Raw genomic sequence first — 72,089 nt, forward strand, 5'->3', positions numbered from 1 at the left:
CGCAATCCGTTTTGTCACGGACGCCCCTGAGGAGCACCTCGATGACCAAATTGAATAGCAGCCCCGACAACGGGCAGCCCTGACGGACTCCCCGCCCCACAGGGATACGGTCGGTTTCACCATTGCCGCAGCGGACGGTGCAGGTGTTGTCGACGTATATGTCGGAGATGTGCTCAATAAGGTCTGTGGGGGCGTCGAAATGACGCAGGAACTCGGCTATGCATTCGTGCCGGACACTGCCAAAGGCGTTTCGAATGTCCAGAAACGCAACCGACACAGGCCTTTTGCGTGACTGTGCATCCGAGAGGATGGTGTCGAGCATGAACACATGCTCATAGACGCCCTTTGTGGGCATGAATCCCTTTTGCTCTCGGCTGATAACATTCCCCTCCACCGCCCATCGCTGCAGGCGCCGGGCCAATACGGCGGCGTAGATTTTATAGATGTTTCGGCAGATGGAGATGGGCCGCCAGTTGCTGACGTCGTGCAGGTCACCCTCAGGGTCTTTACATATGAGTGTGATCCTGCTGGTTCTCCACTGGTCCGGTACACGACGGTTGATCCGGCAGGTCTCGAAAAGGCTGGCCAAGAGTCCCACTCTTGGGTCCAGAATCTTCCAGAAACCGTAGGACAATCCGTCAGAACCAGGGGCGGAACCGACATCAAGTGACTGGAGGACCGCCTCCACCTCCCGGGCCGTAATGGGACCTTCACCGTCATCGACGGGGAAGAGGTTTACACCATCATGCTCGTAACGGTGGGAGTTTATCCACTCGGGCATCTGCGAGCAACTCCCAGCTTCAGGAGCGGTCATGTCGTGTCGAAAACTCTCCTCAATTTCTTGAGGTGGGATTTCGCAACGACGGTCACTGTTTTTGCCTTCAACGATCCGGCGGACCGTTCCCTTCGAGTCCCGCGAGAAGGCGGCTCGCAACCCCACGCCCTTACGATATCGGGCTCCGTTCCCGCGCGAACCCCCGCCGCCCGACCGAGGAGAACCCCCATTCGAACGACGGCGAGCCGCGCGAGCCCGGGCGCCACGATTGAAGCGTGGTTTGCGAGGACGTGTCCTCTTGGGCGGCGAAGTGCCAGCGGTCTACTCTTCCGATGATGAACTGTTTTATTTCGATCAACGACGCACGAGTACAAAATAATTGACACGGCGAGAAGAACACAATAAACATAGCCAGGTCAGAGACTTTAAAGAACCGGCCTGCCACGCCCCGTGGAGGCGGGGAGCGGCGTGATTATGGGGTGGCGATGCACCCGGAAGGGAAGTCCACCAGCTTAGGTCGCGGGGGCCAGGCTGGGGAGTCTAGGTACCTGTGGAAGGAAAGTGTGGATCGAGAATTTTGTGCGACTCGTCCGCAAAAGTTAGAATGGCGGAACGGGCCAGGGAGACGGGCTTTGCTTTCTGCAAACGCAAAAAGGTCAGCTCACGACGGGCCGGGCGACAGAAGTTTTATAAAGCCAGGCAGCGCCCACGTCTCCATCACGTGACCGTAACACAGGTACGTTTAACTCCTATACCCGGTCTGCCCGTAGGCAGACCGGATATACTTTGGGGTCTCCCACGAGGAAGAGATGCTTAGCTACAAGGACGATTTGAATACTCGTGGGAGACGAAAATTATATAAAATCTGGAGCAAAGGCTCAATTAATTGCTGTAAAAAAAAAAGATGGTAAGTGGGAATATATTATATGCTTTACCTACCGAAAAAGTGTTGACGTTGAACCAACGAGCACGGATGTGCACTGGCCAGACGTTGAGGCAGGTTCGCCCAGATGGGTCGGGGGGACTAGCGATCGAAGCGTAGATATGACTAGGCTACGTTACCAGGAAAAATATAGAATAGTGGGATGAAACTTTGGAGGTTGCATCGAGTTGATCAGGAAATCATGTTTATCGATGAGTTAAAAGCAACGCGAGGTTGATCCGAGCGGGAAAGAGCAGCGTATCGGGAGAAGGTAGTGTGTGATAGTCTAAAATATTGAAATATGAAAATACAGATCCAGTGTTGTTAATGATATTACGTCATTGATAGATGATATGAGTCCATTCACGATATGCAATATATACTTAATTCATATATTGCTATTTTATTTTATTGATGATGATTGTATTCTTCATTGAGCTGCAGCATGCTGATGAAACAACAATTGTTTACAGGTAAATTGATAATGAAACAATGGATTTAACATACTATGACGTCACACAATTACTGGCGGGTTTTGAGGTTTGCTGTCTTGCGCGCTCGGATGCTTACTGCAGAGCTTCTGTTGTTGGGGAATTGAGCTTCTGATCGCTGGAATCGTCTTTTCTATGACGTAGCCCCTCCACGAGTGAGCCCGGCGTTCCAAGCTTTCCAGACACGGAGGGAACCTTCGATTGAGAGGGAGGCCACTTTTCTAGCCACCTCTGCTACCCCACGAGCAGGAACACCCAAGGCCGCCAAAGCCCGAGAGCTCAACGGAGCATAGCTCCCGAGGGAGCCTACGACGAACGGAAGTGACAGGACGTCCCTGCAAGGGCGCTTCCTGTCTTCCAATATGTTTACACATAACTCGCCGTACTTGTCGTGTTTCCTGTCGGCGGCTTTTCGAAGGGAATCCGCGCCGTAATCGAACGGGCAAGTGACGTCACATACAACCGTGACACCGTCAGGGCGTTGCAGGACAATGTCAGGGCGCAGATCAGCACCGCCCGCTTCCACGTGTTGTGGAACCGTACTATCTATGGTAAGCAAGGGTTGCCATTCGGCAGGTACATGCTTCACGATCTCCCTCAATACTGAATTGTGTCGTTCCGTGACAACAGGCATCACGGTAGGGCAGTGGTTCAATATATGAGGGAGAGTCTCTTCCGCTTTCCCACACGCGCGACATATGGCAGGTTTATATGGGTGGCCATGGCTTGGTTTTGATTTCAAGGGAAGTAGGTTTAGGCGGGCTTTATAAGCAAATGCACGGTTCGCGTGATCCAGGAGCTCCGGTCGCCGAGTCCAAGAGTTCGAAAATCCGGACAGACAGTGGGCACTGACCGTCTTGCCTTGGTCAGGTTTGGATTCCCACTGTCTCCTCCACCATAAGTCATTGTGTTGGTGGAGGGTCGGAACCACTTTTTTTCTTAGGGGAGAGGTGATTTTGGAGCTCCCCGCGGTCAACTCGAGACCGCCATCCGGGCGTGCGGACCAACGTACATTTGGACGACGGGTAGCCGCCGGGACGCGGCCCCACAAGCTTTCGCCTGTTGGGCACGGTCGAGAACGGGCACCTTCAGGAGGGGGGTCCTTATTCAAGTAACTGGCTAGCTGGCACGGGGTAGGATGTGGAGTGCCGAACCTCAGACTGGCACAACGCCTAAGCTGCCCGAAAGCGATGGCAGAGACACGGTCGTCAGGGGACATCAGCATCTTGAAGGCCTGGGCTATCGAAAGCGTGTCGCTTTCGCGACACAGATTCAACACACCAAAGCCCCCCAATGCAGGCTTACAGTAAAAGAAAGCGCTGCACGCCCACCTGGGAAGACGCCACGCCACCTTCAAACACTGCAATACCAGTCGATCGAGCTTCAGAAGCTCATACTGTCTGAAGCGCCGCACTCGCAGATGGTATGACGCGGACGGAAGAATGATAGAATTAAGTGCCAGAAGTTTCTGGCTTGGAGTAAGGAAAGATTTCATTAAAGAGGAAATGTGTTTCTCCAGGGTGGAGATGAAAGGTTGGGTAAGGGACGCATCCGAGGCGTAACCGGTTCGAGCGCCAAGATATTTGTACGTTTCGCCTTTGGGGATGACTCGGATTTCCTCCCCGGCTAGGGAGAAAGGTTCCGGGTCGACCCGCAGACGGGACGCCGACGCTTTCCTATAGGATAAGGTGCCACACTTGCGTGGGTTGAACCGTAGCCCGGACCAGGAAGAGAAGGGATCAGTAGTAGATAAGAGGGAGATCATCTGCTCGCGATCGGAAGAAACGAGACAGATGTCGTCCGCATATGCCATACAACGTACTTTGATGTCTTCTTTAGCAGGAAGGTTGTAGCCGCAATCCGTTTTGTCACGGACGCCCCTGAGGAGCACCTCGATGACCAAATTGAATAGCAGCCCAGACAACGGGCAGCCCTGACGGACTCCCCGCCCCACAGGGATACGGTCGGTTTCACCATTGCCACAGCGGACGGTGCAGGTGTTAGCGACGTATATGTCGGAGATGTGCTCAATAAGGTCTGTGGGGGCGTCGAAATGACGCAGGACCTCGGCTATGCATTCGTGCCGGACACTGCCAAAGGCGTTTCGAATGTCCAGAAACGCAACCGACACAGGCCTTTTGCGTGACTGTGCATCCGAGAGGATGGTGTCGAGCATGAACACATGCTCGTAGACGCCCTCCGTGGGCATGAATCCCTTTTGCTCTCGGCTGATAACATTCCCCTCCACCGCCCATCGCTGCAGGCGTCGGGCCAATACGGCGGCGTAAATCTTATATATGTTTCGGCAGATGGAGATGGGCCGCCAGTTGCTGACGTCGTGCAGATCACCCTCAGGGTCTTTGCATATGAGTGTGATCCTGCTGGTTCTCCACTGGTCCGGTACACGACGGTTGATCCGGCAGGTCTCGAAAAGGCTGGCCAAGAGTCCCCCTCTTGGGTCCAGGGTCTTCCAGAAACCGTAGGACAATCCGTCAGAACCAGGGGCGGAACCGACATCAAGCGACTGGAGGACCGCCTCCACCTCCCGGGCCGTAATGGGACCTTCACCGTCATCGATGAGGGAGAGGTTTACATTGCCATACTCGTAACGGTGGGCGTTCATCCACTCAGGCATCCGCGAGCAACTCCCAGCTTTAGGAGCGGTCATGTCACGTCGAAATCTCTCCTCAATTTCTTGAGGGGGAATTTCGCAGTGAAGGTCGCAATTTTTTCCTTCAACAATCCGACGGACCGTTCCCTTCGCGTCCCGCGAGAAGGCGGCTCGCAACTTCACTCCCCTACGATATCGGGCTCCGTTCCCGCGCGAACCCCCGCCGTCCGACCGAGGAGAACCCCCGTTCGAACGACGGCGAGCCGCGCGAGCCCGGGCGCCACGATTGAAGCGTGGTTTGCGAGGACGTGTCCTCTTGGGTGGCGAAGTGCCAGCGGTCCACTCTTCCAATTCAATGCAGAACTGGTCGAAATTTATGCCACCCGCTAAAGTAAGGTTCACTAAACTGCAAAGAGCCCGCCTGGAGCTCTTCGTCTTACTTTCCCTGACCGGTTCAACAGGGTCTTGGATGGATCGTTGAGTGTTGGGTGTGATGGACATCCCTGGGGTAGTCTGTGGGAGTCCGGGGTCATGCGTGGCTTGGTTGCATGCCATGGTGTCGCTTCGGGGTCGAGTCAAGGTTTGGGAAGAGATAGTTAAATGGAATTCATTGTGGGTGGTTTGGGTAGGTGGGGTAAAGGGTCGGGCTTCGGCAGACAGCGTCGAGGTACAAGATTGTATAGGACAGATGGAAACAGGATTAAAAGATAAGGAGGATTGAGATGGGTAGTGTTGGAGAGACTTGGAAGAAGAGGTCTGCATGGGCGGCTTGGAAGAGCTGATTGAGTCCCCAGCTTCAGCTCCGGTGGTAGCCGTCCGAGGCAGGGAAGATGGGCGCGAAGCCGGCTTGGATAAACCGAGCGAGTCCACTGCCACGGCTCCGGTGGAGGTCGGCTTGCGCAAAGGTGCATATAGAAAAGGATTCGCACTGACAGTAGGGCCGTAACCGTCCGTGGTTGGGCTATCAGGCGAGGAAGTGGAGGAAGAGGAAAGAGATTTGCTGTTCGACGAGTCGGACGAGTCGGAAGAGTCCCCACTTTCCGACCCAGGTCCGGCCGAAGACAGGCGAGGACGAAACAGCACATCTAGATCAGGCAAGCTGTCAGCATCAGCTGGGCTGAGCGAAGTCTTGCCTGAATGGGATAGAACAGTACGGAAAAGTTCTGGTATAAAGACAGGTGGGGGGGGGCAAAGTGGAAGTGCTATCGAGGCCTTGGCGCCAGAAGACTTGAGAGCGGATGACAGAGGAAGAGGAAGGAAGGGATGACCCTTCGACCGATGCGCCTGCAGTCTAGGGCCGGCGCCTTCCATGCCTAACAACAGAGACGTAGGAAGGCCCAGGCTTGGTCATCATAGGGGGTCTGGTTTGGCTCTTCGACGGCGTCGGGTCATTGCTCGGCCAGGGAAGGCAGGTTGGCAATTGAAGGCCCTTGGGGCAGGATCGCCAGTGCTCTAAGGCCCCATCCAGCTTGTAAGCTCGAGGGAGAACACGGCAGCACCTGCTACAGGTGATCAGGAACTCGGCGCGCGAACCATGGAATGCTCGCATATGGTCCTGATACGCCTGCACATCTCGGTAAGGTCGAGATGCCCTCCTGCAAGTGGAGAAAGGACAGAGAAGGGGGAATAGATTGGGGAGGGTGAGGCGAATAGGGCAGACGGACTGCAGTCTATTCGACCTCAGATATAGTGGAGCTGACTCGTGGCATGCGACAGGTAAGCCACTGTGTGGTGTGGGATCACGGATCGGACACTCGTCGCCACGACGAAGCAACGAGTTCGTGAAAGCAATAGAGTCTACCGGTGAGGCTTCACCATCTGGGTTGAGTGGGACTGAGTGCCCACTCACAGGAACCTGCTTCCTCGTCGGCCAGCCTAAACTAGTGGACTCAGCAGACGGGGAGGTAAAATCAACACCGGCCAGGTTATCTTGAAAAGTCTTTGAACCTGTGCGACTTAAAGGGCGTGACATAATCAGTAGAAAATGTATAAATATAATATATAAAAAGTTGGTTAAGTTTAAGATGTTTCGGAGTTTACAGCGACAGCTCAAAGTTTAGAAAATTAAAGGTAACGGATTACAAAAACAAAGAACTACTGACGGATTACAAGAGGGTTGAATCAGAGGTTACTACTTAAAATTTGATAATTATTTTTTTTTTTACATAGACTCAACGTTACTAAATGCAATTAGGCTTTGAATATCAGTTAATTACGGTACTGCAAATAAGTTTGATGAGCTAGGAGGTTAAAAAAATGCTTTGAGAACAATTGACTAAAAAGTCAATTGTGACGTCACTACTGAAAACTTAAACCAAAAAATAGGGTGACCCTTTGATTTGAAGTACGATTAGTTAGGATCGATATAAACAATTGTTCAAAAGACTTTAAAGATAAAGAGAGGATTATTGTTCAAATTATACGGTATAGAATTTTATCAAGATAAGGTTATGATTCAAGTGAACACTTCAAGGAGAAAGGAAGTAATGGAAGATGCGTGTTTCAGATGCAAGAAAAGGAAGATTTGGCAGACAACTGGCAACACTAGATTACCAATGCAGGAGTTTGAATGCCGAGATTTCGAAAATTAATTGAACAAGGGTGTTTAATTTGGGTAAAAAAAAGGATTTTCGGATGGATTTATTATTGCAATAGAGGCACAAGTCTACGAATTAATTAATTTAAGTAGCAAGATACTAACTGATTAGAATTAAGGTTAAAAAATGAAACAACAAAGTGAAATGGAAAAATAGGCTAGGAATTAATTTAAAACTCGATAAAGCTAAATTTAGGTTATACAATGAACATATAGCAATTACTGTAGTACACAATTAACACGACATAGATAATTACAGTTTTATATGATTCCTTTCTTGTGAAATGTTTTTCCTTTTCTTCTTAAACCTTGTTCTTCGGGGGAAAAGATAGGGATACCAAGCCCGGGCTGGAATTGCAGATCCCAGGGTTTGATTGGGGTGGAAATAGTTAACTAGGATGGGGGTGGGGATAAAAAAAAAGGGGGGTTTTCAGAACAACTCACTTTTTCTTTAAATTCTTTCTTTTCTTGACTGAGATTTGGAACTAAGCATCCAGTTATTCGCAGTCGCACGACAGAACGGTGATCTGAATCTAATGCTTGTGTAACAAGCAATTTATTAAAATTTCTAGAGTGGAAGTTCATGGAAACAAACACTTCAACAATCTGAAAACTTCACTCTGACAGTCTCTGTAACCATAGATATCTTATATATAGATATGCAACTCAGTTGTGCGTAACGATGTTTGAAGGCTAACAGCGTAGCTATGGCTGTATGCATTGACTTCAAACTTGGCACAGCAAAACAACTTTATTTTTAATATATTTTTTTGGTTTTTGTTTAAATAAAACTTTCTTCGTTTTCAAGTTGACGTATGGATTGCTTGTGATGACGTCACATTCTCGTTCCGCATGGACTGCTTTATGGAGATTCTGGCGATTGAAAACAAATCACAGTCACAGAGGGTACCTCTAAATACCCTTTGTCAGGCATTGTCGGGCATTGTCAGGCATTGTCGGGCACTGTCGGCTTTTTGGGGGGTTGTGGAGCATTTTCAGGAGTTGTCGAACATTTTCAGGGGTTTCAGGTATTGTAGAGTAGGCTAACTACTTTCAGGCATTGTTGGGAATTTCTAGGCATTGTGTAAGATTTCCAGGCATTGTCGATCATTATCAGTGGTTGACAGGCTTGTGAGGCATTGTCGAACATTTTCAGGCATTATCGAACATACTCAGGGGTTGTCGAGCATTTTCAGGGGTTGTCAGGCATTGTAGAGTATAGCTACTTTCAGGCATTGTTGGGAATTTCCAGGCATTGTCTAGGATTTCCAGGCATTGTCGATCAATATCAGTGTTTGACAGGTTTGGTAGTCATTATGGAACATTTTCAGGCATTGTCGAACATGTTCAGGAATTGTCGAGCATTTTCAGGGGTTGTCAGGCATTGTAGAGTAGCTACTTTCAGGCATTGTTGGGAATTTCTAGGCATTATCTAGGATTTGCAGTCATTGTCGATCAATATCAGTGTTTGACAGGTTTGGTAGTCATTATGGAACATTTTCAGGCATTGTCGAACATTTTCAGGGATTGTCGAGCATTTTCAGGGGTTGTCAGGCATTGTAGAGTAGCTACATTCAGGCATTGTTGGGAATTTCCAGGCATTGTCTAGGATTTCCAGGCATTGTTGATCATTATTAGTGGTTGACGGGTTTGTCAGGCATTGTCGAACATTTTCAGGGGTTGTCTAGCATTTTCAGGGGTAGTCAGGCATTCTAAATTAAGCTACTTTCAGGCATTGTTGGGCATTTCCTAGCATTGTCTAAGATTTCCAGGCATTGTCGATCATTATTGGTTTTTGACACGTTTGTCAGGCATTGTCGAACATTTTCATGCATTTTTATTCCCAGCTTTGCATGCGCAGCAGAATGATCCCTTTCTATTTTGCGTAGGTTGTAAACGTATTTACGGTATACACAAACACAGCAGCGTTTAAATGACCTGGCTATCATAAGTATCGACAATGCCTGACAAACCTGTCAAAACCTGGTAATGATCGACAACCCAAGAAAACGTTCGACAACGCCAAACAAACCTATCAACCACTGAATATGTTCGACAATGCCTGGAAATCCTAGACAATGCCTGAAGATGTCCGACAATCAGTGGCGTAGCTAGGGGAGGGAAGAAGGGGATGACCGCCCCGGGCGGCACGTCTGGGGGCGGCACTTTCAGACTACGATTTTTGATTTTGATTATATTCTGATAAAAAACGCATTTCATTTTCACACAGGGCCGGATTTAGCTAATGGGGGGCCCGGGCACTTTTGGATCAGGGGCCCCCGTGCAAAAAAATTCGCCTACGGCGCGAAACACCCCTCGACGTCTACAGTAGCATCAATCCAGCACTGCACAGCATTTTGCAGAAACCACAAAAGCTAATAGTAAAAAAATCACATTTTTTTTACGTAGGGGGGCCCTTTAAAAGTCGGGGGTTCCGGGGTACCTGCACCCTCTGCCCCCCCTAAATCCGGGCCTGTTTTCACATGTTTTTTCTTGAAGGGGCGGCAAAATCTGAATCCACCCCGGGCGGCACATTCCCTAGCTACGCCACTGCCGACAATGCCTGCCAGAAAGAATCTAAAGTACTTTATAATGCCTGAGAGCCCCTGACACCTAAAAATATTCGACAATTCTTGAAAATTTCCGACAATGACTGATAATGGTTGACAAGCCTGTCAACCATTGATATTGATCGACAATGCCTGGAAATCCTAGACAATGCCTTGAAATTACCGACAATGCCTGAAAGTAGCTACTCTACAATGCCTGACAACCCCTGAAAATGCTCGACAACCCCTGAAAATGTTCGACAATTCCTGAAAATGTTCGACAATGCCTGAAAATGTTCCATAATGAATGACTACCAAACCTGTCAACCACTGATATTGATCGACAATGCCTGGAAATTCCCAACAATGTCTGAAAGTAGCTACTCTACAATGCCTGACAACCCCTGAAAATCCTCGACAACCCCTGAAAATGTTTGACAATTATCGCTACCGTATATCTCACCCTAAAATCGTTCCGGCGCCCCTCTATCTCAGGTTTGTAAACTGCCTACAACAAGCTTTAATGAGTCACTGGAAATAAGCTTAAATGATAGTTCCAACGATCATGAAACAGAAGTTGCATAACCTACGTGAAGAAAGATTATTGTCTTGATTTTTCATAGTAAGCTATTCTGTAAAAACTTGAAATATACGCCATCAAAAATATTCCAAAGGAGCTCAAAAGCCACCACTCGCCAAGCCCAAACCGTACAATAATAGCCTACCATAGATACGCTAGCCAAGCTGGCAACCTTGATTGTTGATTGTGTCCATAAAGTCAGTCGAGCGTGACGATAATTCCACGATTGCTGAGTTGCATATCTATATTTAAGATATCTATGCTGTAACCGACCCTGCGTAAAGAGCCTCTACAAGTAGGCCTATAGTTCAGGTAAATTGAAAACCGTTTATCCCCTGGAATAGCCATGAAGGTATATAGCTCCATGTGACATTTTCCTATTTGTGGTACGTAAGCACCAAAAATAGTACTACTGCAAACCTTGCCAAAGTGCTCCAACTGCAAGCAGTGAGCTTTGCGCAATGCATAGCAAGGTGCCCCCAGTAATTTTGCTTGTTCAATTTGTTTTTGTTTAAAAGATCAATAAAAGTCGTTTGAGACAACTAAAAAATCTCAAAGTCTAGGAAAATGCTGATCGAGGTGTATATCATATTAGTATGGGTTGCCCACAAACCTTTGAATCACTGTGTGGGTAGCCCATGGTCTGCCCATAAAAAATGTGGGCAGCCCATAGCCTGCCCATGAAAAATATGGGTAGCCCATGGTCCACCCATAAAAAATGTGGGCAGCCCATGGTCTGCCCATAAATAATGTGGGCAGCCCATGGCCTGCCCATGAAAAATGTGGGTAGCCCATGGTCTGCCCATAAAAAATGTGGGCAGCCCATGGTCTGCCCATAAAAAATGTGGGCAGCCCATGTTCTGCCCATAAAAAATGTGGGCAGCCCATGGTCTGCCCATAAACAAAGTGGGCAGCCCATGGTCTGCCCATAAACAAAGTGGGAAGCCCATCAATATTTCATGCTTAGCCCATGATCAATAATTTTATGTGGCTAAATTTATTAAAATACATTTATATGATCACGCATTTGAAGATTGGAAGTTTTATATTCCACCTTGTCATTTAGCAACACATTCTGCAAGAAAGCCCATATTGGGCACATATGGCAAAAACACAAAAACCCACATGCCCACAAGCCCATTAAAATAGTATATGGGGCCCATATGGGCTTGCTGGCTGGGGTGTGAGGACAACGGTACGACGCCTATCGAACTACATTATTTTTCTTTAAATATTTTTTTTTGCGGTGCACAAAAGCTTTTCATAAAAAGTAAGGGTTAGGGTGAATTCTTAATCAATTCGGAATATCTTACTTTAACACTTTAGAGCAGTGGTTTCCAAGCTTTTTGTTGTCACGGACCGCGTTAGACAAATTATTAATTCTGCTGACCCCTACCTAAATTTTGCCTGAAACTCAATTAACATAGCCTACTATTGACTATTGTAATAATTATGCTACTCAACTACTGTACTGTGTCATATTGCATTGCCGCTATGACTCCTACGCAAACATCAGGTTAAACAGTTGCTCAAATATGAAAGTGAATGAATTGTTCAAGAAATGTCAGGATTATTTGAATAGGTGACCCAAAGTGCCATGCCGAAACTTTTTCAACATAAGCAAATTTAATGTTACAGTTTATTCTCGCGGGCTTGAGCTTGAAACATTTGCATTTAAAGAGAGAAATGAAGGTAAAAAGATCGCTTTTCGTTTTTTTTTTTTTCAAAATTCATCAAGGTAATCACGGACCCCCAAAGGGTCCGCGGATCCCAGGTTGGGAACCACTGCTTTAGAGTGACCAGGATCAATTTCTTTTCTCAACTCTTTTAAACTTGACTATATAGGTGTGTCTTCAGGCTACGTTTTTTTTTCAAGATTAGCCTAATGTTTTGATTTGAACCTGGAGGGCGAAAATTGGCTGCTGACTTTGAAAACCGCGCGAAAAAAATGAATCGGTAAAAACAGCGGGGCCTACGCGCGCCGCGCGGCAACCAGTAGGCTAATGGCTACACTTACAGAAATATGCAAATGAGACAGCATAAGTTCGTGGGAAAAAACTCGCGGCCGGGAAAACGGGGGGCGGTTAACACGGTCCAGTGTGTTGGCCTAGCCTACTATTATGAAATCTGATAGGCAAATAAAGTTATTTTTCTTTTTCTCTCTCTAAAACGCAATGATTTTTACATCACAAGGTTATTTTTTCAAAAATAAGTTTGCTAACTCTGAAAAAAATTTCAGCTGCAGCATAAATTCTCTCAATTTATAATGATATGTTTGTATTCTTATGCATTTATAGTGAATGAGCTGTTCGGGGCTGGGAAGATTATGGAAAACAGTAGGCTCCGCATAAAGACAAAAATTAGCGGCAAAGCTGATTAGAGTTCACATTTTACCGTTAGGCTACATTGAATTGAAACCTGAAATTAGGAAAAAATAAGTATATAATGATTTGTCTATAGGTTATCGATACTTTTTTTTCATCCCCTTGAGGTGTCGATATCGAGAAATTCTGCTGTTCGGTAGGCTATTAAAATATTAAAGATTCCGTCTCGTTAGTTTTGTGGTTAGGCTAAGCACCTACGGTAACTAAAGATTAGGCGGCGCTGGTTCGGCTCTCAGAGTGTGCGCCTGAGCAGAACATTTCAGGACTGTTTTCCATTTAGTGGCACATAGTGGATGGAATAAATACTTTAACAATCGGAAACTTCACTGTCAATTTCGGTAACAGGACCTGCGCCAACAGCCTCTGCAAGTAGGCTATGCGAACTGCCAGGAAATAACCTATCAGAGGCCTTGTCTGTCCGAGGATAAAAACTCAAAACCAAATAAAAGGCTTTAATTGTCTGCAAAATATCTTGCGTGACTGTATGCAGATTATGGACTTTTGCAATGACGCCATTTTTAACTGTGAAAAGTCCTTTGCTTTGTATTTTCCAAACAATCATCTAAAGTTAAATTTGAATCGAATTGCACTGCTAAATGGAAGCCAGATCAAATCTGTAGATAGCGTCAAATATCAAGGTGTATTTCACGTCACTGTGCAATGACAACGATATAAATCGAGAAGTACGATTAATCTACTGTTCTGCCAACAAATTAAATTTTTTTAAGTGCTTCAGTGAAGTATAAAATGTTTTCTTTCGTTCACATTGTACCTCAATGTATGAATATCATTGGAAAATTATCATCAATGTGACATTAATCGCTTGCGTGTTAATTGCCTTCAATAACGCATTTAGAATTATTCACAATTTGCCCAAACAATATCGTGTTTGTGAACAGTGCCGGTCTTTGGGGTGTGCAAACCGTGCGATCGCACAGGGCCGGAAATTATAGGGGGCCCGCAATTTACTCAGAAAATGCAGTAATTTTGTCATTTTCAATGGAAAAATTCAACAAAGGAATTAGCAACAAGAAAACATAGAGACTCAACGAGTGCAACCTATTTCGTCCCTTGGACATTTCGTACCCTGAAAAGATCGAGAGAAAAAAACAACAGAGCCGAAGTCGCTGATCGGAGTTGCCGCAAACATTTAAAAATTTCTCTCGATCTTTTCAGGGGACGAAATAGGTCGAAATTTGATTTTGTTACGACTTCAGGGTACGAAATTGGGGTACGAATTTTCCAGGGGACGAAATAGGTTGCATCCAGACTCAACATAGAGACATAGCTTTATTTCCAAAAAATGCCAAAGAAAGCATGATCTTATCCTTTTGCTATGCCACCGGACAGCACCATTTTACAGTGATATTCATACCTAAATTTTTGTTGAACATGCTCTTAGAATGCCCCAAATTCAATAACAATTTTCTGGGGGAGGCCCTCCAGACGCCCTGCCGCTGGGTGTCGCCTTCGCCGATCACGCCGCCACCACCACACCCCCCTCCCCTTTCAAAATACCTAGCTACGCTACTGAATTGCATCATTGTCATTCGGGCCCGGAAAGCATATTCCGCACAGGGCCCGAAATACCCTAAGACCGGCACTATTGTGAACATCAAGTCTTGTGTAACATTGTTACGTTTGATGCATTATTAGTACGGAAATGCGTATTTGCTTTTGTTGGAAGATGCGCATCGTCGTCAAACTTTATTGTTGCCTTCCTGATGAGGTCTGACTGTTATCGTCAGTCGAACTACTGTCTTATTCATTACAAGAAAACAATGCATGCTGTTACTTAGCCTTGATGGCTGCCATGGCACAAAGTTATCAACAGTCATCGTTTGCTAACGTTAAATCTTACTGGTTAGTTTTTTAAACAAAATGAGCTTGTAATTTTATTTCAATTAGGCCTACTTCTGCGCCGCAGCTGCATGTAGGCAGGCTACGGTACTAGGCCTACTGTAGCCTATGCCTTTTATATTTTTCTTTTTTTGTGTGATTTGAATATGGACGATTAGACATTTATGTCTGATACAAATAATTAATAATAATAAAGCAAGATAAACCAATAGACCTTTTGCATAACAAACCAACAGAGCGTGACGTTGGAGTCGTGAACGACTAGCCGCTGTTTACAATACTGTTCGCTAGGGTTAGTGGCGTAGTTTGCAGGCGAATAAATTGTTTAACGTTTGCTTGAGCTGTTGTTTTGTGGTCTTTACAGGCGTGTATCAGTGTTTCAGTATAATTTACCAGAAAATAAAAGTCTTTTAAGTTGTAGACTTAGGCTACAGAAGTGTAAACCTTCGACCAGTTCTTTGCTGTATTGGAAGCGATCTTGCCAGGCAAAGATAGGAAGAATTTCCTGTATTATACAGCTTTACTTGATGCAGAACTTGACGATGCTAATTTCGAAATACCTCAAAATGCTACAGGAGCACTGCATCAACATAGATTAGCGGTGGAAGATGAATTTTTGTTGGTGTTTATGAAGCTTTGCCTGGGTTTATTTTATACAGACTTAAGCACAAGGTTCTGCATCTGTATTGTACACCGTATTTTTCAGTCATGAATGCATCTTATGTATATAAGGTTGATTAGTTGGAACATATTCCCTCATCGTGATGTTATCATAGCAGCCATGAAGCCAGACTTCAAGAAGGACTACACAAGCACCATGATCATCATCGACTGCACTGAAGTAGCCTACGTCTCGAAACACTATCCTCATTTCATCCCAGTCGGAAACGTACTCAAACCATAAAAGTACTAACACTGCTAAGGCATTAGGCCTCATTAGTAGGAGTTGATCTAAATGGGGATATTATGTTTGTATCTCAGTTGTTCACTGGTAATGTGAGTGACAAAGAAATATGTCAGAATAGTGGATTTTTTTCACCTTTTGAAGCAAAAATAGCTACTAATGAACTTCACTTCAATGATGCTGTTATGGCCGATAAAGGTTTTTTTTTCTTATAGAAAAAGACTTAGCCTACATGATATTGGTCTACATGTGAATATCCCACCGTTCCTAGGTAGAAAGCCTCAAATGAGTGAGGACGAAGTGTTGAATACACGAAGTATTGCACGCCATCGCATTCATGTAGAGAGGGTCATAAAAAAAATTCGCCTATTTCACATCTTCGACAGGAAAATACCAGTGACTATGCTTGGTATCATCAATAAAGTGTGGTTGGTTTGTTGCATATGTTATGCAGAATCAAAATAAAATGTTGCAAGACAAGGTAGCCTACTATTAACGTGGTCCATAGGCTATAACACCCGGTCAAAATGCACACGCTCTGCAATAGCGGTCCTAAATTGCCTTTCCTAGTCTGTTAGCCAACACTATGATTAAAACAAACAAGAACTGAAGTGTACCGATAACCTATAACAATTCATAAACACAAAAAATTTACTTTCACTTGCCAGCGACCTCACGCTTGCTTGCAATAACAAGAAACGCCTTCATAAACCGTAGTAAACAAGCGATTCTTAACCCTCAGACTCCGCGTAACTCAAACGTCACGCTCTGGTGATTTTGAATGTGCAAAAGGTCTATTAATACAAATACATTTTTTAACAATTCCATGAAACAAAATTTATAACCTGTAATCAATTAGGCTAAAAAAACACAAAGATCTAAGCAGGTTGCTAATTTGCAAGAAATTGCTCACCGCTTAGCAAAATATTATTTTCTAAAACAAGGTCTTCAACATATAAAAAAAAATTTGTAACTAAGAATAAGTCACATATCTTTAAAGAGTAGTCCTGCTCACTTTAGCAACCTAGTAGGCCTAGTCTTAACTATATTTATACTTATAGTTACCGATACATATAGCCACCTTTTCCTTTTGTTGGTTTTGTATAGCCTACTGTATTTCTTTTTCACAATATCATTTCTTCTGCATTTTGACAAAGAAAAATAAAATGAATTAAATAGTCTACCCAACGAGATATAACACAATGAGTGGAAACTCACTCTTCTCTTAGTGTTTCTCTTTTATCTCTCTCGTTTCTCTACGTCGTTCGTTTCATGGTTCACTGCTTGCACATGGAAGGCTACAGACTGCGACCGTACGGGTGTACGGCGTGCTAAGAATGCACTAAAGCAAGGCTAAAGTGACGGCGAATACCACGAAGCAATTGGACTGTTCCGACCATAGTATTATTGTTAGGTGGTTTAAAAGTTTATTTTCGTTGCCGCTTGTCTTTTCAGATTATTGTGTGAAATTTTGAAGTAGGTTAATCAGGATGTTACAGGTCAATAAGCAGGGTAAATACATAGGCTCTTGCTAACAACAATATTAAATTAGTATAGGGTAGCAAAGGTCTACGAAATACGATACAAAACGACTGACTGTAGGCTATATGGTTATCAAAGTTTATCTTATCCAGCTATAAACAACCAACAGGGCTAAAAGAAGTTTGGCTTTTTATAACAGTGCAATGGAAAACAGTTCTGATAATTTAACCGTCGAGTATCTCGTGGAAATAATCGAAGATGAAGAATTTCAAAGTATTCCCATTTCAACGAGCGCGTCTACAGTGCAACGTGAATTTGGGTAAGAAAGCGTTTCAAAGGACCTCGCACCTCTAATTAAATTGTGCAGTTGTGTGTTGAAAGCTGAATAAAATTGTTTGGATATATTATCCGGTATTTTTGCAGATGTCACTTATGTCCGAAAACTTACAAAACCAACGGGGGATTGCGTTTTTATGTCAAGTCAAAGCACACTGGAAACACATGTAATAACACCAGAAAAGGTATGGTACTACAGTTCCGCATATTACCTGCCTGTAGACCGGCAAGACAACTTTATAGCCTGAATCGTCCATTTACACATTGTTTCTACGTCTGGCGACGACGGATCAACGTTAAAATCTGACTGCAGTCAGCCACTTGTGTGTAACAATTGCTGTGGTAGGCATATCCAGTCTGCCAAATTAAAACATATCGCAAATATTGCATCTATTCAACACCTGCCTACGTCGAATCGACGTAAAAAGGGGAAATTGTTAGACCACATTCCAAACGTCAAAATAGCAAAATGAGGCCCCTAATTTCTTGAAACGGAGGCCCATACCCACTTCAGGTTGCAACTAAGACATCATACATCGCGTTTTCGTTTGCAGAGGGGGCATTGGTCCCCCTGACCCCCCTCTCGGGAGCCCTGATTCTACTGAATAGCGTCATTACACCAATATATAATGGAAACATAAGCTACCGGGACGCATCTTTTGAAAATGTACCATTACATAGGTGTATAGAGGGAATGGACCAATCAGAGGGTTAGGGAAAAGGATAGTAACAATATAGTTGCTAAGATCGAGTTTTCGACCAACCAACATGGCGTAGAGAGTATGCTATTGGCCAGAAGACTGGAGGTCGTTGGTTTGAATCCTCTACGTATTTTGGTTAAGATGTCTTTGATTTGGGAATTTGTAGACAAGTTTCCTTTTAGGAAACGTATTGTGGTACACTTTCAAAAGGTGCTACCGGGATATCCGCCACTACATGTAGTATTCATTACACACTTTGTATTTTTTTAGTGTATGAATCAACAGTACAGAAGATGTGGTTACAAATTGGTGGTTCACTTGATAACTTCACTGATGCAGCTCTTCAATATTACATTCGTGCATTCGAATCCACCACAAATGGGAGCGAACTTTTTCACAAGTTTAGCTGTGATGCAATTGAAGTGATCCCAGGTTTATTTCACGGAAAACTTCAACGTATGGAAGCAGTGGAGCAAACAAGAAAATTGTTTGATGTGTTTCTGAGGTAAAAACCAAACATATAGTGGCATTTTCATTCTATACCGATGCTATAGCTTGTTTAACCAATGTAGCTTATCAACAGTGATTTACATTTATTTCAATCATGTCTGGTACGACGAACGACAGCAGTTCTGCCAGATTTCAGAAACTGCCTTCAATGATTAATATGCTTATCCAGTGATCTCGTGGGATTGCTGTTGACTGAGCCAATCCCAATCTCTCCGTCTTATCTTCAAGTACGAAACTTGTCTTAATTCAGTCTGTATTTATTGGTCGATATCCAAAAACTTCATATAAAGTCGCCAAATAGATAACGCAATTGTCTATACCAGCCAGTAAATGAGACATACTCGAACAAGATGCATAAAACGGGGCAAGATGCATATTTTAACTTTGCCTACATTACCGTAAAAAATAGCACGAATTTACGATTTGTATACCATTAAATACTCTTGCCAGCATCTATGTTCAATACACAAACATTAACGTTTTGAAATTTACATTTCAGAGATGAAAATAGCAAAGTTTCACAACAACAACAAACGACTAATACGGTGCTTACAACTGATGAAATACACATAATAGAATATATTGGGGGATACGTGTTACGAAAATTGAAGCGCAGTGCCACAGATAAACAACAAGGCATTTTGTCTAAACTGGAAAGTGACACCAGTTGCACAGCGGGTTCATCTATGATTGACACACTACAAAACGACGAATACGGAACATTACTGAAGCCAAGTCCTACTCTGATGAAAATTTTGCTGAGGCTGGAAGTGGATTTTCGAAAACATTTCAGCTTTTGTAATACAATGCAGACTGTGTTTAAGGAGATATAAATGCTATCATTATTATTATTATTATAATTTCACGATTCAACTAGCAACAGTGCAAGACTATAGCCTAAGGTTTTAAAAACATTGTAAGACTTACGACGCTAGTTTAGACGGCTTATTAGAAATTCAGGTCCTTCAAAATTGATTAAGTTGCTGACAGGCTAACAGTAGCCTGGCTGGGTTAACTTTAGGGCTGCACTAGAGTTTAATTTTAGGCTTCTGACAATAACATAATGTTAAATAATAGGTTGAAAATAGCCTAACATGTGGATAGCACCTTACCCATGGTACAAAACTATATTACTAATTAGCCAAGCACCTTAGGCGGTGAGATAGCTCAGTGGTAGAGCTCAACGCACATAAAATCGAAGGAACATCCCATCTAAAACTCTTGTGATGTCCGTTTAATCTACTGCGCAAGTGTCTGTAGTGAAGCGTGACGGCCGACACGTAAAACGGAGCAAAAAGAAGAGTTTCCACTCATTGTGTTATATCTCGTTGGTCTACCTACATCCAACAACAAATAATCAGTGACTAGTTTGAACAATGAACAGTGCTGGCACTGTTAATAAAAATACGACTTCCTTCAACAGACCACTATTCACTATGCAAATATTCACCTCCCTACAGCTATATGACGCCACAAGCAATAGGTAGGTGGGAACCTGTATGACATTGGAGTTACCTTCCAACAGATTTTACATTTGATGAATTCAAACAGTATATACTACATCTTGAAGGTAAGAGAGTGACTAACCTTGAAAAAAAAAAACGGTTGGAGTCGATTTGGGCTACGCGCAGAACATCACAAATTACGCTTGTATGCACAAACTAACGTGCAGAAATGAAATACTGTATTACAAAAAAGACACGTGAACGGAATTAAGTACAAAAATTATTCAACTGTAAGATTGTGATAAAGGTGGACAAATATGAAATGTATGTGGGTTTAAATTTCTCTACTCTTGGATAAGAAAAACGACCCAAAAACCCACCTTGAACTCAAATGAACTTATGCAAATTGTGCGGAAACAAAGGGTCGTCTAAATTAAAACAACTACTGGCCTCGAAATTCGTTTTTGTTGACGGCGGACAAACGTGTCCGGTCTGAGCAGCTATCTCGGCGGACACACCAGTTTTAGCGTCGATCGTCATGCTTAATCACTTTATCTTGACAATTCTTTACCATTTGAGAACTACAGCTACGGTTTAGAAGGCTTTTTGTAATTTCAGCGAAATCACTCTGAAAGGCTTTCATCAGACCAGCGACGTGCGCTTAAAGAGTCAAAGCGCACGCATAACTGATTAACTTCCACCAAACGAGATCGTGTGGCTTCTTGCGTCACAATGCTCTGGGCACGAGTCGGAAAACTTCTACACTAACGCCACTATTTTCTGCTGTGCAAAGTTTCAAAGGCCTTTTTCTTTAACTTAATAAATTTTGCTGCATCTTGCTGTAATAGCCTACTGAACTCCTATAATCTAATTTTGTTACCAACCTTGCCTTATCAATATTACTCGAGATCAAAGCCAGACATTGTGACGTAGACTTGGACTAAGTTGCGCTAATTAGTGTACCTGTATTCCCATCGATTCTTAGCGAAGAATTCACCTTTGTCACGCTGATTCAATGTCATCATTCGTTGAAGCAACGTAAAAATCGAACGTTTTCCTGCTTGAATGGAAGCTAAGGGATACAGTATTCACATTTTCTAGAATGCGCAAGAAATTATATTCTCGCAACAATTATTCGTGCCATGCAATTGACGATTTGTATCGCTAGTTCCTGTGTTATTTCTCGGCGGACAAATATGACCGATCTAGATGGTACTTCCCGAGGACATCACATGTTGTGACGGCGGACATGTCTGCGGTGTCTGCCGTGAATTTCGAGGCCTGAACTATAAGGCTACAGCTTACTGAGGCAAACCAGGTATAGTTAAAATAAGTTACAATTTTAGGCCAAGCAGATTTGCAGAAGCCACAAGCGACTGAAAAGGAAAGTAGCCACACTCGAATTTCGCCCTTGTTTGAGATCATCAGTGGTGCATATCAACGTTGTCTTGAGCGGGAATCGAATCACTAGTCAAGGATATCCAGTCCACAACTTCAATGAAATTGGAAGTTCGATTCCCGTTCAAGGCAACATGGATGCCACCACTGATGATTTCAAACAAGGGTGAAATTCGAGTATGGTGACTTCCATTTTCGTTCGATCCTGACCTTCATAATTTACAATTACAACCATGATCTGCTAAAATATAATTACACTAACAATATTCACAATGTAAAAATGATGGCACAAATGTATCCTACCTGTAAAATACAAACTGACTGACTACAGTTTATAACAAAATACCTTGATGAAATAAAAAGTCGTTGAAGAGTGTGTAAGGCAAACTATAAAGCAAATTGAACTATGCAACAACGGTTGACATACAATACGGATAAAAAAATAAAGCGACATGCCTAAAGATTTAGTGAACGAGTTGGAAAAACAAAAATGTTTGGAAGAAGCAAACAGTTATAAATTAAAAAGCTAGTAGGCTGATAATGCAACGATGCATACTCCAATTCAAACGTCGTTTTGAAAAGGTGTGTTTCGTAGAAAACAAAATAAAAACTGCATAGATGAAATTTAAAATTTTTAAATAATCTATACATCCTTAAAGTACGTGGGGAACCCCCACGGATGTCTGTATTTTGACTGAACTGGAAACGGAAAGATAAAGTGAAGAAGCCAATATGGACCAAAAACTTGAAGAAAATTATCTTTGCAACTCCCCTGTTGAAATTTAATGCGTTTAAGAAATTCATTTGGGGTCTGCCCCTTTAAAACAAGCGTACACTGAGCAGCAAATAAGAACAAACAGCCAAATCCTGTAGAAAAACACCCATAAAGCACAATGAAGTAGAAACAGGTAGAAAAAGTAATGTTTGCGTCGGTATACAACCAGTTATAAAGAATCCCAGGTGGTATATAGGATGACAAATTGTAGAAAGTTAGTTGGATGGGAATGTAAGTTTCATGAAGATGAGACAGCATGGCCTTGATAGCGCAAAACGAACCAATTGAAACGTACAACCTAAAAAATATAAACAGAGAAATAATGAAACCACAATTTTTGATACAGCTGTTTGCAGTGACTATTAATGCAGATAAGGCTTGTGAAAAATTGGATCGACAAAGGCTATATCAGTTTTATTAGTAGGCTACAATAATTGCAATGCAGGCTGTGGTAGATTTTGTAAACACAAGGAATTATGCATAAACGCAGCTGTCATCACGTGTAAGTATGAAGACTTTCAGGAATATATGAATGCCTATTGAATGAAACTGGAACTACTGTAGATTGTTTCGTTTAAATTTATTTCTTTTATCAGGCATACAGTGTCTGTACATATACAACCTTGATGAATGCAAAATAGCAGTCAGCGCCTTGTATCCAAGGACTTGTGTTTCTTGTTCACTTATATTTCTAACTCGAAAATATAAGTGAACTACACAAGTTAAATCTGTAAAGTATACTGTGGTGTAGAGTTCTGTCAAGCAGTGAAAGCGTAGCCTAAGGCAAGGCAGATACAACACGCAAGACCTTGTGGACTGCCAACGTTTCTACATATTGGAATCTCGCATACCTGACAGATGGCCATTCGAAAATATATGAAAATGGAAGTTAAAGGAACAATATGTAACTATATGAATATCAAACAATATATGAACATCAAACATCGCGCGTCTTATACTAATAAAGGGGTACCGTATGCGACAATTCGGTGTGGCTGATTCGGAGACGACCGATATATTTTCCATCACCAAGTGGTGGCGGAAAATGCAGGTTTCATAACTTTCCATAAAAATCTATCTCTATCTCAGTGGAATCGCATTGTAGCGTTTGTCTAACACAGGGATACCTAGAGAAGGGGAAATGAAGGCTTGCAGCAATTGCCTTATTCTCATGACACTACCAGGGCGGTAGTTTGTAGGGCGTTAAACATGAATAAACAACATTCAACACATAGGCTTCCAACTTGTCTGGGGCATTATGAACAAGTTGGTTTATATTGCCCTGCCGAATGGAGTTTTCTCATTAAAGGTGCTTTGAAAAAAAATTGAGTCAACATTATCCAAAAAATTAACCTACACTAATATTTTATAACTACAACATTTCCTTGACAAGAATCTGGACAACTAGCTTATCTCTACAAACTATTCTTGACTTACCATACAAAAAGGAAAACTGAATTTACTTATGATCCTCAAAATCATGTTGTTCTAGCTTGTCTGAAAACAAAGAACTGCTGACACAACATAATGGCACAACACAAAGCATGGTAGCCATGTGACCACAACATGATTTTGAGGTTTCAAAGCTTCCTATCTGTTTCCAGAAAATGGACTGGTTCACAATGCATGATCTCCTCTAACACCTCTCGTGTATGGTATGGTTCATACCATATCGGTCGTCTCCAAATTGGGCACCGAATCGGTCCATTCCGCTGATAAAGTTTGAAATAACAGTAAAAAAAAAAACGTTTTTTTTCCAAAAGATGACTTCACCTGCACATTTTGTGGCAAAATTATAGCCAATCGCTTTAATCAAAAAGTATATACAAGGATAATGGTACAATTACAGGTAGGCCGAGAGGCAAACTTAGCTGAAATGGGTCCACTGTCAACACTATCATAAAAATGCTGTGTTTTGACCCACATATTTGACCCTGGAAACATATTATTCAAAAACACAAGAACATTAAATTAATCTGTTATGAAATCATAATAAATATTTGCTAGTCCAACATATGCAATGTATTGATAAATTTATTACATACGCAAAAACGATGAAGTATTTCTGATTCTTCAAGCCAATGCACTGACACAGGAAGAAGCAATGGTGATCTCGCTTCAGTACGCAAGCATTGCAAATGGAGCAATGATGAGATCTAGGTGGACAATGCTGAGAGCATTTACTGCAGTAGTGCCATGACACAGGTGGGTCTTGTAAAACTAAACCTGTCAAAACATCGGCATTAAGAATAGGTACAGATACGGTACAGGCATACAGTCGTACACTAAATATAATTTCATCTAAATCACAATTTATAAACTCTAGACATATTCGTTTCAATAAGTTTTATTAATGCATTGGTATCCTGTGTACTTGCAACAAGTAAGTCAATAGCACTGAGACACATCGCAGTATATTAAAATATTGCTAGAATAAATCAAATGAGTTCCAAAAATTCAACATCAAGCTATTTGTGTAGTGTTAGGTTACCACGTGACAACATCACCACCAAACAAGATTTAGTTATTTCATGGTTAAGATGTTGTTGTTTATCATGTATAGTAAACAAAAAAACATGTTTTCAATCACAATTAGCAACATATTAAATCATGAAATAACTAAATCATGCTGGTCAATCAAATTGTAGTAGGTAGTTCTGTTGAACGTCTAACCTTGAGTCGATATCTACGGCATGAAGAACACCGCATACCTGTATTACTATACAACACTCCAGCATAAAATTAGTTTAAACTAATATATATAGAAACGTACAAAAAAGTGAAAGGTCTCAATTGTGCACAAATTATTTACTGCCACATGAAGTAAACGTTTACTATAAAAATCACTTATAAATAAATGTATTGTAAAAGTTGGATATTGTTCCATACAAAATCAGAAAAACATGCAATCAGAAAAAACAATGGCAGTAGGAAAGCATAATAATAAATTTGAAACGAGTTAAAAGAAATCAACACTGAACCAAAACAAACCTGTTTGAAAGGAGCTTTTAAAGTAAATCCCAAGAAAATAATTTCCCAGAATATTAATGCAGACATAAACAAGAAACATGGAGTTCCATACAAAGCCACTTCTTTCTGTATACATAACTGGATACACCATAAAAATACAGGAATATAAAACACAAAATGTCAGCCCAAAAAAATACCCAGCAGCACAAAAGTGCAGTGGCTGGCTTCTGGCTGGATTGGCCATGACAGCTGAAAGTCCATGTCCTAGCATAGTAACCAGTTTTTATCTAAAACAAAAGTTTTGATCGTTTAATTGTGTTGATCCAGTCAAAAGATGTAGACAGAGTTTATTTTTAATTGAAGAATTAAATCAATAAAAAATACACTGTTTAAACATGCAAGGCATGTGATCTATCTGTATGATATTGATACTAAATAACTAAACTGCTGCAGAAGTTAGACATTACATCACAATATTCTTCATACACATTGCATTTCCAGTGTACAGCAATCGTAACATTAATAACAACATACTGTAGCTACTGTATGTGCAATTATTTGTTACCTAAAGCCACATTACACATATAATGTATATTATAATTACAGTCGCTATGATAGCTACTACGTACATTGAATGTGATAAACCCGAAATGCATGTCAATTACTGGTAAACACTTTCTTGCTTTTATTACTGGTGAAGGAAAATCTTAAACATACAATATATGTACATTGTACAAGGGTGATACTTTGCAAAATTCACATTCACTGCTGTAAAATCATGAAATCAAAAGTATTAGCCTATCATCTAATTTTTCTGCCAATCAATTGTGTAGTTACAAGTAAGTTTTATTTAGTTGCAATGTTTAATTGTTCAGTTGTATCCTAAATGAAAGATCCTTATATATAACTTTTCATCCTCAATAACATAGACGAACCAAAACAGAGGTTGAGAGATATCAGTGTCCATTTCATTACTCATATTGTGTAAGTTCAAATAAATAGAAACACCAGGCTGATTAAAACGTGCAACCGTGCATGTCCTGGTCCACAGACCACATATTACACACTCATATCTAATATTTATTGCAGCAACATACCGTACAGTATGTGAGCAAACAAATACTGCCACACAGTATGTAAATCATGTGTTACAAACTGTAGGCCAATATGATTGAATTTACACACTCTCTGCAACAACACTACTGACCTAGAATATTGAATCTCAACATATTTCAATGTTAAGTTATTTTAATATAGTTTCGGTACACGTTTGAAGGAATTTTCTAATGCAGAACTCACCATTACCAACTTGAAATTATGGTTATCAGGCAAAGGTTCGCCTTGAAACACTGCAATACAATAAAATAGCCTAGCACTTTCAAAGCATGTAGAATAGATTTGGTTGTAAATGAAAATTTATTCTGACTTTTCTAAATACTTTAGTTGCGTACCGTACCTATTCAAACTTTATACATTTGGTGCAAAAGTTTAAAGCCTTGAATGGACCACATGATTTTTGCACACATAGCAAGTGACGCCACAAAAACAGTCTTTAACAATATGATCAAAGTATAAAACAGTGAAATATATTAGTAACGTAAAGGTAACTGAGGACCCCACTTGCCAAGGGGCAATTCACTTTTTTCTTCAAATGTTAGTTTTGGTCTGTTGGATAGTTTTTCAAGTTCATGTTTACGATAACAGCTTTTCCAAGGGCTTCCCAGCGGTTCCCACGAATTGAACAACTTGATTGAAAAATCTAGTTTCTTTGTTATATCATAATCTTTCTTATGGTAAAAAGGGTGCCATTGGCCTTGTATAGATGGTACATGAGTGTGAGAAGTTTTTAGTATTTTAACGATATCTAACCCAGATCTGCCTGTAAATGTTTCTAATACCTCCAAAATATCATCACAATCAAGTTTTTCCAATTCTTTTATTTCTTCATTTCCATTCACATATTCAGCACAAACTTGTGGCTCTGCTTCTGATTCTGGCAAAGCGTATACAACCACAGTAGGGTGCTTAACAGCAAAATTAATTAAATGGTCTTCAACAAACCTTCTGACATACAAACTTTCTTTGGAGGTTTCACAGAATTTAAGGGTCAGTCGTGATAATTGCTTGACTGGCCTTCCAACACCATTCTGTAATACACTGCTGAGAAAACCAGTGGGACGAGTTTTATTAGTAAATCCACGACCGAATTTGTAAGCTCCTGTGTAAGCACTAGCCATATTAACAATTAACCACAATGCTATCCTGACAGCAAAATTCTAACAATTTTTCATACGTGCAATCATGCATACAACTGAAAATATTAAATAGGGTACTGAATCAACAATCAACATTACAACATAGGCCTGTACACATTCATTAACTACACATTATAACTAACTATGCTACATTTTTCTTGGTGGAACTTTGGTTGAAACCCCACATTTCCGTGCTGCAGGAGCGATGCACAATGCCAGATGGATGGCTAAAGCCATTTATTGTCTAAAGATATTTTTGTTCAAAGATCAAGTGAAACTGACATCATCAGAACAAAGTGGCCTTCGAAAATTTTGCCTATTTGTTGCATTAACACTAGAACGGCCGAGGTGTCGAAATCGACACTTTTAGAAGTTTAGTTCACTATTTTGAGCCTTAATTGTTATCGCAACGTTTTCAAACTTTCAGTAGCTTCCCAATTATGCTTACACTTTATAGTTCAGTATTATTTTTCTATAAAATCTTTTTATGTTATCTACAATGTGCGGATATACCTCCAACGGCCGAGGTGTCGAAATCGACACCTCATACAAATGTAATAATATTTGTAAAGTATAAAAGATTTTCTGTGTGAAAAAACTAATTCAATAGTTTTCACACTTACTTATAGCGTTTCTCATGGTAATTGTCCAACGCTCGGCTTGACGTGTGTTATCGCTTGGCTTGATTTTAGGTCATCCTACTGAGTTTACAAATATCTTCCAAAAATCTATCAGCGATTTGCAACAGATAAGTTTATTCATATTCGAGAGCCACTGGAAGGACTTGTTGCCAATTGCATCAACAATTACACTCCAGATTGGAGCCTGCCGAACGATGAACAGCTATTTCCAATGAAAAACAGATGTCCTTTTATCATGTTCATGCCAAACAAACCAGACAAGTTTGGCATAAAATTCTGGGTGTTAGCCGAGGTTCATTCCAAATACGTAAGCAATACCGTACCGTACTTATCGTACCTCGGAGCTATTGAAAGAAAGCAATGAAATGGAAGGCTTCTCCTAGGGATGCACAATACAGAATATCGAATCTTAGAGATTCGAATCTCAATGTATTCGAATCGCATTTGCAGTTTTTTTTCGGATATCAGGATTCGAAAATAAATCTGTTAAATGAACAGTGTGCAACGTTAAACAAACGTAAAGTTGATATTTTCCGTCTTGCGCGCCGACTTTTTTCTTCATGGAGTGTTTGTTCCAAGCACCTTTTTTCTTCCTTCATAGGGTTCACACAATTATCAGAATTGCAGACATGCATTGCTAAGCTGCGCCCTTTTGGGGCAAATTTTTAATTTCAATTGGGGGGATATCTAAATATCTGTGTATGCCTGAAAAATGAAGGCATGCAAAAAAAAAATTATTTTGGTCAATGTTTAGACCCTGCTGTCAGCCCCGGAACATTTGCAGGTTACCAGAATTTTGAAATCCTCATAAAATCTTAATCTTTTGTGCTAGGTATGGCATGTTGGTATTCATTTCTATTGTTTTTGGATACTTAATCCATTTATTGAGTCTACAGATGAATTTGGACATGTTTTAAAATTTTAATTTTTGCAACGTTGACACATTTTCTTGCATTTTATGTAAATTTTTGTGGTTTCTGAAGGTTATGAAAGTAGCAAGTTGGATTTACTGGTTCTGGTACATTCTGAAGCAATATAAATAGACTCATTGGTTAAACATTTTAACAAAAACAATGGCTAAGGAAGTCCAAATGAAAAAATAGTATTATAATTGTTATTTATGTAACAAATTACATAACAGGCATGTAAGTATGTATGCTGTTTCTCCACCCATTAACTTGATTCCGATTTTACCTTCCAGAATACTACGAAATATACCTACCTGACTTATTCTATTGAATGTATTAAATATTAGCTGAGTGTAAGAATGGCATAAAAAGGTGAGTCCCATACTTGATCCAAGCATCGGGGGATGAGAAGATAAGGTTCTCATTATACTAAGCCTTCGGCACTAATGAGAGTAGGGTGGCCAGTTTCTTTCTCTCGGCCGCCTTTACTTTAGTAACTACGCCCACCCAATTTATTACACCCTGGGTAGAGGTGAGCGGTGATTTTCAACAACCAGATTCAGCCGGGAGTCGAACCAGGATTGCATGATTGGAAAGCGAGTGCCTTATCCGCTGCACCAGAATGGCATAACGATCTTCAATAAAGGATGATCCTTTAGAAATAGGAAAGTATGAGTCAATGAAAACATCCGAACTTCCGCTTCGTTTGACTGTACTCAGACATTTTCTCTATCTCCGTACATTTCAATTTACGAATTCCACAACATCTGGTCAACTGCACAATCAACTCTACGAAGACGTCATTATATTCATCTGCATCTATAGCAGCCACAAAGTGCAAGAAGACCATTATAGACCAAATAAAAGAGCTTGAAACCAAAAGAAAGACTGTGAACAAAAACAAGAATAAGCAGCAGATGCTTAGGTGCAATAATAATCAATATATAAGTTATAGTTAACCAGCGCGAGTGACACAGTGGGCCAATTTTTTTCTTGATCAAACTTTCTGGAAGGTTTCCACTATTGGTCGCCTTTCCCAGCTCATGCAGGTGCTTTGCATCATTTGAGAGATTCTGCTCAATTTGATCCAAAATTTCAGGATATTTTGGTATATTTATCATTTAGTGGTTCAAACAGTATTGGCTCCATTTCCCATACATTTTTGGCAAGCATTTTTCCGATTGGGCCATTAAAACTGTTTGGCCCTGAAGTTGATCCATCAATGTGTTCAAAAAGTTTGCGAAGTGGTAACTCGTCGTGGTGAAGTTAGCAAACTACACGCTGACAAGGTCTTCCTAGACTTCTTTCGATATGGACCATTGAACCATCCTTCCAGCCAGTATTAGAGTTTGTACCATCTCCTCAAATAACACATATGTCTGATATGTTAATTTTCATTGAGTTTAACACATTTTTCTGTAGAATACAAATTTTAAAGTTAAGACTTCCTAAAAATTTTTTATTGAACCTAAGAATCTACTGGTTATTCTTGTTTTTGTTCACAGTCTTTCTTTTGGTTTCAAGCTCTTTTATTTGGCCTATGATGGTCTTCTTGCACTTTGTGGCTGCTATAGATGCAGATGAACATATGTTGATGATGTCTTTGTAGAGTTGATTGTGCAGTTGACTAGATGTTGTGTAATTCGTAAATTGAAATGTACGGAGATAGAGAAAATGTCTGAGTACATTCAAATGAAGCGGAAGTTCGGATGTTTTATCGACTCATACTTTCCTATTTCTAAAGGATCATCCTTTATTGAAGATCGTTATGCCATTCTTACACTCAGTTAATACAATACATTCAATAGAATAAGTCAGGTAGGTATATTTCATAGTATTCTGGAAGGTAAAATCGGAATCAAGTTAATGGGTGGAGAAACAGCATACATGCTTACATGCCTGTCATATAATTTGTTACATAAATAACAATTATAATACTATTTTTTCATTTGGACTTCCTAAGCCATTGTTTTTGTTAAAATGTTTAACTAATGAGTCTATTTATGTTGCTTCAGAATGTACCAGAACCAGTAAATCCAACTTGCTACTTTCATAACCTTCAGAAACCACAAAAATTTACATAAAATGCAAGAAAATGTGTCATCGTTGCAAAAATTAAAATTTTAAAACATGTCCAAATTCATCTGTAGACTCAATAAATGGATTAAGTATCCAAAAACAATAGAAATGAATACCAACATGCCATGCCTAGCACAAAAGATTAAGATTTTATGAGGATTTCAAAATTCTGGTAACCTGCAAATGTTCCGGGGCCAACAGCAGGGTCTAAACATTGACCAAAAAAAATTTTTTTTTGCATGTCTTCATTTTTCAGGCATACACAGATATTTAGATGTCCCCCCAATTGAAATTAAAAATTTACCCCAAAAGGGCGCAGCTTAATGCATTGCGCTCCCGTACGAGTGAATAATTTGTGTGTGCGGCCACACGTGTGCTGTACCGTACAGTGCATTCGCGCGAGCATTGATTCACTCACCACGCGCTTGAGATTTGTGAAAAAGAAAATGTTCACTGTAAACTATTTTGCTAATAGTGATAGTGAACATGTTCATTATTCTGCTATTCTTAACAATTCTGTCAATATATTTTAACCAAATTTATTTTGGATTAACCACATATTTTATACACTTCTGCTGCTTAGAGACTAAAAGCACATGAGTCTGGTGCTTTGGGGAAAAACCCTTACTAATGCTACCCCAGTGTAATTTCGCCAAAGCCAGGCTTGGCCGGCACGATTTATGATTAATATTAGATTTATGATTTAAGAAATCTGATGAGCTATATTACTATGTCACTTGATTCAATAGAGCAGCAACACTTGTATCCAGTTGGGATTAGTTAGTATGAATGGATTGTTTATCAGAGTTGTATTTGCAAACTTTTCTTGACATTTTAGCATCAGTAGGTTTATATTGTGTGTACTGCAATCTTTTTACTATGACTGTGGCATGTTTATTGTATATACTATAGGCCTAAGCAGTAAGATGACCAAGTTTTTGTAGTAGTTAGAGGGTGCGGTCACTCGCTTTCAAAATGTTCAATATTTTGAAAAAAAATCTGGCAACCCTCATCGTATGATGCTTGATTTATCATATGTTGTACTCTTTTGACATGTGATACTAATACAATTCAAAATAATGTACCTACAAATATTTTTGCTTTTTGTTCGATATCATTTGGAAAAAATTGCCGCGTAATTTCAGAATAGATTTTCGTCAAAATAAAAAAAATTGGCAGGAGTAAGTTTTAGGTTAAATGCAATAAGAAAATGCTTGTGGAGCATGACATTTCGGATTTTTATTTTTTTTGGGCCAGTCTACTGATTAGGCTTAGGTAGGGGTGTTCAATTTCGATTCGATTTCGATTAAGGTGATATTCGAAATTCGTTTTTTGTATGGGACATATTCGAAATTATAGCCGCCCTTTCGGCTGAACGCGTTGAAAGTAACGCGAGTGGCGCGAAATCTGTCTTGTCGCATTTTGCAAGCGATAAAAGACTTTGACGCATGCGCATCGTCGATCACGTGACTATCACACGCTATCGCGGGTCCAACGGCCAGTCCTGCACTAGGGATGCCAGGTTGGCATTGTTAATGCCAAATTTCACAAATTTCTCTCAAGAATGAAGATAGCTAGGTTGTGCAATGGCAGAAAGTGTAGGCTGAGCTTTGTCGCAGTTTTATCCATTTTTTACCGAATCCATAGGCGCCTAAGCCGTGGGGGCAGGGCGTAGCCAGACCGCAGAACAAGGGGGGCAACTTATTTTAGGGAGGGACCGAAAAAATTTAAATGGGCAAAATCATTATAATTGTAGCTGTTGCTCGAGAATGCTGAGATTTTGCCAGGGGGGGACAAATTTTTTTTTAGGGGGGCAAGGCCCCCTGGCCCGCAGCTATCTACGGGCCTGCGTGAGGGCCAGGCCCCCACACATATTTCTGTGTGTGGGCAACTTTTTATGCTGTATTGAATTGATACATAAAACAATGGATGAACTAGCGATCGGCAGCAGGAAAACACTTTTTGAATGCAAACCGCAACAGCTTCGCGATAATCACTAGAACGAGTTGCGATGCTACAATCCAACACCAGACAACAAAATCTGCCATTTTTGCATTGATTTAAGTCTGTAGACGTTGAATCAATATAAAAATGACTGATTTTGCTGCCTGGGACTTAGCAAAATGTACCATTTTGTGTCGATTCAATGTCATCAGATGTTGAATGCACCCAAAAACAACATAATTTGCTACATAGACGGAGCGTGCGTTTAGCTTTATGCGCTTGCAAACATACTCGATGTCGCTTTCGAGTCAAAACCTCTGCACTCTGCAGTGAAATGTCGCGGCAGTGAATCACTCGCTGTGAAAATGAACTTGAAGTGTTTGGGAACCCAGCGACCTCGGCTCGAGCGGAGCGATGGTTTTCAAAAGCTGGCCTGACCGTCACGAAGCTGAGATCCCGACTGACAGATGACCATGTCGATCAGCTTGTGTTCATAAACACCAACATGGGCCTGGAGCCGTAGACGTTATTTTGTGTTCTTTTTTCGCAAATTTTCATCGCTTTTTTTTTGCGTTTTCTAGGGAATTTTCATGTCGTTTCTTTCAATAAAATCACATTTTGCAGTGTGGTGAATAGTTGTGATATTCGAAATCGAAATTCGGAAATCGAAAATAAATTGAATTTCGAATATTCAAATAATCGAAATTGAACACCCCTAAGCTTAGGCTAACCTTTAAATGCTGCAGACCAACTACCGGCCGTTGTTCAGACTGCCCTTCCGTTTCGTAGAGAGAGTGCGCTCTGTGGGTGCAACCTAGTTCGTACCCTGAACAGTTCGTACCCTCAGTTCGTACCCTGAAAAGTTCGAGAAAAAAAATTATAAAAAGCGGAAGTCGCTGATCGCAGTTTAATAGCACAAAGTCGAAGTCGCTGATCGGAGTTTAGCGGAAACCGCGGTTAGCGGAAACTGCGGACAAATATTTGCGGAAATTGCGATCAGCGAGGGTTAGGGTTAGAGAGCATAGATTACTCGATGGTTAGAGTTAGGGTAAGCGGAAACTGCGGTTAGCGGAAACTGCGGAAAAATGCATGCGGAAACTGCGATCAGTGAGGGTTAGAGCATGGATTACGCTATGGTTAGAGTTAGGGTAACGGTTAGCAGAAATTGCGGTTAGCGGAAACTAAGGAAAAATGTTTGCGGAAACTTCGATCAGCGAGGGTTAGGGTTAGAGCATAGATTAGTCTATGGTTAGATTTAGGGTTAGCGGAAACTGCGATGAGCGAAGATTAGCGTTAGGGTAAGGGTTACGGTTAGCGGAAACTGCGATTAGCGACTTTGGCTTTGTGCTATCTTTCTCTCGATCTTTTCAGGGGAAAATTTTTTAAATGTTTGCGGAAACTGCGATCAGCGACTTCCGCTTTTTTCAATTTTTTTCTTGATCTTTTCAGGGTACGAACTGAGGGTACGAACTGTTCAGGGTACGAACTAGGTTGCATCCGCGCTTTGTGCTCTCTGAGTCTGACATGCTTTGTCACTTTTCACAACTACTTAGGGCATAACGGGGTAATTCCGGACAGAATTTCCGTTTTCGGAATACCATTGCCCACGTGTTGCTTTTAAATCGACCCCAATGCAAATTTAAGACATTCACGCATATGTTAATAGTATGCTACAGCAATTTTCTAAAATTTATTTAAGATGGCCACAAGATGAGGCCTACATTTCCAGTGCCAAACTGTTCGGAATTCCGGACATGCACACTTTTAATTTTTTTTTTTTAATGCAAAACGGAATTTCCCCTTAGCCTTACTTAGCCTACGGTTCGCCCCGATAGCTCAATTGGTTAGCGCGTCACTTCTGGAACGAAGAAGCTTCAAGATCAAGCGGCGCTGGTTCGACTCTCGGGGTGTGCGCTTGAGCAACGCACGTTAAGGACGTAGCTCTCCATTCAGGGGCATCTAATGGATAGAATAGTTCCCCAGCAACAAGACTTCAACAATCGGAAACTTCACTCTGTCAATCTCGGTGACCGGGCCTGCGTCAGTGATTCAAAGCCTCTACAAGTATGCGAAACTGCCAGGATTAAGCTCTGCAAGAAGCTTTCCCAGTCCGAGGATAAAGATTCAATTACTCAATCAATCAATCAATCATTACAGGTAATTCCGGACCACCGTCATTCTGGCAGAAAAGTTTTTCCGCTTTCCGCCTAAAAAAGGTATCCGTGAATAAGTGCGAGGCATAAAATGCGACCAGACATACATTCGAAACATCTTAAATAAAACTATGATCCGCAACACGTGCCACTTAAATTTTACATGCATCGGATTCAGTATTAAATTACCTTTCCAGGGATATGCACCAATAGGTGCGCATATGGAAGGAACTCCTAGCAGAACGCTTCAACGATGGAGGATATATTTACGATAAACATTAAAATAATACGATTTTTGCATAATTGACACCACTCAAACATCTTGGAATAAAACTATAATCCGCAACACGTGCCACTTAAATTTTACATGCATCGGATTCAGTATTAAATTACCTTTCCAGGGATGTGCACCAATAGGTGCGCATATGGAAGGAACTCCTAGCAGAACGCTTCAAAGATGGAGGATATATTCACGATAAACATTAAAATAATACGATTTTTGCATAATTGACACCACTCAAACATCTTGGAATAAAACTATAATCCGCAACACGTGCCACTTAAATTTTACATGCATCGGATTCAGTATTAAATTACCTTTCCAGGGATGTGCACCAATAGGTGCGCATATGGAAGGAACTCCTAGCAGAACGCTTCAAAGATGGAGGATATATTTACGATAAACATTAAAATAATACGATTTTTGCATAATAGACACCACTCAAACATCTTGGAATAAAACTATAATCCGCAACACGTGCCACTTAAATTTTACATGCATCGGATTCAGTATTAAATTACCTTTCCAGGGATGTGCACCAATAGGTGCGCATATGGAAGGAACTCCTAGCAGAACGCTTCAAAGATGGAGGATATATTCACGATAAACATTAAAATAATACGATTTTTGCATAATTGACACCACTCAAACATCTTGGAATAAAACTATAATCCGCAACACGTGCCACTTAAATTTTACATGCATCGGATTCAGTATTAAATTACCTTTCCAGGGATGTGCACCAATAGGTGCGCATATGGAAGGAACTCCTAGCAGAACGCTTCAAAGATGGAGGATATATTCACGATAAACATTAAAATAATAGCCTACGATTTTTGCATAATTGACACCTCCTCAAACATCTTGGAATAAAACTATAATCCGCAACACGTGCCACTTAAATTTTACATGCATCGGATTCAGTATTAAATTACCTTTCCAGGGATGTGCACCAATAGGTGCGCATATGGAAGGAACTCCTAGCAGAACGCTTCAAAGATGGAGGATATATTTACGATAAACATTAAAATAATACGATTTTTGCATAATAGACACCACTCAAACATCTTGGAATAAAACTATAATCCGCAACACGTGCCACTTAAATTTTACATGCATCAGATTCAGTATTAAATTACCTTTCCAGGGATGTGCACCAATAGGTGCGCATATGGAAGGAACTCCTAGCAGAACGCTTCAAAGATGGAGGATATATTTACGATAAACATTAAAATAATACGATTTTTGCATAATTGACACCACTCAAACATCTTGGAATAAAACTATAATCCGCAACACGTGCCACTTAAATTTTACATGCATCGGATTCAGTATTAAATTACCTTTCCAGGGATATGCACCAATAGGTGAGCATATGGAAGGAACTCCTAGCAGAACGCTTCAAAGATGGAGGATATATTTACGATAAACATTAAAATAATACGATTTTTGCATAATTGACACCACTCAAACATCTTGGAATAAAACTATAATCCGCAACACGTGCCACTTAAATTTTACATGCATCGGATTCAGATTTAAATTACCTTTCCAGGAATATGCACCAATAGGTGCGCATACGGAAGGAACTCCTAGCAGAACGCTTCAAAGATGGAGGATATATTTACGATAAACATTAAAATAATACGATTTTTGCATAATTGACACCACTCAAACATCTTGGAATAAAACTATAATCCGCAACACGTGCCACTTAAATTTTACATGCATCGGATTCAGTACTAAATTACCTTTCCAGGGATGTGCACCAATAGGTGCGCATATGGAAGGAACTCCTAGCAGAACGCTTCAAAGATGGAGGATATATTTACGATAAACATTAAAATAATACGATTTTTGCATAATTGACACCTCTTCAAACATCTTGGAATAAAACTATAATCCGCAACACGTGCCACTTAAATTTTACATACATCGGATTCAGTATTAAATTACCTTTCCAGGGATGTGCACCAATAGGTGCGCATATGGAAGGAACTCCTAGCAGAACGCTTCAAAGATGGAGGATATATTTACGATAAACATTAAAATAATATGATTTTTGCATAATAGACACCTCTTCAAACATTTTGAAATAGAACTATAATCCGCAACACGTGCCACTTAAATTTTACATGCATCGGATTCAGTATTAAATTACCTTTCCAGGGATATGCACCAATAGGTGCGCATATGGAAGGAACTTCTAGCAGAATGCTTCAAAGATGGAGGACATATTTACGATAAACATTAAAATAATATGATTTTTGCATAATAGACACCTCTTCAAACATCTTGGAATAAAACTATAATCCGCAACATGTGCCACTTAAATTTTACATGCATCGGATTCAGTATTAAATTACCTTTCCAGGGATGTGCACCAATAGGTGCGCATATGGAAGGAACTCCTAGCAGAACGCTTCAAAGATGGAGGATATATTTACGATAAACATTAAAATAATACGATTTTTGCATAATAGACACCTCTTCAAACATCTTGAAATAGAACTATAATCCGCAACACGTGCCACTTAAATTTTACATGCATCGGATTCAGTATTAAATTACCTTTCCAGGGATATGCACCAATAGGTGAGCATATAGAAGGAACTCCTAGCAGAACGCTTCAAAGATGGAGGATATATTTACGATAAACATTAAAATAATACGATTTTTGCATAATTGACACCACTCAAACATCTTGGAATAAAACTATAATCCGCAACACGTGCCACTTAAATTTTACATGCATCGGATTCAGTACTAAATTACCTTTCCAGGGATGTGCACCAATAGGTGCGCATATGGAAGGACCTTCTAGCAGAACGCTTCAAAGATGGAGGATATATTTACGATAAACATTAAAATAATACGATTTTTGCATAATAGACACCTCTTCAAACATCTTGGAATAAAACTATAATCCGCAACACGTGCCACTTAAATTTTACATGCATCGGATTCAGTATTAAATTACCTTTCCAGGGATGTGCACCAATAGGTGCGCATATGGAAGGAACTCCTAGCAGAACGCTTCAAAGATGGAGGATATATTTACGATAAACATTAAAATAATATGATTTTTGCATAATAGACACCTCTTCAAACATCTTGAAATAGAACTATAATCCGCAACACGTGCCACTTAAATTTTACATGCATCGGATTCAGTACTAAATTACCTTTCCAGGGATGTGCACCAATAGGTGCGCATATGGAAGGAACTCCTAGCAGAACGCTTCAAAGATGGAGGATATATTTACGATAAACATTAAAATAATACGATTTTTGCATAATTGACACTTCTTCAAACATCTTGGAATAAAACTATAATCCGCAACAGGTGCCACTTAAATTTTACATGCATCGGATTCAGTATTAAATTACCTTTCCAGGGATGTGCACCAATAGGTGCGCATATGGAAGGAACTCCTAGCAGAACGCCTCAAAGATGGAGAATATATTTACGATAAACATTAAAATAATACGATTTTTGCATAATTGACACCTCTTCAAACATCTTGGAATAAAACTATAATCCGCAACACGTGCCACTTAAATTTTACATGCATCGGATTCAGTATTAAATTACCTTTCCAGGGATGTGCACCAATAGGTGCGCATATGGAAGGAACTCCTAGCAGAACGCTTCAAAGATGGAGGATATGTTTACGATAAACATTAAAATAATACGATTTTTGCATAATTGACACCTCTTCAAACATCTTGGAATAAAACTATAATCCGCAACACGTGCCACTTAAATTTTACATGCATCGGATTCAGTATTAAATTACCTTTCCAGGGATGTGCACCAATAGGTGCGCATATGGAAGGAACTCCTAGCAGAACGCTTCCAAGATGGAGGATATATTTACGATAAACATTAAAATAATACGATTTTTGCATAATTGACACCACTCAAACATCTTGGAATAAAACTATAATCCGCAACACGTGCCACTTAAATTTTACATGCATCGGATTCAGTACTAAATTACCTTTCCAGGGATGTGCACCAATAGGTGCGCATATGGAAGGAACTCCTAGCAGAACGCTTCAAAGATGGAGGATATATTTACGATAAACATTAAATTAATACGATTTTTGCATAATAGACACCACTCAAACATCTTGGAATAAAACTATAATCCGCAACACGTGCCACTTAAATTTTACATGCATCGGATTCAGTATTAAATTACCTTTCCAGGGATGTGCACCAATAGGTGCGCATATGGAAGGAACTCCTAGCAGAACGCTTCAAAGATGGAGGATATATTTACGATAAACATTAAAATAATACGATTTTTGCATAATTGACACCACTCAAACATCTTGGAATAAAACTATAATCCGCAACACGTGCCACTTAAATTTTACATGCATCGGATTCAGTATTAAATTACCTTTCCAGGGATATGCACCAATAGGTGCGCATATGGAAGGAACTCCTAGCAGAACGCTTCAAAGATGGAGGATATATTTACGATAAACATTAAAATAATACGATTTTTGCATAATTGACACCACTCAAACATCTTGGAATAAAACTATAATCCGCAACACGTGCCACTTAAATTTTACATGCATCGGATTCAGTACTAAATTACCTTTCCAGGGATGTGCACCAATAGGTGCGCATATGGAAGGAACTCCTAGCAGAACGCTTCAAAAATGGAGGATATATTTACGATAAACATTAAAATAATACGATTTGTTGCGATCTTGTAGGCTACTTACAGGGATTTCCAAGAGTAGGAAATTGAGAAGATTCCAATGTTGGTCCTTGAAAAATCTTTTTCACGCCTTCCTCTAAACGTCCCATGTATTGCTTGAGGCCGATATCAGACAGGTGAACGTTGTCATGCCAACAAGCATCGTCGTCATTGATTTCCATAGAAAGAAAATTGACATGCTTCTCGTGGGATGCACAACGCAAGATGGAGTTAGCGATTGGAACTCGAAGAGAAGAAGTGCCCCACTGTGGCAAAATGCTGCAAACTATCACCTATAAAACAAGCCTACAGGTTTAACCTCAATGTGATAAATAATCGTGTGTTAATACAGTGAAATTCGCCTACACTGATACTTGAAAAGACCGCGAAAAAAAGTGTCACTATAACCGAAGAGTTACTGTAGACCAGTGATTCTCAAACTTTTTCTGTTCGCATACCAATCAGCAGTTTCATGCATTGTTCGCGCACCACCTACTCTACAATCAGAAAATCTCAAATATTTACAAAAAAAGGCAAGAAAGTTTAACGAGTTTCAGTACAACGCTTCAAAACAAAAATATTTTTATTAGACTAAATATAACTTTAGTAAGCTGTTGATCTGTTGGATTAGTATAAGACCAATAAATAGGGTGCACTGTTACTGCTATACTATCAGTAGCAATATTGAAAACTGAAGTTTTCAGTTCAACTAAAAAGTTTTGGCTTTTCTGTTAACAACCTAGGTCAGAGGTTTTCAAACTATGCGTCGCCACGCCCATGGTGCGTAGTTTCAATTTTTCAAGGGCGTCACACAATGATTCCGCTTCGTATCTAACTCCATTGCATAATAAAGCACTCACAGATATTGCTATACCCTGACATGCTCATGAGAACTCATCATCAGTGGTGGCCTTAAGGTTTTGTGGGCCCTGGGCAAGAAGTAATATGAGGGCCCCCTACAGCCCGGTATCGACAAATTAAAGCACGCAAACTCAAATAACCATGTTTTCGGAATTCTATGTTTTCTTGTTGCTAATTCCTAACTGAGATATTTGAATGTTTGGTATTGGCAAAACTCGCTCTTTTACTGCAGTTTCTTTTAAAATTAGGCAAACTTTGTTGTAGAGACATAAAGAGACTGAAAGCATCATTCTCAATATCGTGACGTGACACGCGTGCCAGGAAGGTTGAAACCCCCCTCTCCTTTGGCTACGCCACTGCATGATACAACAATAAACAGCGATGCTCTAAAAAATAGGGATGCTACACTGTGGTGGAAAATTTTAAGTTAGCCTACTGCTTTCTGCTAGTGCTTAATGTAAATTTTATATGTGCATATTTTGAGTAAAGCGCGGGCCCCATAAATTTGCGCTTGCCCTCCCCAAAGGCCACCACTGCTCATCATTGCGAAACTGTAGCTATTGCTTATGGTTTAACAATCACATAGCGCAAATCTAGATTCGTTTCGTGGCGAAACAAATAAAGGCTATAGAGACACAAATAAATAAAAATGACTGAAATTCCTATCGCTGAATGCGTCGCAAGTCCAACAAAATTTTTCAAAAACGTCGCAACGAAAAAAGTTTAAAAACCACTGACGTCATAAACGCTTGAATCTGAAAATGATTAAAATATGAAAGTTTGCACAAATTGTATTATTTTATTTTAACTGCTGTCAACTGTGGACGTTCACGTGTCAACTTCAGTGAGTTTCTCGCGTACCACCTGAAAGACCTTCGCGTCTCGCTAGTGGTACGCGTACCAGTTTGGAAACCACTGCTGTACACGAGTTCCACTCTACACTGTCGTCGTTCGTATGAAGGTCAGTCGAAAGGAAGGACTTGGAGCCAACTGCTCGTCGGATCGTCAAGTGTGCGGAGGCCTGTTGTTCCGTTGGAAGGAGAATAGAAGGGACATTCAAAGATGATGTTGTTGGCTGTTTGCTCCGTCGCACTGCACTGACACGCAGCAGAGTCCATTATGCCCCAGCGTGTCAAGCAAGCATTGAAGCGGCCAGGGATTCGTGTCGTCTACCTCCACGTGGTGGATCCTGGTAACTGGAAACTTTTTCCAGGCTAATGACGATAACCAGAAGCAGAAACTGCAAGAACTGCAGGTCACTTTACTGTAGTGTGTGCAAACGGGAATTTGCAACAAGTGTTATTTTAGGCGAAATATCACTATAGCCGAAGTCGTCACTACAGGCGAATTCTACTGTAGAATACATTTTGGAATATTCGCTATTTAGAAGCAAGAAACTTTTTCTTTTGAAAAAAGTGTAATTAAAAGCGGCATGCATATTTTCTTCTGAAGTTTGTGTTTGGGGTAAATGTGCAAGACCTATTTAATGCTCAATTATTCATTATGTGACTAAAAAAGCATAAGCATCAAAACCTTTGCAGTCAATTAAGCTTTGAATTTCTCAACGACAATATAGGCTACTTCGCTCATATAAAAACATTAATATTTACAAAAAAACGTAAATACGGTACGTAGAAATATAAAAACGTTAAAATTAAAATTGACAAAACTTAGGGAAAGGAAGTGCTCGCTCTCTTGATCCATGGCTGAGTCACTGTTTAAAACATTTGGTGTGGTTGAAAAAATATAGCCTATATCTACTTCAAAATGTTATGCCTACCTTTGCTAAAGGATACTTTGTCTGAGCAGTTTTCACTAACTCCATCGCATCTCTTTTAAAAGTTTCCTCATCAAACCTATAAGAAAGAATATCGTTTGTGCCCAAAGCCAATAATACAAGAGACACATTCTGGAACACCCTTCCGTCAAGAATCTGTCGTATGCCATCGCGCAGTTTTCCACCGGGCATAGATACCGCTGACAGCGAAAACGGACTCGATGCTGATGGACGAACAATCTGCGATTAAGAAACATGCTTTATGTTTTTGAAGTTTAACTAAAACGTTTCTATTGAAATATGTCCGCTCCGATAGCTCAGTGGGTTAGCGCACGACTTCGTGAACGAAGAAGCTTCAAGAACCCACGGCGCTGGTTCGACTCTTGGGATATGCGCTTGAGCAACGCATTCTAAGGACTGCTCTCCATTCAGCGGCACCGAATGGATGGAATAATTCCCAGCCAACACTTCAACAATCGGAAACTTCACTCTGTCAATCTCGGTGATCGGGCCTACGTCAGTGATTCAAAGCCTCTACAAGTATGTGAAACTGCCAGGATTAAGCTCAGCAAGAAGCTTTCCCAGTCCGAGGATAAAGATCACATCAATCAATCAAAATCTAATAAATACTAACTAACTTTGATGCAACTTTAATATGGTCACCAAAATGATCTCCACACTTGAACCTTTAGCCTAAGCGATTTCAGTCAGTCCAAAAAATAAGTTTTAACCTGCGGCTTCACGATGTTTCTGGCGTTGCTATCCCCAAGCAGCAGCATGTTAGGTTTCCCAATTGAAGACTTTGCGTGGAGAGTAGCACATTTTCGGCCTCCAACACTGCAAGCATAACGAAGTGGCTTTGTCCTTTGTCCATGAAAGGATCTTCCATGGGGTGAACTGTATCGATGCATGACTTTCAAGCAAATTGGTAACAGAATACAAGTATGTATACTAGTGGTACTGTAATTTCTTTATTTTACTGACAATCAACTAACCAGCAGGTTATTTTTAAAAGAAATAATTGTCGCTGTGTTAGTGTCGGTTAATATCACATTTAGCCAAAGACATTACGCTTAAAACTTATCAGAATTCTTATTGTAGGTTAGGCTAAAAGGCTATTTAAAACCAAAGCGTTTCGAAAATAATTAAAAACCTCAGTCACATTTTGTCAAAACATGCGCAACAGTCCGATTAAACACAAGTTTAAAGCTACGATATAAAAAAAAGTCTACCTTTTTCCAAACTGAAAAGAATTTATAATTTATGAAACTAAACAATGATTATATGAGAGTAATTAAAGCATTATTAATTCATCCAAAAAACTTCCCATGCTTGACTATAGCACACTATAAACCAAAAATTGGCGATAGCCTTACTAAGATTCTGCTGTTTAATAAATGTTGTTCAACAAAATGTGTTTAACAACTATACGACTAAACTAATTGACATTAAAAGTACAACTCTGTCCACTGTCCATCAAATCTTAATAAATTTTAGAAACAAAACTGGTATTGCTTGCTTCATTAAAAACTAATTCTATATACGATTTCAAGGAACACCATTTACGGCATAGGCCTACCAAGTTAATGCAATTGTCCTCGAAAATATAAAGTCTAAAGTGCTGAAGCAATGGAGTCTCGGTGACTGAAAACAAACACAGAGTTTTATTATACACAAATTCAACAAAGAAAAGAGTAAAACTGATGAAAAACGTGAGATTTCACAAAAGTAATCAGCAAATGAATGTAGGCATGGAAAAATGGACTAAATAAAGACAACTTTTTTATAATGCACTTGAAAGAGTTTTACATCATCAAAAGTTTTGTAAAGCTTTCAAACTTATGAAGAACTTTGATAACGGTATGCTAATTCGTATATCAAAGCGCTGTCAATCAAGAAAATGGGGGAACTGCTTTAGACTACCTTTGCGCCGGTACTCGTTTCAATACGCCATATTGTGCAAACTGTCGTCAGTAGTCTGATAACGGAATGGTAATCACACTGGTCTAGCACGCTGGAGGTTCTTGGTTCGACTCCTCTCTAACGCGTTTGTAGGTTAGCATTTTATTTATTTTGCAATTAGTTACTTTCTGGTTAGCGACGTTTATTTTAAGAAGTCAAAGTTAAGGGGATATGATTAGAGTGCTATGACGGGAGTTGCACTGGGAGCCTGGACAGTTCTATCGACTCTGCCGTCAATTAAATGGTGTAGCTTATGGAAAAACTAAGTCATCATGATTGAATACAACTCCATAACACTAAGCCTGGAAATTTTGTTAGGTTCTCCCTGAACAAATCTTCGTCGATGTTGAAACGCCCACCTATTGGTGCACATCCCTGGAAAGGTAATTTAATACTGAATCCGATGCATGTAAAATTTAAGTGGCACGTGTTGCGGATTATAGTTTTATTCCAAGATGTTTGAAGAGGTGTCTATTATGCAAAAATCGTATTATTTTAATGTTTATCGTAAACATATCCTCCATCTTTGAAGCGTTCTGCTAGGAGTTCCTTCCATATGCGCACCTATTGGTGCACATCCCTGGAAAGGTAATTTAATACTGAATCCGATGCATGCAAAATTTAAGTGGCACGTGTTGCGGATTATAGTTTTATTCCAAGATGTTTGAAGAGGTGTCAATTATGCAAAAATCGTATTATTTTAATGTTTATCGTAAATATATTCTCCATCTTTGAGGCGTTCTGCTAGGAGTTCCTTCCATATGCGCACCTATTGGTGCACATCCCTGGAAAGGTAATTTAATACTGAATCCGATGCATGTAAAATTTAAGTGGCACGTGTTGCGGATTATAGTTTTATTCCAAGATGTTTGAAGAGGTGTCAATTATGCAAAAATCGTATTATTTTAATGTTTATCGTAAATATATCCTCCATCTTTGAAGCGTTCTGCTAGGAGTTCCTTCCATATGCGCACCTATTGGTGCACATCCCTGGAAAGGTAATTTAATACTGAATCCGATGCATGTAAAATTTAAGTGGCACGTGTTGCGGATTATAGTTTTATTCCAAGATGCTTGAGTGGTGTCAATTATGCAAAAATCGTATTATTTTAATGTTTATCGTAAATATATCCTCCATCTTTGAAGCGTTCTGCTAGGAGTTCCTTCCATATGCGCACCTATTGGTGCATATCCCTGGAAAGGTAATTTAATACTGAATCCGATGCATGTAAAATTTAAGTGGCACGTGTTGCGGATTATAGTTCTATTTCAAGATGTTTGAAGAGGTGTCTATTATGCAAAAATCATATTATTTTAATGTTTATCGTAAACATATCCTCCATCTTTGAAGCGTTCTGCTAGGAGTTCCTTCCATATGCGCACCTATTGGTGCACATCCCTGGAAAGGTAATTTAATACTGAATCCGATGCATGTAAAATTTAAGTGGCACGTGTTGCGGATTATAGTTTTATTCCAAGATGTTTGAAGAGGTGTCTATTATGCAAAAATCGTATTATTTTAATGTTTATCGTAAATATATCCTCCATCTTTGAAGCGTTCTGCTAAGAGTTCCTTCCATATGCGCACCTATTGGTGCACATCCCTGGAAAGGTAATTTAGTACTGAATCCGATGCATGTAAAATTTAAGTGGCACGTGTTGCGGATTATAGTTTTATTCCAAGATGTTTGAGTGGTGTCAATTATGCAAAAATCGTATTATTTTAATGTTTATCGTAAATATATCCTCCATCTTTGAAGCGTTCTGCTAGGAGTTCCTTCCATATGCGCACCTATTGGTGCATATCCCTGGAAAGGTAATTTAATACTGAATCCGATGCATGTAAAATTTAAGTGGCACGTGTTGCGGATTATAGTTCTATTTCAAGATGTTTGAAGAGGTGTCTATTATGCAAAAATCATATTATTTTAATGTTTATCGTAAATGTATCCTCCATCTTTGAAGCGTTCTGCTAGGAGTTCCTTCCATATGCGCACCTATTGGTGCACATCCCTGGAAAGGTAATTTAGTACTGAATCCGATGCATGTAAAATTTAAGTGGCACGTGTTGCGGATTATAGTTTTATGCCAAGATGTTTGAGTGGTGTCAATTATGCAAAAATCGTATTATTTTAATGTTTATCGTAAATATATTCTCCATCTTTGAAGCGTTCTGCTAGGAGTTCCTTCCATATGCGCACCTATTGGTGCATATCCCTGGAAAGGTAATTTAATACTGAATCCGATGCATGTAAAATTTAAGTGGCACGTGTTGCGGATTATAGTTCTATTTCAAGATGTTTGAAGAGGTGTCTATTATGCAAAAATCATATTATTTTAATGTTTATCGTAAATATATCCTCCATCTTTGAAGCGTTCTGCTAGGAGTTCCTTCCATATGCGCACCTATTGGTGCACATCCCTGGAAAGGTAATTTAATACTGAATCCGATGCATGTAAAATTTAAGTGGCACGTGTTGCGGATTATAGTTTTATTCCAAGATGTTTGAAGAGGTGTCAATTATGCAAAAATCATATTATTTTAATGTTTATCGTAAATATATCCTCCATCTTTGAAGCGTTCTGCTAGGAGTTCCTTCCATATGCACACCTATTGGTGCACATCCCTGGAAAGGTAATTTAGTACTGAATCCGATGCATGTAAAATTTAAGTGGCACGTGTTGCGGATTATAGTTTTATGCCAAGATGTTTGAGTGGTGTCAATTATGCAAAAATCGTATTATTTTAATGTTTATCGTAAATATATCCTCCATCTTTGAAGCGTTCTGCTAGGAGTTCCTTCCATATGCGCACCTATTAGTGCATATCCCTGGAAAGGTAATTTAATACTGAATCCGATGCATGTAAAATTTAAGTGGCACGTGTTGCGGATTATAGTTCTATTTCAAGATGTTTGAAGAGGTGTCTATTATGCAAAAATCGTATTATTTTAATGTTTATCGAAAGTATATCCTTCATCTTTGAAGCGTTCTGCTAGGAGTTCCTTCCATATGCGCACCTATTGGTGCACATCCCTGGAAAGGTAATTTAATACTGAATCCGATGCATGTAAAATTTAAGTGGCACGTGTTGCGGATTATAGTTTTATTCCAAGATGTTTGAGTGGTGTCTATTATGCAAAAATCGTATTATTTTAATGTTTATCGTAAATATATCCTCCATCTTTGAAGCGTTCTGCTAGGAGTTCCTTCCATATGCGCACCTATTGGTGCATATCCCTGGAAAGGTAATTTAATACTGAATCCGATGCATGTAAAATTTAAGTGGCACGTGTTGCGGATTATAGTTCTATTTCAAGATGTTTGAAGAGGTGTCTATTATGCAAAAATCGTATTATTTTAATGTTTATCGTAAATATATCCTCCATCTTTGAAGCGTTCTGCTAGGAGTTCCTTCCGTATGCGCACCTATTGGTGCACATCCCTGGAAAGGTAATTTAATACTGAATCCGATGCATGTAAAATTTAAGTGGCACGTGTTGCGGATTATAGTTTTATTCCAAGATGTTTGAGTGGTGTCAATTATGCAAAAATCGTATTATTTTAATGTTTATCGTAAATATATCCTCCATCTTTGAAGCGTTCTGCTAGGAGTTCCTTCCATATGCTCACCTATTGGTGCATATCCCTGGAAAGGTAATTTAATACTGAATCCGATGCATGTAAAATTTAAGTGGCACGTGTTGCGGATTATAGTTTTATTCCAAGATGTTTGAGTGGTGTCAATTATGCAAAAATCGTATTATTTTAATGTTTATCGTAAATATATCCTCCATCTTTGAAGCGTTCTGCTAGAAGTTCCTTCCATATGCGCACCTATTGGTGCACATCCCTGGAAAGGTAATTTAATACTGAATCCAATGCATGTAAAATTTAAGTGGCACGTGTTGCGGATTATAGTTTTATTCCAAGATGTTTGAGTGGTGTCAATTATGCAAAAATCGTATTATTTTAATGTTTATCGTAAATATATCCTCCATCTTTGAAGCGTTCTGCTAGGAGTTCCTTCCATATGCGCACCTATTGGTGCACATCCCTGGAAAGGTAATTTAATACTGAATCCGATGCATGTAAAATTTAAGTGGCACGTGTTGCGGATTATAGTTTTATTCCAAGATGTTTGAGTGGTGTCAATTATGCAAAAATCGTATTATTTTAATGTTTATCGTAAATATATCCTCCATCTTTGAAGCGTTCTGCTAGGAGTTCCTTCCATATGCACACCTATTGGTGCACATCCCTGGAAAGGTAATTTAGTACTGAATCCGATGCATGTAAAATTTAAGTGGCACGTGTTGCGGATTATAGTTTTATGCCAAGATGTTTGAGTGGTGTCAATTATGCAAAAATCGTATTATTTTAATGTTTATCGTAAATATATCCTCCATCTTTGAAGCGTTCTGCTAGGAGTTCCTTCCACATGCGCACCTATTAGTGCATATCCCTGGAAAGGTAATTTAATACTGAATCCGATGCATGTAAAATTTAAGTGGCACGTGTTGCGGATTATAGTTCTATTTCAAGATGTTTGAAGAGGTGTCTATTATGCAAAAATCGTATTATTTTAATGTTTATCGAAAGTATATCCTTCATCTTTGAAGCGTTCTGCTAGGAGTTCCTTCCATATGCGCACCTATTGGTGCACATCCCTGGAAAGGTAATTTAATACTGAATCCGATGCATGTAAAATTTAAGTGGCACGTGTTGCGGATTATAGTTTTATTCCAAGATGTTTGAGTGGTGTCAATTATGCAAAAATCGTATTATTTTAATGTTTATCGTAAATATATCCTCCATCTTTGAAGCGTTCTGCTAGGAGTTCCTTCCATATGCGCACCTATTGGTGCATATCCCTGGAAAGGTAATTTAATACTGAATCCGATGCATGTAAAATTTAAGTGGCACGTGTTGCGGATTATAGTTCTATTTCAAGATGTTTGAAGAGGTGTCTATTATGCAAAAATCGTATTATTTTAATGTTTATCGTAAATATATTCTCCATCTTTGAAGCGTTCTGCTAGGAGTTCCTTCCATATGCGCACCTATTGGTGCACATCCCTGGAAAGGTAATTTAATACTGAATCCGATGCATGTAAAATTTAAGTGGCACGTGTTGCGGATTATAGTTTTATTCCAAGATGTTTGAGTGGTGTCAATTATGCAAAAATCGTATTATTTTAATGTTTATCGTAAATATATCCTCCATCTTTGAAGCGTTCTGCTAGGAGTTCCTTCCATATGCTCACCTATTGGTGCATATCCCTGGAAAGGTAATTTAATACTGAATCCGATGCATGTAAAATTTAAGTGGCACGTGTTGCGGATTATAGTTTTATTCCAAGATGTTTGAGTGGTGTCAATTATGCAAAAATCGTATTATTTTAATGTTTATCGTAAATATATCCTCCATCTTTGAAGCGTTCTGCTAGGAGTTCCTTCCATATGCGCACCTATTGGTGCACATCCCTGGAAAGGTAATTTAATACTGAATCCAATGCATGTAAAATTTAAGTGGCACGTGTTGCGGATTATAGTTTTATTCCAAGATGTTTGAGTGGTGTCAATTATGCAAAAATCGTATTATTTTAATGTTTATCGTAAATATATCCTCCATCTTTGAAGCGTTCTGCTAGGAGTTCCTTCCATATGCGCACCTATTGGTGCACATCCCTGGAAAGGTAATTTAATACTGAATCCGATGCATGTAAAATTTAAGTGGCACGTGTTGCGGATTATAGTTTTATTCCAAGATGTTTGAGTGGTGTCAATTATGCAAAAATCGTATTATTTTAATGTTTATCGTAAATATATCCTCCATCTTTGAAGCGTTCTGCTAGGAGTTCCTTCCATATGCTCACCTATTGGTGCATATCCCTGGAAAGGTAATTTAATACTGAATCCGATGCATGTAAAATTTAAGTGGCACGTGTTGCGGATTATAGTTTTATTCTAAGATGTTTGAGTGGTGTCAATTATGCAAAAATCGTATTATTTTAATGTTTATCGTAAATATATCCTCCATCTTTGAAGCGTTCTGCTAGGAGTTCCTTCCATATGCGCACCTATTGGTGCACATCCCTGGAAAGGTAATTTAATACTGAATCCGATGCATGTAAAATTTAAGTGGCACGTGTTGCGGATTATAGTTTTATTCCAAGATGTTTGAGTGGTGTCTATTATGCAAAAATCGTATTATTTTAATGTTTATCGTAAATATATCCTCCATCTTTGAAGCGTTCTGCTAGGAGTTCCTTCCATATGCGCACCTATTGGTGCACATCCCTGGAAAGGTAATTTAATACTGAATCCGATGCATGTAAAATTTAAGTGGCACGTGTTGCGGATTATAGTTTTATTCCAAGATGTTTGAGTGGTGTCAATTATGCAAAAATCGTATTATTTTAATGTTTATCGTGAATATATCCTCCATCTTTGAAGCGTTCTGCTAGGAGTTCCTTCCATATGCGCACCTATTGGTGCACATCCCTGGAAAGGTAATTTAATACTGAATCCGATGCATGTAAAATTTAAGTGGCACGTGTTGCGGATTATAGTTTTATTCCAAGATGTTTGAAGAGGTGTCAATTATGCAAAAATCGTATTATTTTAATGTTTATCGTAAATATATCCTCCATCTTTGAAGCGTTCTGCTAGGAGTTGCTTCCATATGCGCACCTATTGGTGCACATCCCTGGAAAGGTAATTTAATACTGAATCCGATGCATGTAAAATTTAAGTGGCACGTGTTGCGGATTATAGTTTTATTCCAAGATGTTTGAAGAGGTGTCAATTATGCAAAAATCGTATTATTTTAATGTTTATCGTAAATATATCCTCCATCTTTGAAGCGTTCTGCTAGGAGTTCCTTCCATATGCGCACCTATTGGTGCATATCCCTGGAAAGGTAATTTAATACTGAATCCGATGCATGTAAAATTTAAGTGGCACGTGTTGCGGATCATAATTTTATTTAAGATATTTCGAATGTATGTCTGGTCGCATTTTATGCCTCGCACTTATTCACGGATACCTTTTTTAGGCGGAAAGCGGAAAAACTATTCTGCCAGAATGACGGTGGTTAAGTCCGGACAGCACAGAAATAGAGTTGCCAGAGGTTGATATAAAAAAGAGCCCAAGCTTCTGCAAAAAGTAGCCCAAACGTAGCCCAATTTTTTTGGAGGTTCTAAAATGGAGCCCAAAATGGAGCCTAAGCAAAAAGATAGGTTATTATATAAAAAAATTTTCTAGAGCGCTTGATCATCAGTCTCAAATTATAAGTGTTTTTCCAGTTCTTCAAATCTTTCAGATTGATTGGCAGCCATGCATTTACCCAACTGTTTGTTAAAATAACTACAAACAAGTACCGAGTATTGTACCTAAACACAAAAAATGGTTTAATTGCTTTTCGTGATGAGCTAACGCATCAAAAGTGTTCCCTAAAGACCATCAAAACTTTTGATAACTCACCAAGGTCGATCAACGTAGAAACTATCTGTCTTTTTTTTACTTATAGGCTATACATGGTTAAAAAAAATTCACTAGCTTTTTTTTCTCATCTTTCTACACTTGTAAAAACTTTATTAAGGTGTTGCGACCATGCCATAACTGATTGTCCTGCTTTGGCATCACGCACGTTATAGCGTTTGTGTTTTGTCGCTTCTACCTTTTTCTAAACCCCTACTATGTTTGACATCGATTGTTTTTCGTTGTGATGGTCACAAATAATTAAACAACTGAACTGATGTCCACTGCATTTTCATGAAAACCTGGATCACTTAAGTTGACAGAATTGCCAAATATTAAAGCCTAAACATGCACATTTTTGAAAATTGGCATCTTTATACCAAATTGGTAAGCCTGCCTGACCGAGGCCTCCAAAAACGCTGCTCCTCAATGAAATAACTACAAATTATGGGTAAAAATCTTAAACATGATACAATTTTTACATAAAAAGTAATATTATATTTAAAAAAATAAAAAGGAGCCCAATTGGGCGCCAGCCAAAAAAGCGCGCCCAACGCGAATTTTTGGCGACTGGAGAAATCAAAAGTAGCCCAATTGGGCGTAAAAGCGCCCAATCTGGCAACCCTACACAGAAACTATGTTTTTTCAGTACAGTATTTCACCACATTTGGCGCTCGAATGCTAAATTATATGTATATAAAAAAGGAACACTTTGCTCACTCTGAAAAAGATTGTGTTTGAATGTTTTTTTATCCTCGGACTGGGGAAGTCATTTTATGAACGCATTAATGTATTTTGTTTGCGTTGTGTTGTTTACTTACTTTGTTATTTTGTACTTACGTGTGCATTTATTCTTTATACTTCTGTTTTGAAATAAAATAAACTGATAATACGATTAGAACACATGATATTACTGACTCTTGATCAGGGTTTATTATAAAATCGAAATAAAAAAAGTAACAAACATAAACAAAACTGTCTCAAATGTGTTAATGGTAGCAGTGATTGCATGGCTTTGAGGTGCCGGTAGAGGTGCCGGCCACGCAAATTGAGTGGTAGGCTACCACCTGTCACATTTGTCGCATCCAACCCAGTCAATTTCTTCTTCATCGTCGGAAGACTCTTCTTTAGTTGTCGGTTCTTTTTGCAAACAAAAGTGACAGATGGTCTGATCTATCAGGCCTAGCTTTCGGCAAACCTTCTTGACTTTTTCTCTCTTCTTTGCAGCCCTCTTCTCCTCCTCTTCTTTCAAGCGTTGCAGTGAAGTGTCCAATGTCATCACTTCACCATATCTTTTGTGAACGCGTGTTCGTTTGCGATTGGCATTTAACAATGCTTCCTTCGTACTCTCTGACATAGGGGAATAAACCGCATTGACAATGGCATTTCTCATGGCCTTATGAGGAGATAAGCTGATTGCCATTGGCTGCTGAGGAGATGGTTGACTGGTTGGCGGAAGCCTAATGACCGTGGTAGAAGGCAAAATTTTACCATCGGGTAGGTAGCATATGGCTGACTTATTTACAGGATATAAGCCAGCCTTTCGAAATCCACTGATGATATTCTCTGGCTTGGCTACAAACGCCTTTTTGTACAAAACCCTTGAAAGTCGAGGGAATGCCGGCTTTGTCACGGTTTTATTTTGGCTTCGCTATAAAAGGTAGGCTACCGTACTTAAAATCTTGTACCACTATCTTTTTGCAGGCCCATAACATGATACATCCAATGATTGCAAAGCGCTGGAAGTGTGTGGAGGCAAGCACACAATGTACACTTCCTCTTTACTAGCCTTTGAGGCAGTTTGATACGTCATATGGGACCCATGCCCGTCAACAAAAAACAATAGCCTAATGGGCTTGGCTTTCTTGCTCAGAAATTTCAATAATACATTTTCGAACCACGCCTCGAATACAAAGTCCTCCATCCAGCCAGACTTAGTTACATTAGCCTATAATTATGCTGTGCTTTCTGGTCCCCCTACCATCCATGAATCCATGATATGGTGTCCCATACCTTTATAAACGACGTATGGAGACAAATATTCTCCAAAAGCATTCCCACAAAATAGAACAGTGTACGGTAGGCTACATTGTCTTGCCTTCGGAAGGCACAAGATATCGGGCTGTTTTCGTCTCACGGTGAAAAAAACATTTCCTAGCTTTGGGATCAAGCACGTACGAGTCCAGTCTCATCCAAGTTAAAAAAAAACGATTGGGTATATATTTTATTCCCGACTGTCTACAAGACAATCTAAAGTTTCAAAAAAGCGTCAAGGACCTTTTGACTGAAGCCCTTTGCACGGGCGATTGTTACATATTCTGGCCTTCTGGCACTTAAACGATGTTTCCATCGTTGGCGAAAACCAGTAAGCCAGTTCACCCCAGGCGTATTGTTTGGAAATCGGTTTGGTTGTCCTGACTCATCAAGGTAGGCTACGTCTTCACCATCGAGCACACCTGGTTTGGTTCTAGTGGTCAACCAAAAATAATAAAAAAAATACTTAATATAGAACAGTGTGCTATAAGCCTAGTGATGGCAATCGGGCCCAGCGTTCGTTCAAAGCATCTCAAGTAGCCTATGTAGATTTCTCAGTTTGACAATACATTTTGAACAATCAATCAATATTTGCACCGGTATATTTTACCAATAGCAACCTTTATTACAACTAACTCATATAATCTGCTATTATAATGATTTTTTTCTAAAAATTACGTTTACCTGTATCTCCAAGATATTCCAGTGCAGATACCAGGTAGGGGAAGACGGGGCAAAGCGGGACGCGGGGCAAAGCGGGACATCGCAATTTCTCACGTTTTGTACTATTTGGCTCCCTCTACCCAGGGCTTCCCGATTGGGGGTGCTCGCACCCCCTGGGGGTGCGAGTAGCTGTTGCTGGGGATGCGAGAATCCACCGAGGAAGAAGAGCTATATCGTATATAGAGATGGATTTTGTTTAACGATGGAGATGGTGATTATCTCTCAAAGCATTCTATGTTGGCCTATACAGCACAATGCACAACAACAAGAATATACCACCCAACAAGTTGCTGATTACAAAGAGGCTGCGGTCCGAACGTCACGTGATTTGTATCGGGAGAATGCGGAAATATTGTGTCACCAATTTGCTCATTGTTTGCAATTGTTGCTCATTGTTGGCAATTGACATTCCAGAGGTGATGAATACTCAGCATTGTATTCTTCATCGTCAAGCTCTTGTATCAAAGAATTTGCACGTTACTCTGAAAAATGTGATGGATTTGTGTGTTAAAATTATAAATTGTATATACTCGAGGAAGAGCTTTGAATCACAGTTTGTTTAAAACATTTTGCAGTGATCTTGATGATGGTGCTTCTGTTCTGCTGTTTCATACAGAAGTCAGGTGGCTCTCCAGAGGTAAGGTTTTGAAAAGGTTTGTTGAGCGCAGTATGGAAATTGGACAGTTTCTGCGAAAACGAAAAAATGCTCTTGTGCATACTTTTGAATATCCTAACTTTGCTCCTATGTCGGCATACCTGGCGGATGTTTTTCAACATCTAAATGAACTAAATTGTTCGATACCAGGAAAGAATGTGAATATATTGTGATTGCTTGTGGCTTGTTGCGTGCTGGAAGGTCGTGGAGTGGAAATCTGGAAGAACCGGAAACTTGGATCATCAACCCCTTTGCCTTCAAATGAGAGAAGATGGGAGATGAGGATGAAGATAAGGAATATCTGATAGATAGGCCTGGCCTATGCAAGTATGCCAATCGACAAAGCAGCTTTATGAGTCCAGCTCACTTGATACTTTCTGGTACAGCGTTCAAACTGGGTATCCAACTCTGGCTAAGAAAGCATTGCAAGTTTTGGTTCTATTTGCTACCACTTGGCTGTGTGAATCGGGATTTTCATCTCTACTTTACATGAAAATAAATACCGCAACGCCCTGGAGCCCGAAAATGATCTGCGTATTGCATTGTCCCAAAAGGTTCCACGTTTAGAACAGATAATTGCAAAAAAGAGGCAGGAGAAAAGTCAAAGATCTTGATTAACGCCATTATGTTCTCAGTTTGTGTTATTTCTATATTTATTCACTTTTGCATTTTATGAGATTGCGTTGTTGGAGGCTGCCTATTTTCCTATTCGTTATCCATATAAAAGCCGGTGAGCTGCTTTTCTGCGTTGTTTTTGTACGTATTTTGAGGTTTTGTCACAGAACCACTCCGCTTCAAAACAGGGGGTGCGAGATTGCCTTCATCAATCCCATGGGGTGTGGGGTGATAAACGAATCGGGAAGCCCTGCTCTAACCGGAAGCACTAGTTAGGCAACTATAAACTGTATTCGCTGTGGAAAAATGGCGACTGGCAGAGCACAACGCGTGTCGTGAGGAAGGAAAATGTGGTTGGCATGGTTTGTTATAAGAAAGAGATGGAAAAGTAGCTACCACATTCGTTGGCATAAGCGAATTTGTTGGTAGCTTTGTTTTTATCTTAGACATTGAGACAGTATTTGTTGGTAACAAAAGCAACTTTTACCTAAAAGTTTACAGGTTTCAGCAGAGATGTTTTTGTCTAAAGGCTATACTTTTGGGCAAAGTGGGACAGCTGTATTTGGGGCAAAGTAGGACAGTGTATTACTGTATTAGGGCAACATGAGACTCTAGAAGTCTAGATTGCATCTGTAGTTCTTCTGTTGATTGAATTTTTGTTTACGACTCTTTTAGCCTTCTAGATTGTAAAATATTTATCAGTATTCGTTTATATTGTACAGGTAGGCCTACACAGTTTAGTTCTGACAATGGTTCTCCGCTATGAATAAGAGAAAAACTAAAATGGGTAAATGGACGGATAGGCTATCAATATTAAGAATGTAACAGAAATTGTGAAAATCAAGAAGTTGTCTTTGAGAAAAGCGGCTAAACAGCACCAAGTCCTGCAAAAATGAAATGTGCCGCTTTGCCCCCTTTGCCCCACAGAACAATAGACCCGAAATACAACATAACTTACATGTTAACCATATGCTAGCTCTTACGTTTCACTTACATACCAGTACACTGTAGCCTGCAGCAGCCTCATTTAACATTTCTTGTACCAGTCTGCCTCTTTATTTTTTTTAAATGTAAGCTACTAGTCTACAATCAGTCGTTGCACCGATCATACTGGAATTGTTGTGCAAACATATTCTGGTTATCAGCTTAAAACTTACTGTGAGTACCCGTATCTAAAATTTTTGATAGTCTATGTTGAAGGGCGCTTATCTAGGTCATCCTCTTCTGCGATTGGTACCTGTCCGGAATTACCCCAGGCTGTCCGGAATTACCTCATGTCCGGAATTACCCCCTTATACCCTAGGCTTCATGTAACTTACCGCATATAGACATTAACTGCTTCCTCAGTGTTAACCTGTAGTAACCGTAGCGATTAGATTGTCATGGCGTAGCGTTTAATAGATTGTGTTTGTCATTGTTAATAATTGTAACCTTCCACATTTTTTGTGTTAATTTCGTAGCCGGATGTCCGCCGCACGAGACCTCTGCTTCAACCAATCGAGAGCCGACCAGCCGCTCCCTGGAAACAGAGGAACTGTTAGCTCTCGTACCGTGCGGAGTAAGGGGATCCTACCCCGTTCTTGTTTTTGGTGTTTACCGTGTTATCGATTTAATTTAGACGTTACCTTGTTATATATATACAGGGGCGTTGACAGGGGGGGTCTAGGTGGTACTTTTGGACCCGAGCCCGGAATATTTAAGGGGCCTGGATTTAAAAGATTCCCCGCGACTTCAAACATTCTCAAGGTCTTAATATAATCAGATCTAAAAGAACTGCCATCGGAGGTTAAAACAGCCACTTCAACCGTCTTGTGGTAAAGTACCGGGCCCCTTCTGGGTACCGGGCCCACTACAGCTTTCTGGTGGTACAATAGCCACTTCAGCCACCAAACAGTAAAATAAGAATTTAGTTTATTCTAGGATAGTGATATTCCGTCGATCTGGTAGGACCCCTTCCGAATTCAGGTGGATATTATTACATCTTAACCGTCATCGACAGATTCACTCGCTGGCCGGAGGCCATACCTCTGCCAGAGGTCAGCGCAAAGATCTGTGCCGACGCATTCATACTGCATTGGGTCTCCAGGTTCGAAACCCCCGCGTAATATCATCGGATCGTGGTAGGCAGTTCACCTCTGTCCTATGGCACGAGATGGCCACATTCTTGGGAAGTAAGATTGTGCACACCACGGCATACTACCCTGCGTCCAACGACATCAATGAACGCTTCAACCGGAGTCTAAAAGTTTCTTTAAAAACTCAGCACAACCCTGCTGTCTGGTGTAGTAATCTGTGTCTCGTTATGTTAGGACTGCGTTCTGCGCTGAAAGAAGACCTATCATGTTCGGCCGCGCAAATGACTATGGGCACTTCACTAAGGCTTCCGGGCGAATTCTTCGATTCTCGTGACGAGAAGGACATTCAACACTCACTGTGTGCTCAAAATCTGTCATACTTCATGCAAACACTTCGCTACACTCGCTCTAGGCATCCCAATAAGCGAGCCACCTTTCTAGACGACGCCCTGTTCTCATGCACGCACGTGTTCGTCCGAACGGACGGAGTGTTGGCCAGCCTACAACGATCATATCAAGGACCATATGTCATCCTCAACCGCAATGATAAGTACTCCACCCTGAGCATCAATGGCAGGACTGACACGGTATCGATCGATAGACTTAAAGCCGCGGTGCTTCATCCCATAGTAGGAATAGAGAACTCGGAGGCGCACTCGCCTCAGACCGGACCTGGTCCCACCGTAGAACGCGGATATGCGCAACGCTCCGGGGCCCCGCTTGTGGACGTTGGTGGGCGTTATTGCAGTTCCATCGTCTCCCGCGCCGGTAGGAACATCGTCGCGCCCGCATACTTGAAAGACTATGATCTATCTTAACCAGCTCTCCTTCCCGGGCACGACGTGAAACTGCATCCATTCATTCCATCTTTTTTTAGCTAAATACTGTTCTTGCACACAGTTATCGAATTAATTACATTAGCTCTCCGTCCTCGGCATGACGTAAAAACTGCAATCATTTCTTAGTCCTAGGTAATACTTGAAACTGCATACATTTCCTCAGTTCATTACTCCCTCGTTTAGCAGTTCCCTGCTCTGTAGTTGTCTTTAAGAGCTGCACTTCCCTCATATAGACGTGCGACGCAGAACACTTCCTTTACATAGTACCTTGTTATAATCCTTGTCTGACCACTGGTCATCCGGAGGTCAGTTTGTTCACGTCGTGCCTTGTTGTTCATTTTTGTAGCCACCGTTAGTAACTTGCTGGTTAAGGTGGGGCTTATACGCTGATTGTTTTCGCTGGCGTGTCGTCTCAGCTTGTTGTACTTAATGTGTATCTTCTAGGTTTCACTGTCCGTCTCACTAAGCGTTGCTGTGAAGCCACAGTTTTCAACGACATGTCATGCATATAACCGACATGTTGTTCGAAGTCACTTGTTCGCCGCTTCCTGCACTGTTGGACCAGTTCCTCATGTAGTCGCTTTGTATGGCTATTATGCTGAGTCAGTCCCTGTACTTGCAGGTTGTCATGAGGCTGAGCACTTCACGCCTCGTCGCTCCCTCTGGTTTGTCTGCTGGCGCTACAGTCCTGGTCTGGTTTAATTAAAACATTTGTCCGTTTTTTCACCTTCCCCGTTTAGTTAGAGATTCCCATCCTGCTGTCATGACGCTTTGCTCTCGCGCCGCAGTGTGTGGCAGTTCGTACGATTGCTTTGCACCGCCGTTGTTCAGACTGTCCCTTCGTTTCGTAGAGAGAGTGCGCTGTATGCCCTCTGACATGCTTCGTCACTTTTCACAACTACTTAGGCTTCGTGTACTGCATATAGACATTAACTGCTTCCGCAGTGTTAACCTGTAGCAACCGTAGCGATTAGATTGTCATTGCGTAGCGTTTAGATTGTGTTTGTCATTGTTAATAATTGTAACCTTCCACATTTTTTGTGTTAATTTCGTAGCCGGATGTCCGCCGCACGAGACCTCTGCTTCAACCAATCGAGAGCCGACCAGCCGCTCCCTGGAAACAGAGGAACTGTTAGCTCTCGCGCCGTGCGGAGTAAGGGGATCCGACTCCGTTCTTGTTTTTGGTGTTTACCGTGTTATCGATTTAATTTAGACATTACCTTGTTATATATATACATACTGCGGCTTGTACTTGCACGTTTCTTCCGCCTCACATCTTTTGCTTCAGGCACTTTCATCAGAAGCCAAACGGTTTGCACCGTTTGCCTTCTTGCGGGGGTATCTGTGGCACTCGAGAGTTCTTTTTCTCTGACGTAACGCGCGTCACTTCACTGACGTCAAGTCGGATTCTGGAATATTCTGCTCCAATTACCAAATACCACGTGCTCTCGGAATGCAGTCTTGTAATCAATTTTTGCATTATGCTTGAATCGGATTCCTACTGTACTTCATCGACACGTAGATTTACCGTTGTGTTGCGATATATGGTCGGGTGTAGAGTTTGTAATGCTTGTGGCTGCGCCTTTCTAATCAAAACCAGAGTTATGGAACTGAAACTATGATTCCTGGTGTAACATGTAAAATGTAATATGTAAAATGTAACTATGAAACTAGGATTCCAGATGTAGGCCTGATGTGTAAAATTCTATTTGTAATCAAGATGCAATTGTAAATGAAAGTGAAAACAAAGTTCTTCAATTCCGAAGTTAAAGTTCTTTCCTTTGAATTAAGTTAATAATGTAGTACGCCAGTATGCTGAACGAAGTTTTGGTGGTGGAATTATTAGTCGTTCGGTATTTTTATTTTTGGTGTGTTTGGGTTCTGTTCTTCGGAAGTTAGAAGTCGAGTTAATAAATAACGCAGTCTTGAAGAACTCTACTTGTGATCAAGCATTACTCTGTTAAGTTCAGTCGATAAACAAGGCAGTAGAGAAGACGACTTCGTGTGCCATCATTCCTCGCCAGTTATGCCCAGGAATGTCGCCGCCTATCTGACGGCTGTATATGAGCGTGCGTGTTGACCACAGCGTCCGCTACAGTCAGCATCTTCTATTTCTATTCGATTTCCATTTCAACATCACCAAAAACTTCACAAATCGTTTCACACTCACCATTGGAAACTTTGGTTTAGCCTCACCGTCGCTATCACTATCACTATTTCCCTAAGTGGCTCGTAGAAACGGCAAAGCATTTTGAAGAAAATATTCTTTTGAGTTTTGAAATCAAGGCAGAAAGTCTACTTTTTTTCGAAGAAAATGATATTTTGAGGTATAAATTGTCATCATAACGCACCGCCAGTGGCGTAGCCAAGGGGTGGTTTTGGGGGTTACAACCCCCCTCCCTTTGGCAAGCGTGTGACGTCACTATATTGAGAATGATGCTTTCAGTCTAAAAAAAAATTGTCTAATTTTATAAAAAACTGCATTAAAAGAGCGAGTTTTGCCAATACCAAACATTCAAACATCTCTGCCAGGAATTAGCAAAAAGAAAACATAAAGACTTAGCTTTATTTCCGAAAAATGCCGAAGAAAATATGATCTTATCCTTTTGCTATGCCACCGGACAGCACCATTTTATAGGAATATTCATACCCACATTTTTGTTGAAAATGCTCTCAGAATGCACCAAATTCAAAGTAATTTTTCAAAGTTTTCTGGGGGAGGCCCCCCAGACCCCCCGCCGCTGGGTCGTCAAACCACCCCCCTCCCCTTTCAAAATTCCTAGCTACGCTACTGCGCACCGCAGATGTTTTGACCAGCTTCACTACCTTGCAGACGTTTGTAACTAATGTCTCTATTGTCAACTAATGTGTAACCTAATTGTGTAAATAGCCTAACATATAACCTTAACCGTATTCAGACTGGGCTCTCAAGGGATTCCTTGAGTTGGAGGAAGCATAAAGCGCCCGGCGGTTTTTGACCGTTTGTTACGCCTTTAATACGCATGCTGTCACTTTCATATTTTACCAAGTGAAAGAAAATTTATCTGACTTTCCAATAAATTCAAACTTGTCTTCGAATCATGTGTAGGCTATATTTATAGCTGTATTGGATTTATTAGACAGCAGTCAAATCGCCAAAGTTAGTTGTAAATTATAATAAAGAAACAAGGCTTGCTCTGCTTGAGATAATGACGTCACTGCAATCCTGCGTCGCACTTTGCGTTCTGTCTCTCACACTAACAACCGTAACGGCTCATCAACTGCCTAGAATCTATTTACTCTGTAATTATCCAGCCGGCAAAAGTGCGACATTATTATATCGACTCAACGTTTGACCACAGTGCTTAAACGTGAAAATTGTTTATTTGACTTCAGTTTGTTTGGAAAGATACGAAGATCAGAAACAACTGTTGCTTGAGATGTAGGCAGATTTCTGTCGATATTTGCTTCATTTCCCCAATTTCATATTAAAGGTAGGCTACATCTACAGACGAAAAACTGGTATAGACAAAGCAACCAAACTTTGAAGTACCGTAGGTTATTCCAGGAAGAATATGTCCGCCCACAAAATCGGTTATATTCCAAAGTCCCCAATGGCGGAACAGGCGGATGAAGCCAGCCAGGCTCAACGACTGTGAAGGCGGATGAAGGCTGCAGCATGCCACCAGTTCCAATCGTCTTGGCTTGCCTTGCCATTGGATAAAGCTGATGGCCTTGTCAAGTTTATGTGTGCTTGTTGAGTGTGCGCCAGCAAGTCCAAGCTAATCAATTCACGCACAGGCGTCTTCGCAAGACACTCAAACCTAACGGCGATCGATAATGCATAACGGGAACAGGCAAGTGAAAGCTGGAAGTTTCTATTGCGGAACCGACACGTTAGTGGTGGTAACTTGATTCAGTCGCTCTATCTTTTGGAAGAAGCAGGAAAGATGTTCGGCAGCAGTTATCACGACTGAGCAGCCCTCTTTAGGATCCACTCTGCTCACCCTGAATAGGGAAGGGGCTAGAAAAGGTGCCCTGAACATAGTCTGCTTCAACTCAACCTGTCTGGAAAACCGCGTCCAGAGAGTTCACCTTACCTGCGGTCGAAAAACGAAATATGTAACTATGAAATTTGGAACCTGGAATGTTAGGACTCTAATGGATAACTCCAGCTCAAATAGGCCAGAAAGACGAACTGCTATCATTGCTCGTGAACTACAGCGTTTCAACTTTGACATCGTGGCTCTTAGCGAAACCAGGAGAGATGGAGAGGGCCAACTAAGGGAAGAATGTGGCAATTTTCCTTTTTTCTGGAAGGGCTATGATCTTGTACATCCGAGAATCCACGGCGTAGGTTTTGCGATTAAAAATTGCCTCCTCCCAAAACTGACAGAACAGCCAGTTGGAATAAACGCTCGACTGTTGACACTCCGAATCCAATTGGCTAACAATCAACATGCAACTGTTATCAGTGCTTATGCCCCCACACTTGATGCAGAGGATGCAGTCAAAGAAGCTTTCTATAACCAACTTGATCATGTTCTTTCCCACACTTTACGAGAAGACAAAGTTATTCTTCTTGGAGATTTCAATGCAAGAGTCGGAAAACAAATGGATCTCTGGAGAGGTACAATTGGAAAAGAGGGAGTGGGGAAGGTCAACTCTAACGGAACACTTCTGCTCACTAAGTGTGCAGAGCACAACCTGGTGATAACATTTATTTCGCCAAAGAAACCGTCTGAAAGTTTCTTGGCAACATCCGCGGTCAAAACATTGGCATCTCATCGACTATGTAATTGTAAGATCTCGTGACCAACAAGATGTGGTCCTTACTAGAGCTGTCACTGGAGCCGATGAGTGCTGGACAGACCATCGTCTCATTGCATCGATTCTAAAGATAAGACTACATACTAAATTAAAACACCACGATCAAGCAAAAGTTCCACAAAAATTCAATATTGAAGCTCTTCAGGACACGAAGTCATGTGAGACTTTTCAACAGTGCCTCCAAACTCGTCTTCAGGAAAATTCGATTTCTGACTCTGTTGAAGATTGCTGGAATCACCTTAAAACGGCTATTCTCGACACATGCAAAGAAACCATTGGTCATAAGAAGAAGAACCACCAAGATTGGTTCGATGAGAACAATAAAGTTCTTAGGGAACTAATCGATAGAAAGCGAGAAGCCTTTATCACGCTCCAGAATGACTCTCAATCTGATATAAAACGTGACCTGAACAAAAAATGTAAGGCTGAAATCCAAAGAACTACTCGTAACTTATTCTCAAGGATCAATGGTGGGAGAAGAAAGCCCACGAAATGCAACAGCTGGCAGATGCCAATAACACACATGGCTTTTTTAATGCAATAAGAGAAGTCTACGGACCATCCACGCATGGACAATCCCCTCTGAGAAGTAAGGATGGAGAAACGATACTTAAGAGCGAAGCCGAAATAAGATCTCGATGGAAGGAACATTTTGAGGAGCTTCTCAACCATACAGCTGTTATTGACAAATGCGTGATTGACATCATTCCCAACATGACACAAGAAGACTCTCTTTCTCAGACACCATCTCTCGGAGAGGTCAAAACTGCCATCATGGCGATGAAAAACAACAAAACAGCGGGCCCTGATGGAGTCCCAGCAGAGATTTACAAAGTAGGTGGCAGTTTAATCCAACATAACCTTCATCAACTGCTAATCAAAATCTGGACAAATGAAATTGTTCCATCTGATTTCAAAGATGCTAATATCATCACCATATACAAGCGCAAAGGTAATCGATCAGAGTGTGGAAATTATCGTGGGATCTCTCTGTTAGCAACTGCTGGCAAGATTGTAGCACGTATTTTGAACAATCGCCTCAAACTGATATCCGAGAAGATCCTTCCTGAATCTCAGGCTGGCTTCAGGCCATCGCGTAGCACCACAGACATGATATTTTTCCTCAGACAATTGCAAGAAAAGTGTCGTGAACAACATCAACCACTGTATATGGCGTTTATTGACCTATCTAAGGCTTTCGACCGTGTCTCAAGAGATCTCCTATGGGATGTACTTTCGAAATACGGATGTCCCGACAAATTTCTTTGTATTCTGCGTCTTCTTCATGATGGTATGTTTGCCAGAGTACAGACCAGCAACAACAGTTCTGAACCTTTCCTGGTTAACTCTGGAGTGAAACAGGGCTGCGTAATAGCACCAACTCTTTTTGTAATTTTTATTGCATCTATCTTGGAAATAGTCCACCATGACCTTCCATCTGGCATTGACATATCTTACCGCATGAATGGAAAGCTCTTTAACCTCGCCCGCCTTAAAAGTAAATCAAAGACTACAACACGGAGTATCATGGAATTTCAATATGCCGATGATAACTGTGTAGCAGCACTGAGTGAAAACCACCTACAGCAGATTCTGAATGCCTTCCTTCAAGCATACAAGAGGCTTGGACTTAGCGTCAATATTAACAAGACTCAGGTCCTCTTTCAACCACTTCTTAAAGATCGTACCAGTGCTCTGCCAGAAATTCTTCTTGATGGTACACCTCTAAAGAATGTGAAACACTTCTGCTACCTCGGAAGTGAAATTTCAGACAGTGCTGACCTTCAGGATGAAATACAACATCGTTTAAATTGTGCTAGCACTGCTTTTGGAAAACTTCGCTCACGAATATTTGACAACCATAACATACGAAAAAGTACAAAGCTCGCCGTCTACAATGCAGTAGTTATCACAACACTACTATATGCTTCCGAGACCTGGACCACCTACCGAAACCATATTAAAACTCTTGAAAGATTCCAACAACGCTGCCTGCGCAAAATTCTGAATATCAGCTGGGAAGAGAAAAGAACAAATTTGAGCGTGCTAGAAGAGGCTGAAACAACAAGCATTGAGTCCCGCATTATTCGAAATCAACTCAGATGGTGCGTGCATGTATTGCGAATGCCAGATCAGCGTCTCCCTAAGCAAATGTTCTACTCGGAATTGGCTAAGGGTAAGCGTTCGGTAGGTGGACAAAAGAAGCAGTATAAAGACTCACTGAAGAGTCATCTTAAAATGTGTAACATCAGTTATACAAACTGGGAGGAAACCGCAGAGGATAGGCTGCTTTGGAGATCTGCCACTCAGAAAGGTGTTGCCACGTTTGAGAAGAGCAGATCTAAAAGGTTAAAAGAAAAAAGAATGCACAGAAAAGAACGACAATCACACCTACAACCAACTCTTCCAAAGGATCTTAAATGTACCGAATGTAACCTAACTTTCAAAGCTAAGATTGGACTAATTAGCCATTTAAGAACTCACCGTTAGCTTTTATTTTATTGCGAAGGCCATCATCCTCGAAGACGAGGGATAGCCATCATCATTCCAGGAAGAATATGTCCGCCCACAAAATCGGTTATATTTACGTAAATTCAACAACTTAGGACAACGGTGTTCAACCTGCGGCCGTCGATGAATAATTAATTATGCGGCCGTTAACACGTAATTTAATTAGCATGTGTTGGCGGCCGTGCCTTGTTTTTGAAGCAAAAAAATTATTTTATTAAAAAAATGAAATGAATTTTAAATATTAGGCTATACAGGGATATCTAGAACCACTGGATACCCTTGTAATTATTATGATATTTCAAATTTTAAAACTTGAAAAACATTCTTATCATAAGTTTTTGTAGGCTAGGCTATATTGTTAAAATCGTTTTGAGACAAAACTTTTTCCTCAACCCAATTTCATTGTAACTGTAGCCTACATTAAGTCCCGGTCTTTGGGGTGTGCAAACCGTAGGATCGCACATGGCCCGCAAATTATGGGAGTCGTAATTTACTCAGAAAATACAGTAATGTTGTCATTTCCAATGGAAAAAATTCAATTCGATTCACAAGCAAGTACCGGTGGTAGCCTATCCTTGACGTCAGTTGCGGCTGTAGGGTGAGGCAAGTGCTGAGATTGTCGCGTCAGGCCACCTTTGCCACCGGACAGCACCTTTTACAGCAATATTCATACCCAAATTTTTGTTGAACATGCTCTCGGAATGCCCCAAATTCAAAGTAATTTTTCAAAAATTTCTAAGGGAGACGCCCCAGACGCTGAGTGTCGCCTTGGGCAAACACGCCGTCAACCCCCCTCCCCTTTTAAATACCTAACTACGCTACTAAATTGGATCATTGTCATCGGGGCCCGCAACGCATATTCCGCACAGGGCCCGAAATACCCTAAGACCGGCATTGCCTACATTGCACTATGTCCTTAAAAAGAAAAAGAACGGTAGCAGAGAAGAAAAGGGTATTCAATTCCAAACGGGAGTTGGACTATTTCATGATCGAAACTGCATCGCATACTATGATGTTTCTTAGTGTCTAATATGCAGTCAAGTAGTTAAAACTGTTAAAGGAAATAATTCAAAACAGCATTTTTGTCGTCACATGTCACACAATTATGCAAAATTGGAAGGCGAGTCGAGGAAAATCTGTGTCAAAAATTCGAAGAAAAGTGTGAGTCTGCCTTTTCACAAATGAAGTACCTAAAAAGCGAGTACCGAACAAATTAACTGAGACTGGTGTCTTAAATTGTGCTCGTATGCAAAATCAAAGGAGTTGCAATGTCGCAGACTTTTATTGAATAAATTCATTTCAAAAAATGTTTGATATTTAATGGTACTATTAGGTATAGCCTATTGCCTAAGTATGATAAGTTTAGTAGATATTAACGAATAAATTCTTCTCTAAGATAATGCAAATTAAAAATAAATCTTTTAAAACTTACTGGCGGCCGTGTTTTATAGAGTTAATCTGAATGCGGCCGGCAGTAGCAAAAAGGTTGTGCACCCCTGACTTAGGACGTTGAAATCTGGCAATGTTGAGCATTACCAACCACCTAGAATAACGTCCGATTGAACTTGAAATTAAATTGTATTTGCTTACAATCCTTACAGCTTGACAATGCTTGACAAAAAAAAAAAAAAAAAAAAAAAAAAAAAGCTTGACAATGCCGCAATGCTTAGTCACTGATGATATCCGTCAGCCGATCTTCATGTTATTACACCTAATAGCTGTCGCTAATCGTTGAATCGACGAAATAACAGCGCAGTTTTGTCGGCTAGAAAATTACTGAATAAAAATGGTTGTTGATACTGTATAAATTGTGGGAAAAAAACATCAAAAATCAACTTATAAATATTCGACTTTTAAAGTTGAACGATTGCAAAATGAAACAATTTTACTATCAAAAATATCATCAATTTCGACTATCCGGTTTTGTCTATGTAAACTACTCTATTCCCAGCTTATAATGCCACACTTTTCGCGTTGATTTATTGTGCAATGATGTTCAATCAGCGTAAAATAAATGGTTTTGTTTCAGCCACAGACAGAAGCAACTGTATGCAATTTACTTCAGACGCAAATCGGTGACTGATATCAGTGTTTTCTTCACAACTAATCAAATTACACGCGCGATAAGCTCATTAGGCGACTCGGCTTGGCGGCTAGACTCCTTTGAATAAACTATCGTTGATCTGTCACTCTTTTTATAAAAGAAACCAACCAGGCGCAATCTGCTCTCACTCTAGGAGCAAATCAATGAAATATTTCAAGGTACATGTTAAAAACGGTAAAATATCTCCCAAACCGAATCAAGTATAGCCACGAAACTTTAAATACGTTTAGCCAAGTAATATTTAGGAAAAGTCAAGAAATTTCAGCTTAATAGCACGTATGCTCATTAAAATACAACCGTTTGAAATTGGCGCGGGCACATTATGCCAGCCCCAGTCTTAATACGGTTATAGGCTAAATTTTGCTTTGTTAAAACTTTGGTTCTTTCCCAATTTTTTTGCAGATCCGCTACTGCATTATCCCTCAACTGCATTGTTGGCATATTTCGGCTTTATTTTATTTTTCTAAAAAATCTTGGAGTTGTTCACTCTTGGCTGGAATGATAAATGTGAATCTTTCCCTGCACCGACCAACGACCATAACCTAACGCATTTTTATCCCATTTTCCTTAAGAGTTATCACTAACAGAGGCCCACTAGTAAATTTCGTCGGGGAGAGGGCAAAATTCTGCTCACACGGCCTGGCATAGGCTACAACCCTTGCAACTGCACGTCCTATATTGCACTTTTTTAACATTTTAAAGTTTAAATCGTAAAATTGAACCTACGTGATTCTGTATTGCGAGGCAGCAGGAGATAATGTTGTATATAATTGTCGTCGTCGTCGTATGAGGCTCTGGGGACGAAGGTCTATCATTTTACCACCGCATATTCACGATGTTCCCAGACTACACTGGAAGGCTACTAAAGCAGCCAGTCTTTGGTTTCATCATCCAAAACGCGCAGACCTTCTACTCCGTTAGGTGGCTTGAAGATGGCAGGCCTATAGGCCATAATGATGTAGTCTGCGGTCTGTTCTTCGGCACCACATTCACAGGGAGAGGAAGAGGCCATTCCTCATTGGTGAATAGTTGAGCGGAAAAGCCCGACGCCCGTACCGTACGTAAAAATTTAATTTCTATACACACAATACACATGGCTATTATCTTGTAAAATATTTTGGCTCTGTGATTTTCATAGCTCACGTTATTAGCGATTAATTAGCACGGGGCTAAGATAGACCGTAACGTGCTTTCCGCGTACGAAAACAGCTCGTATTAAAGATAGGGTTAAATAATGACAGCAATCATGGCTCATAGTCAAATCTGTCAAAAATGCACTGCTCAAAAGCAGGTTAAATGACCTAATCCACATCAATTTGCGAAATGTAACTGCGAGCACATATCCCAAATCAATGTTTGTTGATCATTTTGCCCAATGCAGAGCTCATGAAGCTACTCTTTGCATTATTACTAAGCTACATATTACTACATGGCACCCAAACTTCTCCTGGTTTAGAATAATGCCACCATTCACTGCGCACAATACATTGGAAGCTTGGTTTTACGAATATGGTTTTTCATATATTAGCTTTCTTGAAAAATAAAATGCTTAAATTTACAAATAAAAACACATGAAAGGATTAATGAACTTATAAGAAAGTGACTAAACACCTAGTCCTACATCTTTCACTTAACTTCAAAAAGTCGTTAAAAATCAACCAAACAATTTCTTTTAAATATACCAGCTCGTTTTATCAGGAGTAGGCTATGTTGCATGACACAAAATTTTAGCTCACTCTCATACCAGGATCAGCTGATTATTATGTAATTGACAAATAATAGCCTGCCCAATGAACAAAGTAGCCTACATGAATATGATGTTAAAGAATAAAGTATTTTCACCAACTTAAGACAAAATGTTGGCACAGCACTCCATGACTGTCTTGCATGGCCGCAATAGACGTCCCTATAGAACTCAATTGGTTAGCGCGTGACTTCGTCAACGAAGAAACTTCTTGATCAGTGTTTTTCAAACTTTTTTAGTCCATCGCCCCCTTTTCGTTATTGAAATTTCGCCCGCCCTAATTTTGCCAAGTAAAATAAACAATGATAATAGAGTGATAGACAAGTTTAGTTTTGCGAACTTATTCAACGAAATTGACAATAACATAATAATGTTCAATGGGATAGATGAGCTTGGCGACTTTTGCAAAGTTTTGAAATGTTTGGGGACAATTTCGTAAGATAAAATCGAAGATCACCCCGTTTATGAACTAGCAAGCGATTTCTTTGCTTTAAAGGCATCAATGGCACAGCCGAAAACCCCTTTTCAACCATATATGAAGTAGGAAACGACAAAATCCACATTCTAGCTTCTTTCCAGAGAAGCTCATATTTGCCAGCAACCTGGCACCAAAACAAGTCGTATCAATCATTTCTGAATTACACTTTTGACTCATCATCTGTTTGCATATCAATGAACTGCTCTTGAAGTTCCACTTCTATGTCTGTGCGTTCGGTAGATAATGATTGTACCGCCCAGTTTGGAACATAGTGGTCCACGAGATCTGCAATGCGAAGTTTCATGTCTTTATAAAGCATGTCTAAATGTGAGTAGTATTTTTGCGGTTGTTCTTCTGTAATAACATTCTTGCTCAAATTGGGAATCTGTGTTAAGACATTTCAACCCAAATTTGTTTGAATAAAGATACTTTTGTCACAGGTTTTGCGTACTATAAAATTGGAGGTAAAGTTCTGAATTCTATCAAATCAAAATTATGAAGTCACTTTATTACTTCCCTTTGTTTGCCACTATAACTCATCGACAAGTCTAGCCCCGATTTTTGGTGTTGAACATTTCTAAATAACAGCAGAGAATGTTGGGTTATTATTTAAGAAGCCTGTTAATCCTGTATCGCTTACTGACTAATTCGGAGGTCTCTGGCCTTAGCCTCTAGCTTGGCTGGCCTGGGCTGGTCAAGCCTTGGCTTTGAGGCTTTGCCCTGGCCTCAGACTGATGAATAAATTGGTGAATAACCTAGCTCAGGTGTTGGCGCTGCAGTAGTTGAACGATATAAATTGATCTTAAACTACTGAAAATTACAACTGATTTTGCATGTCTGCCTTTTGCAAACTGTGTAAGTGTGCAACGCATGCCAAAACAATTGCAATGTCAGGGAATATAGTCCAGTCGTTGAAGCGAAAAAAAGGGCCGAACCTTGACTTAATTGGTGTAAAGCTGAAACTTTGCACATTGTTTCTGTTGATTATGTACACTGACCAAAAAAAATCCCGTGAAAATCTTTTGGGGAAAAAATGTTATCCGCCTTTTTTGAAAATCCGCCATTTTTTTCTCAAATTGGCGGATAAAAAAAATTGAATATTTTTCCGAAGTATCGTCATACTACGGCTTCTTTAAAATATGATGTT

At 40.3% G+C, this 72,089-nt stretch overlaps 2 protein-coding genes across 2 annotated transcripts; both read right to left on the minus strand.

Annotated features, from left to right (window-relative positions):
* Positions 1-20,368: 20,368 nt before the first annotated feature.
* Positions 20,369-25,570, minus strand: LOC145784108 (palmitoyltransferase ZDHHC22-like). The gene is made up of 3 exons (XM_082595861.1): positions 25,311-25,570; positions 24,365-24,545; positions 20,369-22,617 (listed from the first exon to the last, which is right to left on the minus strand). Exons 1-3 carry the CDS (start codon positions 25,558-25,560, stop codon positions 22,188-22,190), a joined length of 861 nt encoding a protein of 286 aa, XP_082451987.1. The 5' UTR covers positions 25,561-25,570; the 3' UTR covers positions 20,369-22,187.
* Positions 25,571-26,875: 1,305 nt separating this feature from the next.
* On the minus strand, positions 26,876-28,369 carry LOC145784109 (large ribosomal subunit protein mL43-like). The gene has a single exon (XM_082595862.1). The coding sequence runs from the start codon at positions 27,524-27,526 to the stop codon at positions 26,879-26,881; it is 648 nt and encodes a 215-aa protein (XP_082451988.1). The 5' UTR covers positions 27,527-28,369; the 3' UTR covers positions 26,876-26,878.
* Positions 28,370-72,089: the final 43,720 nt, after the last annotated feature.

The sequence above is a fragment of the Aplidium turbinatum genome, chromosome 15 (assembly GCF_918807975.1).
Source record: "Aplidium turbinatum chromosome 15, kaAplTurb1.1, whole genome shotgun sequence".
In the NCBI taxonomy this organism is placed as follows: domain Eukaryota; kingdom Metazoa; phylum Chordata; class Ascidiacea; order Aplousobranchia; family Polyclinidae; genus Aplidium; species Aplidium turbinatum.

Bases quoted from the DNA above. Each gene is read 5' to 3' on its own strand.
- LOC145784108 (XM_082595861.1), bottom strand. From the start codon at position 25,560: ATGCTAGGACATGGACTTTCAGCTGTCATGGCCAATCCAGCCAGAAGC. The intron at 24,546-25,310 runs GTTTGTTTTGGT...ATGTTTTGACAG, and splicing joins TAAAAGCTCCTTTCAAACAG to GTTTAGTTTTACAAGACCCA. The intron at 22,618-24,364 runs GTATGTAATAAA...TATATTTTTTAG, and splicing joins AAATACTTCATCGTTTTTGC to GTTGTACGTTTCAATTGGTT.
- LOC145784109 (XM_082595862.1), bottom strand. From the start codon at position 27,526: ATGGCTAGTGCTTACACAGGAGCTTACAAATTCGGTCGTGGATTTACT.